The following is a 70,939-nucleotide window of genomic DNA, read 5'->3' on the forward strand; positions in this document are numbered from 1 at the left end:
TAGGGAATCTCATTTTTGGGCTAGTCTTATGGCGACGAAGAAGTTCTTCTTAGCATATGGGTCTTTTCTCTATTAAGAAAGGATTAGAGATTGGATTCTGGGAGGGTAAGTGGCTTGGCAATATCATGCTATGTGAACAATATCCAGCATTTTACAATATTGTGCGACACGAGAGCAATATGCTTGCTAAGGTGTTGGAAACTTCCCCACCGAATGTATCATTCAGAAAGAAGTCTAATTGGTACTAGATAAAACATCATGGAATGCCTTGTTACAGCGTCGGAATTCGGTCCATTGACGCACGGATCCGATGTATTTCGTTGGAATCTTAACGAGAGTGGATAATTCTCGGTGGCTTCTGTGTATAATGCTTTAATCCAACCTTATGTTCCAGTTGACAATAATAAGGAAATTTGGAAGATTAAGATCCCGCTTAAAACTAAGGTGTTTGCATGGCATCTTCATCGTGAGCTAATTCTTACCAAAGATAACCTTTCAAAACGCAATTGGTAAGGAATTTTTTTCGAAATGGAGGCTATGCCTCAGCCTTTGCATCAATCGATGCATACAGCCGTCTTTATTAATTTATTCAGCAAAGGTCTGACAAAAGATTATACATCAAGAACCCCAAAGCCACCACATAACACCTACACCTGACAATGAGTGGAAAACATGCCAACAGGGCCTTTGCCCTGAAAACACGAAAACCCATCATCAACTAGGAGCCGGGAACATCGCATACCCCGAGACACCGTCTAAGTGAAACGGGAGCGCGCATCCGGTCTAGCAGAAGTAAAACAAGTGTCTTTTATCACCATGACAAGACAACAAAGCAGTTATTCTTCTATTGTAAATTTGCTAGATCTATATAGTTAGCCATCCAGATAGGCTCTACCTTATACCCATCGCACGTAGTGTTGCAAATATATTTGGCTATTGTCTTAATGGTGTGAATCCTATGTTTGAACTACTTATTAGGGTGGAAGCGATTGCCGTTATTTGGCCGCTTTGTAACAATGGTAAGGTTTTTAACAATAAAAATGATTCTTTTATACAGGTTATCTACCGATGAACATGGAAGCACACGAAACAAAGGCCAGTAGAGTGCGGCGATGGGAAAACAAGGAAAATTTCTTGGATGGAGGCATAACGAGCTGGTTCAGGTGGCGAGCATGGTGTTGCAGCGATGGGACAAGAAGGTGGCAGCGCGGCTTGGTGTAGCTCGTAGCAGCAATTGGACCAAATGGAGTAGGTGGCGGTAGAGCAAAGAAAGAAAAAACAGCGGTAGATCTACACATCGACGGAAATAAGAAAATGGAAAATGGCGGCACAGATGCGGGCAGAAGCTTGAAATGGAAAAGTGGAAGGAAAAGTGGTAAAAAGTGGAGGATTTGAGATCAAGGAATTTATCAGATCTGGGATTTGGGGGTTTTGAACTAGGGTTTGTAGAGGAAGATGAGAAGAAGTCTCTATACACAATCAAAAGGAGGTGGGCTTAGGCTGTTTTGGGGCCAAAAACATTTGTTAGCATTTTGCCTACTTTTATTCTAGCGAGATGAATTTTTTTTCCAAAAACAGACATGGAAATATTAATTGGTTTAAAACAGACACGTAAGTGTCTATATTTTAGCAAGAATAAAATAGGGTTTGGACAAAAAATAATAATTTCACGGTCGAAAATAATCCAGAAAAATATGCATGTTTTCATGATGATGGGCAAAATAAAAACAACTGGTAAATCTAATATGGAATATTTCTCGGGATATTGCAGACGGCCACCTACCTAAAGAGAAGAGAGACCGAAATGTGGGAGAGAGTGGAGGAGAGACCGAAATATGGGAGAGTGGAAGAGTGGAGGACATAATGAAACGTGGAGGAGAAAAAAATATAACTAATGCATGTGGTAGAGTGTGGAGGAGTGAGAGGAGTAAGAGAATACCTCACTTACTTAAACCTAGCTCACTAGTTAAATACTAGCTAGCTAGATTTTATGGGGTCAAGTTGGAGAAAAGAACAAAAAGAGAAGGAGAGAACATGAACAAAGAGAGAAGGGAAAGTGGGGATGAAAAACAGAAGGCGAAAGTGGGACGTCACATGTGTATATTATGCGAGTTAGCAGTGGCATGTCAACACTCACCACGCTACTAGCAACTTAATTACCAGTGGCTTGTCACATGAGAAACACGCCACTACCAATGGGGGCCGGTCTTTGGCAGTAAATACTAGTGACATACACAATGTGCCACAGGTAATCAAGTTACATGTGGCGTGTTACCTTTTCATGCCACTGGTAGCCTATTTTTAGTGGTGTGCCCCTAATACTGCACTACGCTGGTATTTTTTGCGCGTGTTGCCGTGCGGGTCCCCCATATCAGTGGCGTGTGGTTGTTAGAAGCACGCCACTGGTAGGGTATTACTAGTGGTGTACTAGTTAGCAACACCCCACTGGTATTACCAAAGGCGTGGAACTAATAATGTGCGCCACTAATGAGGTGTTTCCTATAAGCAATTATGCTCTAGTGTTAAGTAGGGTTATACCCAAAGGGGGCTCGTCATCTCCTTGTATATATTGGCTATGATCACATGCATCCTTGGATATAACTCCACTCATTTGGATGATTTGTAACTGATGAACATAAAGAACACCTATCACGGATGGTTTGTAACAAAATAGACGGTTAAGTGGGGTTATACCCAAAGGCGACTCATGATCTCCTTGTACATATTGGATATGACTACATGCACCCTTGGATGTAACCTCACTCATCCGGGTGATTTGTATTTGATGAACAAAAAGAACCGGGGGGAGAAGGTATATTTTGAGGAATATCACCTCTACACTCAGTTGTGAATTCTGTGTGGCTGTGAGAGGCTATATACATGGGTCGTGAGGACTGAAATATGGCGGACAGGAAATGACGGGAAACGAACCATGAAGGAAACAATCGAAAAATTAAGGAGGGAAGAATTTGTTGATAGGCTTCTTTGCCGTGTGTTCAACCATTACTCACGGCAATGCTTATCTTTGCCTTGTGTACAACCATTGAACACGGTGATACCTATCTTTTCTGAGTGTATTCCTATTGCTGATGGCAAAGATTTGGACGGGAAGCTCTCCACGACGTGGAAATAAAATGGCGGGAAACCACGCCTTGCGCGGGAAAGAACGAGGCAACGTGGCCCTAATTGTTTGCCGGGTGTTAGTTAGGAGACACTCGGCAAAGTCCCACCGTCGTAACAGCTCCGTCAAAGGCGGACAACTAGGCCTTATGTACCATAACTTTGCAGTGCCGCAACCTGTGTAATGTGTTTTTTCTTCTCTTTATTGTGCCATTTTATTTTTAGTGTGTATTCTTCATTGTGTGTCGTGCCTAGCTACTATGTTCCGTGTGCTTTTGGCACTACAGGAATCCATCGAGGTGCCGACGGCCGGCGGCCCTCGGCGTACCACCGCCTCGCCCTCGGCGTATGGTACGCCGACGGGGACCCTCGGCATAGCTCCTCGGGCAAGGTCAGCCTCGGGACAGCCCAGCTGGCCGTCGGCGTAGAGGAGACCGTCGGCGTAGAAGGCGAAGGCCGAGGGCGACGACCACCCGTCGGCGTACTAGCCCTCGGCGTAGCAAGCTAACGGACGACGTCGACCTGACGGTCGTTACCTCTACGCCGAGGGTGCGGCCGTCGGCGTACGCTGCCACGCGGCGGGCTCGGCGAGCCGTGGCGCGCGCTACGCCGAGAGTGAGGCCGTCGGCGTACGCTGCCACGCGGCAGGCCCCGGCGAGCGCCGGCGCACGCTACGCCGAGCGTGAGGCCGTCGGCGTACGCTGCCACGCGGCAGGCCCTGGCGAGCGCTGGCGCACGCTACCCCGAGGGGGAAGCCGTCGGCGTACATGAGACCATTTGGTCCATGTCGACGCTACCCCGAGGGGGAAGCCGTCGGCGTAGCTTGGACCATTTGGTCATTTTTTTTGGTTTTTTTGCTGTTTTCCAGATTTGGCAGATAATAAAAGCACATAAAATTCACAGGAACTTCGCATGAAGTGCAAATACACATAACATGAAGTGCATACATAGTGTCATAGTGGATACATAGTGCCATAATGTGCATACATGGTGGTGCCCTAGTGTGCATACATGGTGCCATAGTGTCGATAAGAGATACAATGCGACAACTAGAGGAGCTCGTCGCCGCTAGACACCGGCCCGGGCCGATTCCTTCCGGTAGAAGCTGCGGAAGAACCACCGGGAGAAGGACCGGGAGAAGTACCGGGAGAAGTACCGGGTGTAGCACCGGGAGAAGGACCACCATGATGAACCGGTGTGATCTCCCTCCCACCACCCTGGTTTCCGGAACATCCCGTTCCCTACACACATGTTCCCGAGATGTTAGCAATTTGCGAGGCAAAGGAAAGCCGTAGTATTCGGTTTGGCGAAGAACTTACCGTTGTTCTCCCATAGTACTCCGCAGCGAAATTTTCCTTCGATGGCATGTTTGGCGCCGGCCCCGGAAAGGGAGGCATCGGCCCTAAATCCGCTGTCCGTCCAGCTTTGATTGGCCACCATCGACGCCCTGCAAGATAGTTTACATGTCGGTCTTTGAAGAAATGAAGCATCAAACTAGGGGAAAGTGGGACTTGTCATCATTTGCGAAAACAAAGGTTGGAACTTACATGTATATATGCCATGTACTCCATGAAGTGCTGCTGGTGCTGGTTGAAGGCCACCTGATATTCTTGATGAGCGACCACGTAGGCCGCCTCGAAGTCAGGCTACAATTTCACAAATTCATGTCTCGTTAGCACTTAGCAATGTATGAACGAAAGTCGGAAAGAGGATGGAAATGAGGGAAACTTACGTCGTATGCGGGTTGTTGCCGAGCCCGGCGACGAGGCGGGAGAGGGGGCTGTCCTTGGTGAGTCCCGCCTTGAGACGCGTGAAGGTCGTGGTGAGGGTATGCTTGACGGCCTTGTTCAGCATGGCGAGACGGCCATGCGGCAACCCTCCGGACGACGGGACCAACGACTCCTCGTCGACCTCCGCGCTCATGGGGTCATCCACCTCCGGGTGACGATGCCTCACCATCTCGCAGTAGTTCTCGACGTCCTCGGCGTAGGTGCCGAAGTACTCGGGGAGCGAGGGCTGAGGCTGCGAGAGATCGGGCTTCTTAAGCCGCATCTTGTTGTATATCTCGAGGTCGGACATCTCCTCCTCGGGTCCTAACGCGGCCCTCTCGCATCGCGAAAGGAAATGTTGTGAGTACCAACTTTGAACCTGAAGGAAAATAAAATGTATACATACCGTCTTCCCCTTGTAGCGCTCGTAGCTGAGGTTTCCCCCACGGTGTGTGCCACCGTCGCCTCGGTTCTCCGCGTTCCGCCTCGCCACGGCTGCAAAGTCCTCGTCCATCTTGAGCCACCTCGTCCTAACCATCTCCTCCCATGCCTCGGCATGCGGCTCGGCCCAATCGGGGATAACCTGAAAATGCAATACTCAACTCAATCTAATGCAATCGCAACTTAGTAGCAATGTAGAATCTCATTGACATTTTACTCACCGACATGTAGTCCTCCACCGTCATCTCGTACTCGGCCTTAGCATTCTTACCGACAATGTCCGGCTTATGGACCCTCTCGCCTCTCTGCCCGAAGTGACCCGCGGACGTGATCCTTTGGTTGTACCACACCTGCGGTGTCAACCTCTCACAAGTCGCCCGCAAAGTCCTGTTCGCGGCCGCCTCCTCAACCTCGGGCGCCACACGATAAAAACACTTCAATCATGCAAAAAACAATTGTGAGATTCATGAGTTAGAACATTGGGGTCATCAAATATGAACGAAGCTCGAGAAAATATGTCTTACCCAAAACTTTCTCATCACGGCCTCGGCAGCCGTCGGGAAGCCTACGCCGGGGGCACTCTCGTAGTCCGTCCAAGTAGTGGCTAGCTTCATCTCGCCAGCTGGGACAGTGCCGAGGGGATAGTACTTGCCCGGCCAGAACTTCCTAAGCAAAGCTCCAATCATGCTTGCTAGGCGGGCGCCCCTTGACCCCGGAGGAAATATCCAATTGCTGCACATGAAAATCAAACATTAGCACATGAAAATCAAACATTAGTACATGAAAATCAAACATTAGTACATGAAAATCGAAATTGCCAAATTAGTACACTTACTCAGTGCCAGCAGGAATTATAAGGGTCTTCGCCTCATGGGTCTTAGGCTCCTTCCTCTCGTCGGGGACTCTCGCTTCCCCACGAATCTTCAGTGCCTTCGGCCGCCCATCCTCCTCCGGAGTCTCAAACCCGCGGCTAGAGTCCTCCTCGGCTCTAGACTCCGTCTCCGCCTCCTCTCTAGACGTCCCCTCCAAAAAGAACCCGGAAGCAACGTCGCTCGAAGCCGAGGGTGGTGGCTCAAAGTCCGGTCCTCCCCAGCCACCTCCACCTCCACCTCCACCTCCTCCCAAGCCACCTCCAGCTCCACCACCTCGTCCCCGTCCTCGTCCTCGTCCTCGTCCTCCTCCTCCTACCGCAAAGTCCTCGTAACGCGGATTGCGACGCGGTTCCCTCTCACTCCTTCTAACATTGTTCTTGCGTTGTTGCATCTTCTTAAGCAAGCTCGACGAGTCCTCCTTGCCGCCGCTCATATTGTTCAATCACCTGCATTGAGAAAGAGAAAACAATTAAGAAGCATGTTGAAAAATATATAAATAGTAAGCATAAAGACACTAAACAATTAAGAAGCATGTTCAAGAATATATAAATACTAAGCATAAAGATACTAAGCAATAAAGAAGCATGTTGAAAAAAATATAAATACTAAGCATAAAGATACTAAACAAATAAGAAGCATGTTGAAATATAAACACATAAAAGACCCTCACCAGCCGTCATCAATCTCATCGTCAATCTCATTTTCTTTCTCCTTGCCACTATCACTATCACTATCTTTTGAGTAGTAAGTTGGATTTTGATAGACGGGTGGAGGCTCATCATCGCTATCATCTTCCACTTGTAACTTCTCGAGCATATCTATGTCCTTTAGATCCACCACTGACTCACCACGAGTTTCGCATCGTTCCCGAGGTCCTCTTCAAGAACACATTCTAACTCAAAGTGCCCGAAGTCCTCTTCCTCTTGATAGAAAATTCCCTCGTATGTTACGGGGTCAATGTTGTTGTAATCGTCCTCGGAGGGAATCGGTAGGTTACCATGTGGCGATACCTGGAACACGACTTCCCAGCCGTTGAGGGCCGCTTTCTGGCATGGGTACGGCAAATAATAAACTTGCTTGGCTTGGTGAGCAACAATATAGACATCGGCTCCGGTATAGGTGGTGGAAGGCTTAACTTCAACTAACCCAATGGACTTGGTAATTCTCTCGTCCACCTCTTGGGTCGAACCAATGACACTTGAACACAACGAGATTGAGTTGTTTGTTTGTACGGTTGAAGGTCAGCTCGTATACATTCTCTAACCTCCCGTAGTAATCAAAGGTATCGGATCCTTTAGTGAAGACACCGGTATTTATCGTTTTTGGATTCGCCCGGCCCTTCGGTGTGTCTCCGTATGGAATCGAAACCCATTCACGTCATACTTCTCATACTTCATGACGTCACGGTTACAACCTTGGGAAACACATCTCAACTCATCGGTCATCTCAACGTTTGCATCAGCTCCCTACAATCACGGTTCAAATTTGTTGTGTGCATTAGTTACGTGGAATAACAGGGACAAGTCACATATTGGTAGGTAAGAGGGACAGCTTAGACATTACTTTTTTCATGAACCAAGACACAAAGTTTATTTTTACTTCGGGAGCACCCTCTTTCAGTAGAGTCTCCAACTCCGCGCCCGTGGGATCGCGCGGAAGCCACCACTGTTCATCCGTGAATTCGCTGAAAGGATACAATAAGCATTAGACCGAGTTGAGTGTAGGTGATCGAAACTAGATACAATAAGCATTACACCATGTTACCTAATGAAATCGTGACCGCCATCGTCGTCGTCCCCCCCACCACTTCCTTCATGTTCATAAGCACATAGAGCATTATGCAATCCTTCTCTTCCCTCTCCAATCTATATTTTTGTCCTTTACCAGCCTTGCCACCGGGACATTGGAATAGTTGAAGCTTGGGGTCATTCATGGGCACGTCGACATTGTAACGAGAGACCGGGTTATGCGAGTGGGAACTTCATCAGGATAGTACGTTGTTGCGGCATCTGCCATCTCCCGAAGGCACGTTGCCTCAGCTATGCATGCTTCAATCTTGGCTTTGTTTCCAGTTATCTTCCGAATATACTTGAACTCTCTCTCAATACAAAACTGCCACCGAAACTGCACTGGGCCACCCAATAGTGCCTCGTTTGCGAGGTGCACAATGAGATGTGCCATCGGAGTAAAGAAGCCTGGCGGAAAGATCATCTCCAAATTGCATAACAACTCCGGCACTTGAACTTGCAGCTTCTCAATAACCTTAGGACATATCTGCTTAGCACAGAGCGTGCGGAAGAAATGGCTCAACTCCGCGAGCACTCGCCATATTTTCTCGGGGAGATACCCTCGAAGCATCACCGGCATCAGCCGCTCAATCCATATATGATAGTCGTGACTCTTGAGCCCGGTGACTTTTCCCGTCGAAAGATTGACTCCCTTGCTCATATTCGAACAATAACCATCGGGGAACATCACAACGTATTTTAGCCACTTGAATGCCTCCTTCTTTTGGATGGAATCAAGGCGAAGTCGGCGTGCGGCTTGAACCAATTCTTTCGACGGCCAGTAGGACGTTGCATGTGTAATTTCTTCCTATCACAGAGCTTCTCAACATCAACTCTAGCCTTGACATTATCCTTTGACTTCCCGGGAATGTTTAGGCACGTGTGAAATAAGGACTCCGCGACATTCTTTACGGTGTGCATCACATCGATGTTATGGGGCAGTTCGAGGTCCTTGTAATACTCGAGCTTCGTTAAGGCTGCCTCGTGAGTCCGAGTTGTGCGTTACACCATATCCCTCAAATTGATGGCCGGATTCCGATGCCGCCGGCACGAGAGCACGTAGCTCGGCATCAACGACTATACCATCGAACTTTGGCACCTCTCGTTACTTCATGCACAACTTTGCCTTTCTTGAAGTTCTTTTTGTCTTCTCCGAACGGATGCCTCCGTTTGAGGTACTGCCGATTCGTGTCAAACGCAACATACTTGCGACCCTTATTTAGCCAAAGGAACTCAAGTCGATGCACGCACACCTGGGCATGGCCATTTACCAGTCGTACACCATCCACATGTTAGGGCGTACCCAGGCATGTCATGCATGGTATACCGCAACCAAACTTTCATGCGAAGTTTGTCTTCGATGCTCGGTCGTACGTCAACGTCCCGTGGTGCCAAGAGTGGTTCAAATCTTCCACAATCGGCTGCATGTAGACACTCAAGTTCTTCCCCGGGTAATGGGGCCCTGGAATGATCAGCGACATAAAATGACGCCACGCGGCCCCGTATCCCACTTCCGTCTTTTGCAGTGGTCACTAGGACGCATAAAATGACGCCACGCGGCTCCGCTCGATTTTTTGGCTCCGTTTGCTTTGCCAACTGCGCAAAACGGGGCCGCCGGGACATGCGGTATGGCCGTACCGGCGCGCGCGTGCACCCGTCCGCCAACGCGCGAAACGGAAAACATTTAGCACATAAAATGACGCGTCCTAGACCTAAAAACATTTTTCCCTGCATTTATTGAGCGAAGGAAAGTGTCGCCCCAGTTCAAATCCGGACAGTTTCCAGCGGATTCGGCGGGGCACCGCGGGAAGCGGGTGGGATTCCCAGATGGCTTCCGCGCGCATATGGCATGTGATAGGTGGTGCGTAGGAGGTATCCTACCGCCGCGCGGAGGTCCCGCGCGATACTGAAATGCGCACCATGTAGCTGCTTCACAAAAAAAGCCCTTCCGGCACCCCGAAAATGGAAAACCGTCGCCCGTGGTTCGGATTGGAAATCCGCGACCGGGGCCTTGCTTCCCATCCTAAGGCCCACGCACGTGCCAAATATGGCCTCGTTCAAACTATGTGGTGAAACGGGCCGTTTCCTACTCATTTCCCCTAAAAGCCATAGAACTCCGGACGTGATAGCCCCGTTCGTGAAGGGTTCTCCAAGATAATTGCCGTATCCCAGTTCCGTCTTTTGCGGTGGTCACTAGGACACATAAAATGACGCCACGCGGCTCCGCTCGATTTTTGGCTCCGTTTGCTTTGCCAACTGCGCAAAACGGGGCCGCCGGGACATGCGGTATGGCCGTACCGGGCGCGCGCGTGCACCCGTCCGCCAACGCGCGAAACGGAAAACATTTAGCACATAAAATGACGCGTCCTAGACCTAAAAACATTTTTCCCTCCATTTATTGAGCGAAGGAAAGTGTCGCCCCGGTTCAAATCCGGACAGTTTCCAGCGGATTCGGCGGGGCACCGCAGGAAGCGGGTGGGATTCCCAGATGGCTTCCGCGCGCATATGGCATGTGATAGGTGGTGCGTAGGAGGTATCCTACCGCCGCGCGGAGGTCCCGCGCGATACTGAAATGCGCGCCATGTAGCTGCTTCACAAAAAAGCCCTTCCGCACCCCGAAAATGGAAAAACCGTCGCCCGTGGTTCGGATTGGAAATCCGCGACCGGGGCCTTGCTTCCCATCCTAAGGCCCACGCACGTGCCAAATATGGCCTCGTTCCGACAAACTATGTGGTGAAACGGGCCGTTTCCTACTCATTTCCCCTAAAAGCCATAGAACTCCGGACGAGATAGCCCTGTTCGTGAAGGGTTCTCCAAGATAATTGCCGTATCCCACTTCCGTCTTTTGCAGTGGTCACTAGGACGCATAAAATGACGCCACGCGGCTCCGCTCGATTTTTTGGCTCCTTTTGCTTTGCCAACTGCGCAAAACGGGGCCGCCGGGACATGCGGTATGGCCGTACCGGGCGCGCGCGTGCACCCGTCCGCCAACGCGCGAAACGGAAAACATTTAGCACATAAAATGACGCGTCCTAGACCTAAAAACATTTTTCCCTCCATTTATTGAGCGAAGGAAAGTGTCGCCCCGGTTCAAATCCGGACGGTTTCCGACGGATTCGGCGGGGCACCGCGGGAAGCGGGTGGGATTCCCGGATGGCTTCCGCGTGCATATGGCATGTGATAGGTGGTGCGTAGGAGGTATCCTACCGCCGCGCGGAGGTCCCGCGCGATACCGAAATGCGCGCCATGTAGGCGCTTCACAAAAAAAGCCCTTCCGGCACCCCGAAAATGGAAAAACCGTCGCCCGTGGTTCGGATTGGAAATCCGCGACCGGGGCCTTGCTTCCCATCCTAAGGCCCACGCACGTGCCAAATATGGCCTCGTTCCGACAAACTATGTGGTGAAACGGGCCGTTTCCTACTCATTTCCCCTAAAAGCCATAGAACTCCGGACGAGATAGCCCTGTTCGTGAAGGGTTCTCCAAGATAATTGCCGTATCCCACTTCCGTCTTTTGCAGTGGTCACTAGGACACATAAAATGACGCCACGCGGCTCCGCTCGATTTTTTGGCTCCGTTTGCTTTGCCAACTGCGCAAAACGGGCCGCCGGGACATGCGGTATGGCCGTACCGGGCGCGCGCGTGCACCCGTCCGCCAACGCGCGAAACGGAAAACATTTAGCACATAAAATGACGCGTCCTAGACCTAAAAACATTTTTCCCTCCATTTATTGAGCGAAGGAAAGTGTCGCCCGGTTCAAATCCGGACGGCTTCCGGCGGATTCGGCGGGCACCGCGGGAAGCGGGTGGGATTCCCAGATGGCTTCCGCGCGCATATGGCATGTGATAGGTGGTGCGTAGGAGGTATCCTACCGCCGCGCGGAGGTCCCGCGCGATACTGAAATGCGCGCCATGTAGCTGCTTCACAAAAAAAGCCCTTCCGGCACCCCGAAAATGGAAAAACCGTCGCTCGTGGTTCGGATTGGAAATCCGCGACCAGGGCCTTGCTTCCCATCCTAAGGCCCACGCACGTGCCAAATATGGCCTCGTTCCGACAAACTATGTGGTGAAACGGGCCGTTTCCTACTCATTTCCCTAAAAGCCATAGAACTCCGGACGAGATAGCCCTGTTCGTGAAGGGTTCTCCAAGATAATTGCCGTATCCCAGTTCCGTCTTTTGCGGTGGTCACTAGGACACATAAAATGACGCCACGCGGCTCCGCTCGATTTTTTGGCTCCGTTTGCTTTGCCAACCGCGCAAAACGGGGCCGCCGGGACATGCGGTATGGCCGTACGGGCGCGCGCGTGCACCCGTCCGCCAACGCGCGAAACGGAAAACATTTAGCACATAAAATGATGCGTCCTAGACCTAAAAACATTTTTCCCTCCATTTATTGAGCGAAGGAAAGTGTCGCCCCAGTTCAAATCCGGACAGTTTCCAGCGGATTCGGCGGGGCACCGCAGGAAGCGGGTGGGATTCCCAGATGGCTTCCGCGCGCATATGGCATGTGATAGGTGGTGCGTAGGAGGTATCCTACCGCCGCGCGGAGGTCCCGCGCGATACTGAAATGCGCGCCATGTAGCTGCTTCACAAAAAAAGCCCTTCCGGCACCCCGAAAATGGAAAAACCGTCGCCCGTGGTTCGGATTGGAAATCCGCGACCGGGGCCTTGCTTCCCATCCTAAGGCCCACGCACGTGCCAAATATGGCCTCGTTCCGACAAACTATGTGGTGAAACGGGCCGTTTCCTACTCATTTCCCCTAAAAGCCATAGAACTCCGGACGAGATAGCCCCGTTCGTGAAGGGTTCTCCAAGATAATTGCCGTATCCCACTTCCGTCTTTTGCGGTGGTCACTAGGACGCATAAAATGACGCCACGCGGCTCCGCTCGATTTTTTGGCTCCTTTTGCTTTGCCAACTGCGCAAAACGGGGCCGCCGGGACATGCGGTATGGCCGTACCGGCGCGCGCGTGCACCCGTCCGCCAACGCGCGAAACGGAAAACATTTAGCACATAAAATGACGCGTCCTAGACCTAAAAACATTTTTCCCTCCATTTATTGAGCGAAGGAAAGTGTCGCCCCAGTTCAAATCCGGACAGTTTCCAGCGGATTCGGCGGGGCACCGCGGGAAGCGGGTGGGATTCCCAGATGGCTTCCGCGCGCATATGGCATGTGATAGGTGGTGCGTAGGAGGTATCCTACCGCCGCGCGGAGGTCCCGCGCGATACTGAAATGCGCACCATGTAGCCGCTTCACAAAAAAAGCCCTTCCAGGCACTCCGAAAATGGAAAAACCGTCGCCCGTGGTTCGGATTGGAAATCCGCGACCGGGGCCTTGCTTCCCATCCTAAGGCCCACGCACGTGCCAAATATGGCCTCGTTCCGACAAACTATGTGGTGAAACGGGCCGTTTCCTACTCATTTCCCCTAAAAGCCATAGAACTCCGGACGAGATAGCCCTGTTCGTGAAGGGTTCTCCAAGATAATTGCCGTATCCCAGCTTCCGTCTTTTGCGGTGGTTACTAGGACACATAAAATGACGCCACGCGGCTCCGCTCGATTTTTTGGCTCCGTTTGCTTTGCCAACTGCGCAAAACGGGGCCGCCGGGACATGCGGTATGGCCGTAGGGCGCGCGCGTGCACCCGTCCGCCAACGCGCGAAACGGAAAACATTTAGCACATAAAATGACGCGTCACACTTGTACATATATGTTAGGGGCAGATGCAAGTTTTCCAACAATTCTGACGCTCCGGTGATCTGTATCTTGGGAAACCCTAGGGCGGGGACCCCGTAGATCTACCCCTATAGCTTTCTCCGTGCGAGAGTTTACCAATGTAATTTTTTACTTGTTTTGGTTTATTTAGGACATATGTACATGGAAACCATAGGTTGGGCATACTTTACCATAAAATAGGCTCCATTTTAGCCGTGGCGAGAGTTTCCACATACAGATCCTGGATTTTACCAAGTGTTAGCCCATGTATGCGGAAATTGTCAACAACGGGTACATCCAAGGTTAGCCAAACCTTACATCACACTTGTACACATATGTTATGGGCATATGCAAGTTTTCCAGCGATTCCGACGATCCGATAGTCTGTATCTTGGGAAACCCTAGGGCGGGGACCCCGCAGATCTACCCCTATAGCTTTTTCCGTGCGAGGGTTTACCAATGGATTTTTTATTTTCTTTGCTTTGTTTAGGACATATGCACATGGAAACCATAGGTTTGGAATAAAATAGGCCACAGATGAGCCGTAGCAGGAGTTTCCACATACAAATCCCGGATTTTACCAAGTGTCGGCCCATGTATGCGGAAATCGTCAACGCGGGGTACATGCAAGGTTAGACAAACCTTACATCACACTTGTACACATATGTTAGGGACAAATGCAAGTTTTCAAGCGATTCCGACGCTCCGGTGATCCGTATCTTGGGAAACCCTAGGGCGGGGACCCTGCGGATCTACCCCTATAGCTTTCTCCGTGCGAGGGTTTACCAATGGATTTTTTTATTTGCTTTGCTTTGTTTAGGACATATGCACATGGAAACCATAGGTTTGGAATGAAATAGGCCCCGGATGAGCCGTAGCGGGAGTTTCCACATACAAATCCTGGATTTTACCAAGTGTCGGCCCATGTATGCGGAAATCGTCAACGCGGGGTACATGCAAGGTTAGACAAACCTTACATCACACTTGTACACATATGTTAGGGACAAATGCAAGTTTTCAAGCGATTCCGACGCTCCGGTGATCTGTATCTTGGGAAACCCTAGGGCGGGGACCCTGCAGATCTACCGCTATAGCTTTCTCCGTGCGAGGGTTTACCAATGGATTTTTTTATTTGCTTTGCTTTGTTTAGGACATATGCACATGGAAACCATAGGTTTGGAATGAAATAGGCCCCGGATGAGCCGTAGCAGGAGTTTCCACATACAAATCCTGGATTTTACCAAGTGTCGGCCCATGTATGCGGAAATCGTCAACGCGGGGTACATGCAAGGTTAGACAAACCTTACATCACACTTGTACACATATGTTAGGGACAAATGCAAGTTTTCAAGCGATTCGACGCTCCGGTGATCCGTATCTTGGGAAACCCTAGGCCGGGGACCTTGCGGATCTACCCCTATAGCTTTTTTCGTGCGAGGGTTCACCAATGGATTTTTTTAATTTCTTTGCTTTGTTTAGGACATATGCACATGGAAACCATAGGTTTGGAATGAAATAGGCCCTGGATGAGCCGTAGCAGGAGTTTCCAGCGATTCGGACGCTCCGGTGGTTTGTATCTAGGGAAACCCTAGGGGGCGGGGACCCCGCAAATCTACCCCTAGGGTTAGGGTTAGGGTTAGAGTTAGGGTTAGCAATGGACTTTTTTCCTTTGTTTTAGGTCATGTGGTGGCAAGTATGGATCCATGCTATCTAAGGTTTTCCTCCGGTTCACCCCACCGGTGAGTTTCGCCCTATACGTCCGGGACATGCCTAAGTGCCGTCGGCGCATGTGCGTGTAGCCGAAAGACCCGGGGGTACAACATTAGACAAACAACACCACACCATGCTGGTGGTGGTGTTTTGTTGGAGAAGAACACATGGGTATATATAGGGAGGCGAGGGGCTGAAACGGCGAGAAAAGGCGGCGGGAGAAAATGGCGGGAAAAATTGGCGGGAAAGATTGGGCGGGAGAAATGGGCGGGAAAAAGGAAAAAAAGATGGATGCTAAGCCGACGGTGCCCCTCGGCATAGGCTAGACAGCTGACGTCATTTTGGCGGGAGGGGCGGGAGGATTCGGCGGGAGAAATTGGCTCAGCTACGCCGACGGTGGCCCTCGGCATAGGCTTCACGCCGTCAAGGTTCAGTTAGGGCATGGCCGCGGGGCGACGGGACGGGGTCGCACCCTCAACCTATGCCGAGGGCCGCCGATACGCCGAGGGCCACCCTCGGCATAGCGTGTCATACGCCGAGGGGCGCGATACGCCGAGGGGCGCTTCGAGCAGCTGGGCTGACCGGGCAGTACGCCGACGGCCCCGACATTTGGCCGTCGGCGTACGCCACGGCCGTCGGCGCAGCGCAGCATTCCTGTAGTGTGGTAAGGATCGAAATTTTGCGAGTGTGTTTTTTCAGCAGCATACTCGACAAAATATTTCTTTACCGTGCTCCGTGGTGCCCGGCATATGGCAAAGGAGACGGATTTTTCCGGTAGTGAGTCTGATAGTTGCCGATCACGCTTGGCCCGTAGTGTACGCTTCTTAACTTTGCATCCCGTCAATGAATTGACGAATGTTTACCGCTCTAAGCGCGTTCTTTGGAGGCCAGGACTGATTATTTTATACCTGTGTAGCGATATTAGTCGATCTCTTACAGGGCCAACTCGATACAATGTTTAGCTTTTGTGAAGTTCCATGTAACTTCCCTCGTGAAAAATCATGATCTTGCGGATCATGTCAGTGCATGCGGGCCAAAAGCTAACTAAAAGTGCCATCTAGATAGATTGTTCCACATAAAGTACCTAATTAGCAGCAGTTTTGTATTCAAACACTGCCGGTGGAACTACTCCGCGTGCTAAGCACTAGTACATTGAACAAACAGATATATAATTTGTAGGTGCGTATTTAGGAGCTAATTACAAATTAGCAATGAGTGTTTTGCCCTTCTCCCTCGCAGCTGCAATGTTCCCTGCTGTTGCCGTGGTTGCCGCGCTGCTGCTGTGGCCGTTGGGCGCCATGGCACGCTGCACCACCCACTGCGGCAACATCAGCATCCCCTACCCCTTCGGAGTGGAGCCTGGCTGCTACCACCACGGCGGCTTCAACCTCACCTGCGACCACTCGCACAGCCCGCCGCAGCTGTTCCTCGGCGACGGCACCGTTCAGGTGCTCGCCATCGATCTGCCCAACGGCATGGTGCGTGTCAATGTCGCCACTTCGGGGCTGCATACTGGTGAGATAAACGGCACGTGGCGCGCCGGTGGCCCGGGATACGCTGCCGACGGGCCATACTTCCTAGCGGAAGGGCGGAACAACTTAGTAGCACTGGGGTGCAACGTCCAAGTCCTCCTCCTGCGACAAGATAACGCCCTTGTCAGCTCTTGCTCTCCTTTCTGCCTGCAGGCAAATACTATACAGAGCTTCCGTATCTGCTCCGGCATCGGTTGTTGCCAGGCAACCATACTTGAGGGTCGCCCGTCTTACAAAATCCAGTTTTTGGAGGTTGGCATCGGTTATCCTTCACTGATGGATGATTACCGAGTGTTGATTGTAGAATCGGACTATTCTTTTAACGTCAGGGAGTATTTTGATGGCGATTATGGTAACACGGTCCCTGCCATGCTAGCCTGGGCGATCACCAACTCGGTATGTCATACCAATGGATCTTCGTCTTCATGCCGCAGTAAACACAGCTTTTGTCAAAACTATACCACCGATTTTGGTTATGATGAAGTTATTCATATCGATGTTCCTACTGATGACCCTGATGAAGCTAGTCGTATTGATTATCATGGTCACGTTCAGCATGGGCATAATTGTTGGTGTTCAGGTGGATACCAAGGCAACCCATACATCTCCCATGGCTGCTACGGTAATAATACAATGCTCAAAGTAATTCCTTTTTATCTTAATTAATGCTCAAAGCACTTTACTTTAGCCACACACACCTGGAGTGTTTTTGGAATGACAATGTGAAAACAATTGATTTCTACTGACCAAAAAATAAATAGTACAACAAAGTTAAAAATTAGTTATATAATATATATAACTTATAAGTATATGACAAAGCAATGGGTCTGCAAGTGTGTGTTATGGAGAACATAATCTTCTGCCAGGTTAACATTAATAAGTTACTTCTTTTTTAAAAGGGTAATACTTTGCTTCTATATTTAATATATGTTTATAATAAACATATGGGACTTGATGTACCTTGGTCGCCTAATAAAGAGTTATTTTCCAATCGACCAAGTCATGGTATATTGAACGTGGGACTACATACACCTAGGATTACTATACCTTTTTTCCTACATATGTATGTATATAGATCTGAAATATATTTAAATTTTCTCCGGATTTTGCGATATGTCCAGATATCAACGAATGCGATTATCCAGAAATCTACCCATGCTACGGCGATTGCAGAAACAAACGCAGAGGATATGATTGTAAGTGCCCTCTTGGTTTCAAGGGCAATGCTTCTAAAAAAAATGGATGTGAAGGTACCAGCATAAACATTATACTTATTTCTTCTCGTATGATGTTATCTCTTACTAGGGATTGGCTAAATAATATTGTAGTTCTACAACTAACAGATTAGTTGGATTCCCATCAAAGCATATGGTGTATTCTCATATTTCTATCATTCTATGTGCCTTTTCTCAGACATTGACGAGTGTAAACACCCGGAAGCATATCCATGTTATGGAATCTGCGTCAATATGCCCGGCACTTTCCATTGCCGGTGTCATGATGGTACCCACGGAGATCCCTTCATAAAACAGGGATGTTTGAGCTTCAAAACAACAAAAATATTTACAGGTAACAATAGCATATACTACATAATCATCATCATAAATTTACTCTTTTTGGACTGACTTCATCTCTTCGTCTACGATACCGTAATTTACAGGTTTGAGAATAGGTCTAGTGGTCAGCGGTGGCGCAGTTATCTTGCTTATGGCATTTACTGCCCCTTTTCTTACACGGAAAATCAAGTTAAATAGAGCAAACAAGCTGAAAAAAAGATTATTCAAGCAAAATCATGGGTTGTTGTTGCAACAGCTAATATCACAGAAAACAGATTTTGGTGAAAGGATGATAATTCCCTTGTTGGATCTAGAAAAGGCCACAAACAATTTTGACAGAACTCGAGAGGCTGGTGGTGGAGGTCATGGTGTTGTTTATAAAGGAATTCTAGACCTACTAGTTGTCGCCATCAAGAAATCCAAGATTGTCGTACAAAGAGAAATCGATGACTTCATAAATGAGGTTGCAATTCTTTCTCAGATCAACCACAGGAATATTGTGAAGCTAATCGGATGCTGTCTTGAGACAGAAGTCCCGTTGCTAGTTTATGAGTTCATTTCAAATGGTACTCTTGACCATCATCTACATGTTGAAGGCCCGATATCACTAGCATGGGATGATAGAATAAGGATTGCACTTGAAGTTGCCAGAGCTCTGTCCTATCTTCATTCAGCTTCTTCGATGCCAATTTATCATAGGGATATTAAATCATCTAACATACTTCTTGATGATAATTTGACAGCAAAGGTATCGGATTTTGGAGCTTCAAGATACATCCCAATAGACCAAACAGGGGTGACTACAGCCGTACAGGGAACAATAGGCTACTTAGACCCCATGTACTATTATACTGGTCGGCTAACAGACAAGAGTGATGTTTTCAGTTTTGGTGTTCTTCTCGTAGAACTCCTAACTAGAAAAAAACCATTCCTCTACCGTTCCGGGGGTGATGGTGTTGGTCTTGTTTCACATTTCGTTTCGCTGCTCGCTGAAGGCAACCTTGATGAGATAATAGATCCTCAAGTCACGGAAGAGGAAAATGGAGAAGTCAAGGAAGTTGCTACACTAGCGGCCATGTGCATTCAATTGAAGGGAGAAGACCGGCCTGCAATGAGGGAAGTGGAAATGAAACTCGAAATTTTGAGATTTAAAAGCATGAATGTGGCACCTGATACTTCATCGTGGAGATCCGGTGGGGATCAAACTAGGACTCGGTACATGCCAATTGGAAGAGTTACCGTGGAAACAAGCAGACAGTACAGTATGGAAGAAGAAATATTGCTGTCTGCAAGGTATCCTCGATGATCATGATGTACTGTCCTAAACAACTCAGTGTCGGTCCCCAAGGCATTGCAAGCGAAAGAAGAACAAAGTGGAATATGACTGCCTTCTGCTTCTGTGCGTTTTTTATCTGTTACTTCTGCGTATTTAGTGTGTGGTGGTTACTCTTCCATGTCAGATGATTGGATATCAGTAGTTTTTGTCTATCAAGAAACAGATTCTTTCTGTATTTGATTGGATATCTGCAATTTATTTCTGTATTTGATTCTTTAAAAAGGTTTTGTGTCTCTACAATTCTTCAGATCATATGACATTTTTTCCTCGGGTCTCGATTCAGTCGATTGTGTACAGGATGTAGTGTAGCCTGGCACCGAAATGCATTCATCGATGCCCGCAACCTGCGTCAGGATTTTAACAAGATTCATAGTTGCTTCAGGAACTGTTTGGGGAACCAGGAATACATGCACGAGGACAGATTTGACAGCGGCCCATACAGTTCCCAGAGCACTGCAGTATGTAGAGAAATAAAACTGCAAGACACAGTAGTTGTGGTAGAGGGGGTACACGTTCAAGCGGCCCCTACCAATTCTCTAAGTCAAATTTCAAATTCTGCAAATTCAAACTAAATCCTTCCATGACCCGAATGCCGTTCTTGATCGTTTAGCCCCGAATGCAAAATTCAACTAATTGTCTAATCTAGAAGGCATAATTCATACCACACATCAAAAAGATGTTCCTCCCAATAAAATTCATCATTGCCATAGAAAACCCTTAAAATTTGGAAGCAAATTGAAGGAAACAATACAGGCGATCCGCTTCTTTGGCTTCTAAATTATCTTACGGAACCCTTAGCAAGTGCATCTTTTACCTCTTACTTCTGCATATTCAGCGTGCTGTGGACTTGTGGCTACACTTCCATATCTGATGACTGGATATCAGTAGTTTCGATAACTGTGAATAAAGCGTAACCTGCCATGCGTTTCTGTATTGTTCCACAAGAAAAAAAATTGTGTTTCTGTAGTTCTTGAGATCATAGAACAAATTTTCCCACCGGTTTCAGTTATGTATAGGGTGTAGTGCATCCAAAATGTAGGCACTGATGAACGCAATCTGAATCAGGATTTAAAACCAGAACCACAGTTGCTGCAAGAACTGACAGGAGGATCAGGAAAATACATGCCTGACGACACATACGACAGCGAAACCATGCAGTTTCGAGAGCATTGCAGAAAAAATAAAACTGCAATTGTGAAGATAACTTCTTGGCGCTACAGCAACCATTCGAGGAATGGAAGATCAGCGCCGAAGTATACTAGCGTGCCGCCATGCCGTCATCATCAAAAAGCCCGAACTGCTCCGTTCGGGAACGATTGTCGTACGCGAGCTCCCGTCCGACAAGTCACAAACGTCTGCTGCTCTGGGCTTGTTCCCTGGAACAGAGAAGCAGAGTCCAGTAGAATTCTTTTTTTGCTTCCGGTTACCGCCTTGACATGGAATCGTGAGAATCTGCGCCGGCTAATAGCGCAAAGTCCCTCTCCTGAATGAACACCTAAACGACCGCGTGGTTTAGTACCACCTCGGCAGCTGCGCTGCCCTGGGGTCTGGAGGGGTACTACATAGGCATCCCACGGGACAACGTACAACTTACTTACCTGGACAGGGTTGACGGCCGATCAAAAAGGGCCATGGCCTAGATCAATGGCTCGCATTGCACTTGGCAAGCGTGCTGGTCTACCATCTCCCCTAGAGGGAGAGTGGACGTCATAAATGGTAGAGGGGTTATGCATTCGCGTGGCCCCTGCCAATTCTCTAAATTCAAGCTTTGAGTCTGCAAATTCAAACTAAAACCTTCCAGGACCAGTATGCATATTATGCTGACCTTATGAAAACCATTTTTTGTGGATATGACGGTCTGTACCAGAAGGCGTAATTCACACGAGACATTGAAATGAATTTACGCACATATGAGCAATTTATATGCCACGGGGAAAAATCGGACCAAGAATTTACCACTATATACATGCTGTCATACAGGAGGAAGGGCTACATAAGTCAAAAGATATGTACATGGCTTTGTTATATTCTGGAAACTTGATATGAATCAATTGAGTAGAGACGCAAGTTTTGGCCATGGGCAATCAGAGCTCTTCTAGAGATGGCACGGTTTAACTAATGCCTTACCAAACAGCTTCATCAGTGGCTGCAGGAGGTGTGCCACCTGGTGCTACTGTCTCCAACAAGGCGCCTTCAGGAGGTGAGCCGGTGCTAAGATCAGGAGGCGCCACCTTCGCAGACATCCCCACGGCACAACGGGCACACCCTACAGGATTGTATCGACCAAACTTTAGCAGGATGTAGCTAGTGTCATGGGTATCGGCGATCTAAAATGACCCTTTTTTGCATCAAGAGGTTCGTGTTATTTTTACCTGTGTACTTCTTTAAGCCACTTGTCCACGCACTGCAGGTGAAACTCGTGTTTGCACGGGAGAGTCCTTATCTGATCTCCATCCTCATATTCAGTTAAGCAGATATGACACCTGAAGCAGGAGAGAAGCAAGATGACAACATTTCAGCATTTGAAGACCTCTATGAATCAAAAGAGGTCGGTTGGGGAAAAACGAGTCAGCAGAACTCCTAGTAACTTGCATTACCAAACTATATTTCAGGATTTCTGAAGGGCGGCTTTTTAGCTATAGATCCTAGGTCTCACAAATGTGCCTCGAGCGCACAATAAATTTGATAGGTACGATATTATTCTCAATTCTTGGGTGCTAGGCAAGTAGGCATAACAAAATAGCGAAGTGTGGGGGCAACAATCCTTTTCCTGGCCTGAGTAGTAAAACTGGCATAAGGTGATTTACAGCATTAAGGGTCTCCAGATGCAGCATATAAACTTCTCACCATTATGTCTAGAAGGCTACGAGTATTATCCAAAAATGCTTAGATCTCTAAGATGCCAACAAAGATCATGCATAGCAGTTCAAGTTATATAGATTTCTTGTTCACTGTCTCCTAATATGTTTGCTCAATGGATTATTGTAGGTGAAAGATAAACTGGTAGTCGAGCAGTTTATTTGAAGCAACTACCAGAAATATGAAAACAAAAGATTAAGTAAAACTGCCTCCTTAAGGAAATTAGACAGATCAAAATTACGAGAAACTCACTGTTCCAAATCAGCACTGCATTGGGCTGTCACAAGCTTTTTGTAGCTCTTACATGGTAATGCATTAACCACAGATTCTGGAGCTTGAACAGAGACCATGGAAAGTGAAAGTGATGAGGACTGCCGATGAATTTCATCCAATACCTGAAAAGAATTGCACAGACAAGCATACTAAGTAACTAGAAGATATAAATCTTACAAAAAAGCAAGGAGCAGCAAAGTTGCTGTCCTCTAAAAATTCAAATCTTAGTTTAGTTAATGGGTGCTAAATTAACGTAGAATTAGATTTTGCACCACTCTATATCCTGAACTGTCAAACTTGCTATTCCACTTTTCTTGGAGATGACCTGGCCTTTTTTGAATTACTAGATCAACAGGTTGACACGACCTTTATGCAATCACTAAAACAGTAATAGTTGAAGTCAAAATCTAATTTAGTGTTTTCTAATTTATATGTGAATCTGCGTGAGATTATCAAGTTTTTTTTGTCGTAATCAGGAACCGGAGTAGAACTCTAAGAAAGTTGCATCACATGCCATTGTCAAAAGTATATACATTCGGCTGCCTCACTTAATTCTTCTACAGATGCAACTAGAATGTCAATGATAATCCAATGAACCAGACTTGAGAGAAATAAATTGAACGCACTGAAAAAAAGATCAAGGGAAAGAGCAAACCTCAAACAATGCCTCGGTTAACATGACAATTCTTGATACACTTGCTCGAGCACTAGATTCTTCAGCGACCAGGAAAGAATCACAGGTGCATCTGCCAATTTGGTGAATCCCCAAAGGACAAGCAGCAGTACTTTGTCCATTCCCACTATCAAAAATAGCACGGCGATGCTCCCTAATCTGTACCAAAATAATAGCACTAACTTCAGGATATATGTGCATGAGATTAAGTAGAAAATGATTAAGACCGTAAAAGCAGAGCTACTGAGTGCAAGAGGGAGAACTGAGAATAGATAATAAGACATAAAAGAAGTGCAGAAATGAAACAGGATACGGGAACATATAAAGTACATTAGTTGACATAATTCTGAATATGCTCAAATCAAACAGGGAGAAAAATTATGATAATCAAAGGTACATGTATTTGTTCGGATAGTAGTGCAAGCCTACATCAACAATTAACAACGTACTAATCTGCACATAGTGACACTAACAACATGGTCCTAAATATGGAACTGCAGCATATCAAAGAGTAGACATAGCTGCGATAGCAATTACCCGAGATCTTGAATACTGGTTTACTCTTACTGAACCATGGCGTCTGCGATGAAAGTATCGTGCCTCCTCAACCTCATCTCCAAAAAGGTCATCACCAAGGTCTAGCCATCTACTACCTAGATCATCAGTGTCAGAATCTAGATAACCTCTAGAGCCACGTCTCGAAAGTGCATCCCATATAACCATTCTATGATTTCTTCTTGATTCACTGCTGCTCGAATCTCTAGAGTGTCCTGGGCCATCATTTGAGAAAATGCTAATCATGTCATCATGCAATGTACTTCCACCAATCTGACCGATGGATCCGCTGACCACTGGAACATCTGCTCTGCTAGGAGTTGCATCCGGAGTTGATTCTCCAATGACGGATGATGTGGTTAAAGTAGCAGGCAACACGGGTGTTAAGCTGGTTAGAGAAATATCTGATCTTTCACTTGCCAGAACAGCTGCAGATGGGTTCCTGTGGAGAGCTATCTGTGCATCTTCCAGGTCAGACATGATCCTTTCAGATGACATCAGCGAGGAATGGAAATCAGATTGAGATATAGAGCCACCAGCTTCTGTAATGCAAACTGTGTCAGCATGAACATTACGAGGTGCATGCTCTACAAGCTCTCTCCCCATAGCTATCTCAGCATTGCCCCTAATCATGGCATCCTTTCCCGATGAGCTCTCCAGACCACTTGTCTCGGGATTTTTGACCCCCAGCGCATCCTCCTTGTCCTCACGACAGTCCAAGTGATTGAACCTGAGATGGTGACTTATGGTGCTCGAAGACGGATGCACTCTCGGATCAGGCTCGCTGGTGTGGCGAAGATCCTTGGCAGACAGAGAAGGACGGAAATCCAGCCCAGCCAGCTCTCGCTCTGCTCGCAGAGTTTCGACCTGTACAAAGCACCTTCCTGGCATCAGTTAACGACCAAGGATAACAAAGCACAAGGAACATAAAAGCAACTTTGCCCACTGAAATCATGAAAGCTAGCTCTCGTACTGCAACATTCAGAATGTTGAAATCCACAGTTTTGGTTCGACTTGTTACTCCCTTTTAATGCGGGGTTATAGATTATGTGAGCTCTCCACTTACCATTCATGTGCTGGTGCATTATGAGGGTTTGCCAAGTAGGCTAGCAAATTCGTAGGCAGTTAATCATGCTTGCGTGCCACGGATTTGTAAGGAATGGTCATAAATATTTGGTAAGTTAGTCGACTGCTCATCATGATTGAGCAAGCAACAGTTCACGAAATGGTGATTAAAGTGCCACAAGCATGCCCGCTTTCCATAAGCACTCCATGGGTTCCCCTAACCTAGGCTACGCCACCAAATCACCATCCACATTCCCCACGGCCCGGGCGCCGGAACCACCAGCAAATCCACCCATCCGCAAGACAAAGCATACGAACGCTGAACCCCAATCGCGGTGTACACCCTCCGTTATCTCAAGCAAGGCGACCGGCGGAGGCAAAGGAGCGACTACCTGACGAGCGCGCGAGGAGGATGAGGCGGACGAGGAGGAGGCGGCCGCGGCGAGCCCCCCGCCGCCGTCGCCGGCGGAGGATCCGCCCCCGAAGCACCCGCCGAGGCCGATCCGCGGCCGGCGCCGCGACGACGGCGCGCCGGCGGCGCAGCTGCTCCCGGCGCCCATCGCGCTCGCTTTTTCTGAATGGATTTGATTCGTCCGAAGGCGAGAGGAAGGAAGAGGACGGGGGCTGTGTGGCTTTATCGATGTTGCTTTCGCTCGCAAAATGCTTGCCGGATTTATCTGAATCTCAAACCATTGACTTTGGCGCTACAGTGAAGAACACATAAAAATGGCATTTTTAGTCCACGGAAAATACGGAGAATGGTGATGCGCCATCGGTAGTTAACTGCCATCTGTGCTCAAACATAATACTGTATGAATTTCACCTTAAAAACACAATATGATTTTTTTATCGGCTAGACTTTATTCACCGATTAAAGAAATCACATTGGATCGAAAATAAAAGAAAACACAAAGGGACAATGAATATCTCTGGTCTGGTACAACAAGCATACATCAAAGTCACTCGAAGAAATTGCTTCTGGCTTCATCTTTTGCATCTGGACTTTTGCACATTCTAACTAACCCGGTTTGAAATGATACATTAGCCATCCACCTTAATATGCGAGGACTAAGACCGTTAAAAATGGTGGCAAGAGACATTACCCCTTGCAAGGCAGCTTGCTTCGTTGTTGTATTGTCGGGTAAAAGAAGATCAAGACCAAACCAAAACGTGAAACATGAAAATCACTAACCAAATCAACCAGCTCCAAACCACCCGACGCCACACACACAGACACAACACAACCACTACCACCACTCAAGACGCACCTCAAGCTCCACTGACCCTAAGGCGCTAGACAACAACCCATCAAATGCAGGGTCGATGATCTGCGCAACAAAAACACTCCATGAAACTAGTTCCATGGGAGATCGGGATATATTTACCAATAGAGACGATGAACTTACATGAATTTGTGTGCGCCTAGCTAATACATTGATCTTTGAAAAAACGAAGAGGAAGTCAAAAAAAAATGAAGTACTTTTAACCGAAAACGAAACGAGATAGCGTAGGACTAGGGTTTGCGCCAGGTCCATGTACCATCTTCCACCCGTAGGAAAGGAGGTGCAAGGATTTGCAACATTGACTGTGGCGAGCTTTCTGTGGGTGGTCGTCGGACCAACGGAGGGACGAGTACACCCTGTTTCACCCAAAACTAGAAGATGGCTCGATAGTTTAAAAAAATTGCGGTGGAAGGAGACACATATTTTTTTGTAGTGTTTCTGGATTTTCTTTTCCCTTTTCTGACAAATACAAATATCGTCTAAACCTTGTCAACATATATCATCAGCGTCTCTTAAACAGGATTTCGTGCATGCTAGTTTGAAGGTGCAATGCGGCAAGTCGAAGCCATGGTCCGTGGAGGAAGTGCCGCACATGTCCCGCATTGGATCCTGAAGCCACATGCCGTACGTGGCGACACGGAATGGCGAATACACTGTCCCCCTTTGGAGCGGCAAACAGCCTCTGCCCGTACTACACAAAGCACGGGTGTAGGTGTCAGGCACGCACGGTTTAATGGGCACATCACAACGGCGTTATTTTGCCATACGTACGTGTCTCACGCGCGCGATCAAGCTCAGTAGCTTTTCCCGGTTCGGTCAGAGGGACAGACAGGTGATGGAGTGATGAACGCCACCAAGGGTTTTTTTTCTTTTTGCTGAAATCCCCCTGGTAATAGGTTTTATAAAAAAAAGTACCAGCTGGTATTTACCAAAATTTATGTAATTTACTGAAATTTAACGTATTTTAATAAATTTTAGATAAAACTTGAATACTTTTTAAGAAAATCTCGACCAGTATTTATATGTCAGCTTATTGGCTTGTGCTTCCATAGTTCTCTCAAATTTTACAATAGTGTAAACTCCCGAAGAGGTATAGTGATATTGTTTAATCTCAGCCATCCTACCTCTAATTTCGAATAGGTATTGTTTAATCTTAGCAATTTTTGTGTTTTACTCATGACAACGTTTCAGTCTTGGGGGTCTACGGTAATATGGATGCCCACGGTTATCTTTCTAAAGAACAACAAATAAAACTTTGCTCACCGCTAACTGGTGAACGCGCGTAAGTAGACGTAGCACCCATACGAAAAGTTGATGCGGATGCGCCGTGTTTCCTGATTAACCGGTGTCGCTCTTTCGATCACCCCAACGGTCTCAACGGTCCATCGTTGGGTGTACCATCCTTTTCGCGCGGTCCAGCCCATGATGAGTTGGAGTTTTGGGGGAGGGCTTGCACTGGAGCAAGCCCTAATCGTCTATTCAGCTGTGCAGTGCGCTGTAATATGTTAGTGTTTGTACTCTTCCACGGTGCAACTGAAGTTCAGTAACGCGTGGTGCACAGTGACCGTTTTCTTCTAAGTACAGCTTACAGTACTTCCAAATCGTTTTCGGAAAGTACAGCACAACTAACTGAAAACTATATATAGTATTGTTTTAATACGCCTGTATATGTCTCTCGGTTGCCTACCAATAAGCACCAAGACGATCTTATAAAAACACTTGATATTATCCAAAGGGAAGAGCATCATTCCCAGAAAAAGACAGCGACAACATTGCTCCCAGTCGAATTGACAGGGTACCAAACATGATCTATCTCATTGGCTGACTGTTTATAACTGGAACTGATAATGATCAAGAAAAAAAAACTTCAGTTAAAGGTCAGGGGAGCTGCATGTAGTATCATATACTAGGTTGGTACGCTTGACCCATCCGCTTCGCGCCGGATGTCTGTCTGGCTGTAGCCATCAATCCTGCGCAGACACCGACCGGTCCTGGCCGGTTTCTCGACAGTAGGCAGCCTGTTCACAAAGAAATAGAAGGACGAGAGATAATCATTGAAAAAAATTACGTTTTCGTTATGTTTATTAGTAGTATAGTAGCATCACCGTTTAATACCCGGCGGTCAGAGGAGCACTTGGCTTGAGTTCATCCGTGATCAAAGGAAGGAGTTTGCTTAACCATTTGGTATTTCTCGATTTTCTTCTTGAATCAGTAGTACCTACCTAGGTCCATACTTTTTTTTTTTTGAAATACACCTACCTAGGTCCATACTCGTATGATGCCGCCTGCTGCCTATGTTTTGCAATGTTGCTTGTGGGAAACTGACCGACCTTGTCATCCCGTGAAAAATAATAATAATTGCACAACCTTCTTTTTGGATTATCTTTTACTTCATGATGATGCTTGATGGACTGCTGGAACAGTGCTTCATATACTTCACTAGAAAAATAACATTACTATTGTCGCAGAAGAAAAGGTAACAATAGGGTAGCCACAACATGTAGCCAATTTACCTTTTAGCCTTTGAAACTAGTTTCATACATTATGAGTGTAGGTTCCAAATTGAGAAAAGGAGGGAACCGGAGCAACTTATTGCTCCGTTACCAAATTCTCCTCTCACATTTCAATATATCTCCTTGCTTCAGAGCCTTGAACATGCACCCACACCTGCGAACTCGTGTGAAGCGCCCGTTGCAGAGAGAGAATGCCTAGTTTTATTGGCGGTGGGCTCCTATGGTGCAGATATTTAGAACCACCACGTTGTGGAGTTCTCGCTATATCTCACATCGAAGCTGAATTTAGTTTCTTGTTTGGTCAGATTTAGCGGCCCTTACCTCATTTAGGGTGTGTTCGGTTCTAGAATTATGAGAAATGGGACGGGACGATTCTGCACCTAGCGTGTGTTCCTGTGTTCATGTGTTCGGTTGGGCAAAAGAAATAATGGAACCGGGTAGTTGCTAGGAACAGAATATACCCCCTAGATGGGGAATGGACATCCGACCAAATCGGTGGAATATGAGGGAATGGCTCGCTAAGCATTGCTCCACGCATGCGGGAAAAAAAGTCTAACCTTCTCGCTAATCTCGCTCATGTTTCGTCTCTCTCTCCCAGGCGGGGCAGCAGGCTAAGGACCCGGCGGTGGCGGCCAAGCACACCCGCAGGCGGCCAGGCAAGTGCGGCGGCCAAGCACGTGGGGCCACGACTAGGCCGTGCTCCTCCGATTTCCTCTGATTTTGGCATGGCAGGGCAGGGCCAGGGGCGTCGCCATCGGAGATGGAGGGTCATCGCTGGTGGGATGGAGGTTGGGCAGGGAATGGGTTTTTTTTTTGCCATGTGTTGATTTAGATTTGGACAAAAATAATCGATTCCAGAACCGAATAGAAAACGTAACCTTCCATTCCTCGACTTTTTCCGAACCAAACGCGGATCGGAACCATCCCATGATGTACCAACCAAAAGCTCCCGTTTCTGAGCTGTGTTGGTGTACATTGTATTCAACCCAGATGCGGCCCAATTCCACTACGTTCCAGGAAGCTGCCTCTCACTTTGTCTTAATCGACAGCCAGGACAAACAAACACGCTGAGAAAAAGACAATCTGAACAAACGACCGCGTGCGCGGACCTGGAGGTCAACTCGCGCGAGACGAGCAGCGCCAAAATCCGGAGTCTCCGATCGAGGATTTAAATAGGAATGCCCCGATGTCGTACAAGGAGCAGCCAACATCTGCAGATCAAGAGCAGCTCTCTCACTGTCTACTTACTCGACCTGTGATCTCCCTAGCCGAATTGGCACCAGTGACCAGTGGTCTCTGATGATCCGTCTACACGGCTCGATGAACCGGAGGACAGCCACCTGCTTGCTCGCACTCGTGATGCTACCTTTGCTCAGCTCTTGCGCTGCCTCGGCGCATCGCCTGGCGCGTCCTCTTCACCCACCCATCGAAATTTCCATTGGGGTGCTCTGAATTGCAGCACCCACCGTAGTACATATGTTGACGGATCGATGTGATTGCAGTGCTGTCGTTGGCGGGTGGTGCCTGGGAGCGCGGCGGCCGTGACGGGAGGGAGCTAGCTGTGGGTGCTGCGAGGCGCTTGGGGCGGAGGACGTCGTTAGACGATCCTCCCTCGCCGATTCCCTACGGCCACCACAGGCCGGGAGAACGCTGGGCGCCCGATCCTCCGCCTTCGGTCGACGGATAGCTGCCGCCGGCGGCCGACTCGGGGTACGAGCACACTGAAATCTCCTCTGGGTGTTCCGTCGGTTTGTACGGTAGAAAAGAACGGCTATCTCAGCTCAGCTGCCTGTGTACAAGAACACCTGCTTTCGCTGGCTTGAAATACGATGACATGCTCCATATATACTGGCTCCTCTCCGATCCATGCGTGGTCATACTATCGGTTGCACCTCCGTTGCTCAAGCGAGAGATACCTTTTATTTGCTGACGAAAAGAAATTGATCGTTCCTCGACGGCGTAACCAAGGTTTAAACTAGCGTGCTAAAATAAATAGCGGGGCATCCTCGAAATGTTATGCACAATATATTATGCTAATAGCGTATATATTCGAAATAGTGTTTTGAAAAAACACCAGATAAAGTCTAAAAATGAAGAATTTTAGTTTAAAAGTGACATACTCATACATACATCATCACATACAAAAATAGTTCCTCCAACTTTTTAGAAGCCTAACATCAATATTTCACGAGGAAACGACATTGTATAAATTATTTATTAAATTATCAGTATTACCGATATTATCTTCAGATTTAGAAGAGAAATCAACAGATTGATGTTCATCACCACAACAAATATTTCTTCTTTTCTTAACGAGAAAAACGCAAACCCTTGTATCAATAGGCTGTAAAAAATAGTGAGCTAACGCTAATATGTTTTAGCGTGATATAACATGCCATTTCACAAATAGTGTCATAGCGAGCAAAATTACTAGAATTTAGCGTGGACTGTCAAGATATGCTATATTGCGCTATTAGTGAAGGAATAGCGTGCTATTTTGAACCTTGCGCGTAACAGATACCACCATCGCTAAAGACTCCCGGGTCTACCGGCCTTCCATAGCAGTTTCTTCTTCTTCTTCCTCTTCTTCCTCCTCTTCTCCCTCCTCTTCTTCTTCTCTCCCGTTGTTTGTATTTGTACAGCTGACGTTTGTTGTTGTTGTGTTCGTCAGCGAGAGTGGGTTTTGGCCCTTTTTTTTGCGAATGATTTCCCTCAATTATCTAGCAACAAACTTCTTCTTAGTCAATAAAGAAAGTTTTTGCCTTGTGTTTCATAAAACAAAAACGGAATAGATGCCAAAAATTATTGGTTCCTGGCTTCCTGCTAGCCTACATCTTTTTTGTTACCGAGGTGGTGACTGTACGGTTTCTGGTCTCCAATCACCCTTTTAAGGAAGCTGGCACCTTGGCCCTTGCTCCGTCAGCATGTTCTCGAGCTGTGACTATGCGTAAACATGAAGGCATGCAAAGACAAATGTCATTCACGTGGCAACTGTCCGTGCGACTCTGCTTAATTTAAGAAGAATCCACACGTACAGTGGACGCATCGCTTCTCACGGGGCTCTAGGACAGGACAAACAACCATGCAGACTTTGAGGCAAATTCACGGTACGGAAGAGCGGAGACAAAACGCAGAGTTCCAGTTCAGATTTTCTTTGAAGAATGCCGCAAACGTACGTACAGCCAGCGATCGAACAGCTAGCTCACACCGGGAGTGTCTTATCAGGCTCTCAGTAGCGGTAGCTGCTCACTCGAGCTGTGAGCGTGTGGCATCACTGACTGAAGTAGCAGTAGCAGTGCCCAGCCCAGTGTTCTCTACCCCGTCCACACGGCTAGCTCGATGTGTCGCAGGACGGCCACCGTCTGCAGCTTGCTCGTCGTTGCCGCCGTCCTCCTGATCCTGCCCCTGCTCGGCTCCTGCGCCGGCGTCTCCGCGCATCGCCTGTCGCGTCATGCTCCAGGTATATATGCAACGAATCCCATCTTGTTGTTGTCTGTATAAGAGATCCCTGTCTACAAATTAAATGGGAATGGATTTGATTGCAGTGATGCTGCTAGGCGGCGACACGGGAGCTTCTGCTTGGCAGCGCGGCGGCCGGAGCCGGGTGCGTGAAGGTAGGGAGCTACCTGCGAGGCGCTTGGGGAAGAGGGCGCCGGTGGTGAAGCCTCCGTCGCCGAAACCCCAGGGCATGACGGGGATGGTGATGCCTCTGCCGCCGCCGCCTTCGTCGGAGTAGACGATTGCGAACTGCGATGGTGGGCTGGTGCCTGGTGGCTTCGATCGATGGATGAATCGATGTCCTGAATCCTCATCTCTTCGGGGTTGTCGGATGCGTGGACTGGTGCCTCGCTGAATCCTGAATCGACTTTCTTTGAAGAATGCCGTAACACTTTTGCTTGTGCAAAATAAGTTGCCATATGCTCCTCCATACAGGTCCATCCGTGCATGTGCATGGTCACTATTGCTCCTTGCTCGTGCCATCGTGCGAGGGTTAGAGCATCTCCAGTCGCGTCCCCCAAACGATGTCCGTACAAAGCGCCGGATTAGTCGTTTGGGGGACGTCCGGACAAAATTTTCGTTTGGAGAAGGTCCCTTTTCTAGCCACGTCCCCCAAACGCGACCTCCAAACAAAAAGTAAGTGTAAAAGTCGTGTCCGGCGTCCCCGGTAGAGACTCTATACACGAGGGGATGGGCTAGGGACGCCGGACAACATTTGGAGCACGTCCGGACCGAAGCGGCCTTTGGGGCACGCGACTGGGACGTTTTTTTGGCCGGCATCCCCCAAATCTCTTTGGGGGACGCTTTGGGGGACGCGACTGGAGATGCTCTTAGGATGCGATCATCGACTCAGCCAATGAATTCATTTCATAAAAAAAAGTTGGAATTCACTGATGAAAGAAATCGATCTCCACCTGGATTTTTTTTCATTTATCAGCAGGCCCCAAATGTGCAAATACAAAATAAATTCCACATCCGGGTGATTGCAAGAAGAAAAATCACATTCATCGGCTTAAGCATATGGATATGTGACCGAGCACAAGGCTAAGTAGGAGATTGTTCTAAATCAGTTTCAATCGGTCATTGGAAGGGATGAGCCTAGAAGGCATGATTTTTATTGGGATGGGCTACATTTTGAGGATCCAAACTTGAAAACTCAGGCCCCTTCTTCGAGGAAGTTAAAAATGTCATTACCCAAATGCCCAGTGATAAAGCACCGGGACTGAATGGTTTCACCACAGCCTTCTTCAAAATGTGTTGGAACACAACTAAAGTGGATGCTATAAACCTTGTATAATTATTTGGGAGTCTACATATGAAAAGTTTCTCTCTTGTTCTCTTCTTGTTCCATCTTCCATGGTGTAGAGTTAGTCTTGGGATTCTATAGTTGCTAAGGCGATCGAAGCACGGATTTAAGTGGGGGTGGATGCGGTTGATGTTTTATACGGCCAATCTCCCATAATCCTCTTATGTTCTCCCAGTTTATATATATTTTTCTTGCCTTTGTGTATTGCCATGACTCTTTATATTTTCTCTTAATACCCTAATACTCTCTTCCTAGATCCTTCTTTTTAGCTTCAATTCACATGATGTAGCCGCCGCCTCTCACCATCCTCAAGAAAGACATCGAAAAACAAGTTAAACAAAGAAAACATGAACCTCCAGCTAGTGAAGGGCCGTGGTCTGCCACACCTCCAACACCCCAACGCTAGCAAAGGCGGAGAGGACCGCCGGCTACTAGAGAAACCCTATATGGGTTTTAGCCGCCGCCTCCCAATCGATTTCTCCTGTCTCAAAAGGTGTGACTAACTTAGTTCTTAGTACAACTAGTTAAATGCCCGTGCGCTGCCACGGCCTTTTAAATTCCTTTTGTCATAAAAAAATATCATAAAAAATGCATGCAATAAATATAAACATAACAGTACTATCATACATGTGTCATGGATCAACAAAGACATATTTATATATAGACATCTGTTCAAGGATAATTTCAGTCATGATCCTTCATCTATTATGAAGAGAAAAAAATAAGACAGTTTAGTCTATGATGGGAGCCAATTGCCACGACGACAAAACGTTCAAACATTGTACAGATCGTCAGCACCAAATTAACAAGCCTGAATGTCCTCAACTTGCAGACAAAAACTCAACTTGGAAAGATCGTAATGATAAAGCTGAACATAATGGTATAAGGATTACCAGGCCTTTATAGAAGAAAATATAGACTTCCTGATTCTAACAATGGTATGCAACTGTTTGTTTCGCTAGCTTGCCATCCAGAGGTTTACAATCACCATTTAGTTGGCTACTGATCTTTATCCTGTTGGTTCTTTCCACATGTTTTCTTAACCATGAACAAACTGATATTTTTTGCACCATGATTTGTATGTCTTCTCCGCGAACATGAAAATATAGCGTGAAAATCTCGTACTCAGCTCTGAGGCCGATGATGATAAAGATGCTTCTCGAGCGTCATAGGGGAAGTTAGATTTCTTCTTCTTTTGGCCTGGTCCATACAAACCTATAGTACATGAGATATTGTCTCCTTGCACATTTCCCATTGTCGATATGTTGCCGGGATGTCCCTGCCCAAGATTTCAAGGTTAGCTTGAGAAATATCTGAAATAAAATAGAGGCCAACTAATCATGTCTAAAATAATGGCTTTAACGATCGAGACGAGACAAAAAATCGAATTATGTTATACAAAAATGGAAGACTTCAAACCTTTAGTCTGTTTTATTTACTCGAGACAAAAATAGCCACGTGGCTCCTCACATGAAGTAGCTCGCTTCAAATTGAGCCCTTAACTCGTTTAACAATTTTTTTCTAAAAAATATAAATGAAGAGAAATTAGAAATATAAAAGGCCTTCTCCTGAAGTGACATAACTTACATGAGAAAACACACTTTATTCTATGGCACTATTTGTATCTAAGAGGTATATAGCTAAATGGAGAACGAAATTTATATGACTCTCTAAAGAGGTAGAGTAGATTCATGTTCTCTATCAGAGCCCATGCACCGCTATATATGCTCCACAAAATTAGTTGGATTGAAAAATTGCAGACTGCTAAACTAAAAGAAAAATATGAAATCTAGCTATGGCTTTTAGTTCTGTAGGACTGTGTTAATATTGAATCATAGAGATAGAGTTACCTGAAATTTTTTTCCTAAATTTCTGCTCGGTGAAAATCCTCTAGTTTGCTACGTCCTTGTCGTCCAGCTATCTATACTCCTTCGTTGCCAAAGACTCTTCCTGTATTCACATTGTTCGATATTGATTGGCCATAACTCTTGACTGTCAACCACCACTTTCCCATCATGCTCCGCTGTTCAATGCCGCCTTGCCTGCCAAAGGGAAATTGTCTGCTCCTCTATAGCCATACAGGAAAACAAATGAGAAGAGATTGAAGCAAAAAAACATGGAATGAAGTGGCAGTGGTTGAAATACCTAATATGCATCTAGTAAGAAAATGGAGGTTACCTCAAGTGATCAGAGCTAATTGAAAGATCAAACACCTGGGAGGGAATGAAGATACAATGCTCTATCAGGCTCAAAGTGATGTACCGTACGATTCAATTCATTCCTTCTATGCATTCTTGTCCACACAATTCCTTGATGCGCTCCCAAACCTCCTCCATTTGCTTGATAATGATGTTAATTTGCCAAAAAAAAGTACAACCTGACATATTTTAATGATGTTAATTCTTGTCCATCTATTCATACAAGATATATTTGCATCCGTTCCACCTGTTTCGACACCTCAGATGATCCCTAGAACCTTCTCCTTGACATTGCCGGGCTGGTACGGCCGCAGTAAGAGCCCATCCAGATTACATACAAAGATTCGTGCTTCAAAATTCCTTAATTGGAACACCAACAGTTCCACATGATTTTGTCCATAGGCTCCTCACATCTGCCAGAGGAAGTAGCAAAAATAATTACAGATGTTCCTTTCCGAATTTCGAAACCATATAAAAATTTGATGGCATTGCGCATGATATGTTTAACACATCAATGTGGATTAGTTAACCAAACTAAAAGTAAAATTGAAAATTCATTTCATATCATTTATATGTGTATATTAATGTGGATTAAGAACTGAATTTCCAAAAAGAACACTGTAAATGTCAACATGCGGGGGGCTAAGCACTGAATACTAATCCTATAATCTCCCCAACCGAAATGTATCTTACATATATCGTACAGAACGGAAAATAGTAGTTTTCCATAGAAAATAATTTGTCCATCTCCTCTAAACCATGCGTAGCATTAGCATCATACACACTTACACAGACAATTGAATCATAACTGAACCATCACATACAACCTGTCTAACTCAAGCTGTGTCCGGTTTTTGCCTTTTTGGTCATTACAATGGATCCAAGTTCATGGGAAACTGCAATTGTGAAAGCAACGGTAATCATGTGCTAAGAAATTCGGCAACTCGGCTGAACAGCACGTACCTGCAGGATGTTTGTACGACTGTACCCAAGGAGAAACACGGCATGAATGAAAGGTGTGTACCCAGCGGAGAGGCTAGCTATCTAGCGGCGAGGAGTTGTTCAACCGCGGACGGATGACGACATGTCGAGCAAGGGCGAGCTACTTCGGCGTCTGGTTCAAATGTTGATGGATACGCGACGATGTGGCGAGGATGGCGGCGTGTCGGAGGTCCTCGGCGTCGTCCTCGATATATGAGAACTACGCAAGCAGACGGGCGGGATGCATACGGTGAGGCCAGGCCGCGGTGGATGACGGTAGGCGGAGGCCGACGATGGGGCGAGGACGGCGGCGATGCGGTGTTCACGGCGGCGTGACCGAGGTGGTTCTGGATAGCGCCTTCGCGGGGGCGGCTAGGGCGTGTGGCTACTGGCTCGTCGGCGTTTGGGCGCCTAGACGTGAGTGTCGTTCGGCATCTGGGAGGCGCGAGTGTCGCTCGATGTTACGGAGTACTTATGAGGGGATTGTTTCCGAGCGAGATCAGCGGACGGCGTCCAAGCGGAATCAGGGGCCGACAGTGAATTGAATTTATTGCGGATGCGGTGGTGTTCCCGTGTTGGGCACAGAGGGAGACGAAGAACGGGATATTGTCGAGGAAAGGACGAATGGTTTTGGCAATTGAGATTTGATATGTAGCATTTTCTTTAGGCTGGACGTGGTACCATATTTGGTCTAATGGAGGATATTTTGGCAAGTAATTAGTAGATTAGAGATATTTTGGCAAGTGAAGATTGATTTGATAAGACACACGGATGGTGAGCTGAAGGAAATAAAGACAGAGCGTCAGCGCAGATCGCTTGAAATTGTTTCGAGTCTAATTTGCACCATGATAGATTGACACCATAGTTACCATAAGCGCGTGTGAATAGACAGCGTGATTGATGATAATACAATAATTGCCTCATGAGAAATTAGATCGAACGGAGCGGAGATAGGGAGAATAGATTAGAGGGTCTGGATTGTTTTAATGACGACCATCAAAGTGCGTTGAGTGTCAAACGACCAACTCCCATTTAATAGTAAAGATGGGCGTCATCGAATCTCATTTGTAATTGTAACCTTAGTTACAACTGAAAAATTATATTTACAACTCCACTTGTAGCTGAACAAAACCTCCGCCGACTTCCGAACCAGCCGCCTCGACCTTTCCTCACAAATTCGAACACCTCAGACGCTTCCAGTCGCCGCCGCCCCCTCTTCGGCTCCTCTCCGCCGCCGGCCGTCGGCGGAGGCGCTCTCCTCGCCTGCACACGTCGTCGCTTCCCCCCTTCGCGCCCATGGTCCAGCTCCAAACCCTAGCCCCGCCTCCCCTTTGCGCGCCACTCGTCTCGCTCACCTCACCCTCCATCTCCTGCAGGATTCCTCCCCTGCCGCCGCCTCCGCCCCGCCCCTGGACGACTGCCTCCGCCTCCTTCGCGGCGAGCGCGACGAGCAGAAGCTGGCGGGCCTCCTCATCGCCGCCAACGTCTGCCGCGCCGGCGACGCCGCCGCCGTCGCCGACGTCTACCGCGCCGTCGGGCCCCGCTTCCTCCGCCGACTCCTCAACACCGGTAAGGAGACGCGCGCGCGCGTGCCTTCCTGCCCGCCTCGTGCTTTGCGGCGGCGTCTCACTGGTTCCGCTTTTGCTTTGCGCGCGCGCGCTGGCTGTGCAGGGTTGGGGAAAGTGGAGGGCGGGAAGGAGGAGGAGCGGGAGGCGTACCTGCGGCTCGCCGTCACCGTGCTCGCCGGGCTCGCGCGCGTCCCGGAGGTCGCGGCCGACGAGGGGGTCGTCTCCGCCGTGCCCCTCGTCGCCGAGGTTGTTTCCAAATCGTAAGAGTTCGAGTTCTCTGTTCCTTTTTGATACTACCACTAACTAAATCCGTAAACACCAATGCAATTGAAGCGGTATCCGTCGAAACAATTTTTCAGTCTCGCAGTGCTTGCCAATCCTGACAATTTGTAACCAAGAAGAGCTTAGACAAGCTGTTTCTGTACTTTGGATACCTGCTTTGCAAATTACATTTGCTTATGACTGTGCCAAACCAACTGCAGGCCTGATCTGACAATTACTGAGGAATGTTTCGAACTTCTGTCGCTCGTTGCCATAGCCTCTGACGACGGGGCGCATAAATTTTGCGAGCCTGGAATTATCGACATGCTCTTCGGTCAAATCTCCAGCTTTCCCGAGGGTACTAAAATTTTCTGGCCATTCTCTTGTTTGCTTAATACTTTCTTCTCCATCTTCGTTCATCCTACCGAGGGTTGTTAGTAGCGAGACTTGCTCTGACGTTTTAAATTTGTGCACCTGGGCGTCTGACAGTTACTTGCATACTCTGCTCTGAAAGTGCAACCTAGGTATATTGAATAGGTGTCCAAGTTCGAAGTATTTATATAAGTTGATCTATGGATTCCGTTTAGTATTACCAATCAGCAACACATTATATTTTCCAGTTAGGTTGAATACTTATAGGGTTGCTCCATTGTTCCATTTGTAGGTTCAAGGTGCTTAGAGCTTGCCACTCATCTAATGCAGTTACTTGTTCATAAACTCAGAGCAGACAACATGAGTGTGGAGAGACTGCAAGGCATGGCGAGCATGGTATGGATGGCAGTATGGCACACTGGATTGTTTTCCCTGAAAATGTATATCCTTGATATATCAGCATTGCTAATTTGATGGTTTTATCTACGATTTCTATTGTCATTCAGGTGGCTTCTCTTGCTGTGCCTTTCAACGTTCTTCATACCGCAGTTAAATTTGAATCGCTGCACATGCTTACCACCCTTCTTTCCCAAAAAGAATCTGTAAGAGTAACCTTTTCCCCCTCCCATCTGTTTTATTAGTACCGTGGAGATTTGAGTTGAACTCCTTGTATGTATTTTTTGGAACACTAAAGCCACTTCATGGTGCTTTGAGATCAATGCCGTCCACAATCTGGGAATCTCATATCCGTGGTGGAATTATAGACGTTCTTCAAAACCGTGTTGGTACGTGCATGCTTCATATATAAAATGATGCATCAATTGTTTGCTATTATTACTGTGAAGTTATAATTCGTCATTTCGTTGGTCAAGTTGATAACATAGACTTTACATCAAGGTTTGAGAATTAGCTGCATTTATTTGTTTACCCAGGATGAAAGTGCTAATATGTGTTGCTTTGCTAAAAATATAACTTGAGACGTGCTTAGATCTATCAATAGAAGTGTAGCATTTTGTTTCTTGTGTCAGTAGGCTGTACATTTGGTTTAGCTGTAGACTGTTTGGGGCAACAGAACTGTAGTGTTTGGCAACTAAAGGGAGGTAGAAAGTACTCTGAGAAGAAATTATGTACGGTAGAAGAATGAAACATAACTAGTGTTAGTATTTCCCTTCCTTTTTGAGATGGTCACGATAGTACTAAATATTTATCTACTGTCCAGTATCCTCCGAAAAACTGCAAGCTCTTCTTTTGGCGGAGTGCATGATGTCTATACTAGGTGAGAGTTGGTTGTCAGAAGATCATAAAATCGTGGATAACAAGAATGTTATGTCCGTTGACAAGTACGCTTCACATCATCTCCTGCATCTCGTTGGATGTATCTTTTTCATTTTGTATAACTACTTGTGATTTCTGTAGATTTGTGCTGCTTGTCCTAGAATCTGCAAGAGTTGAAGTGGCTGTCCTTCTAAATGAACTTGCTTTTTCAAAGTATGAGTCATCAGAAAGTTCTCAGATAGATGGCGCCATCAGCCAGAAACAAAGAAACCTGGCTATATTGTTTTCACTGATAGAAAGAATTATCAAAATGATATCAGATGCTAGCGGTGGTGAAGGTATGGACCATTTCCTTGACTATTTTTTGTTCCATGCGCTGGAATGTTTTTGTAGAATATTTTCATTTCCCCTTTTATTTATATTTTATAACCTTCAGTGTCACCTTTTCTATCTTTGATGGAAGTTTGTCATTAGCTGATAGCAAGCTTTACACGCACTGAAAATTATAGTTACCCTGTATTCTCCTTTGAAAATTATTTTAACCGTATGCAGGTGAACCAAGTCAAACTATCCATGAAAGGACAATAATGCAGGCAATTAAAGGATTAAATGAGACAATCAGTCTAGTGTTGGACTTCCTGCAGGATGCAAAGGTACATATTGTAATCCTCTGATGATATGAATATTTAGTATTGGAAGATATCTTACAGAACGAAACATGTCAGGATCATGGGCAGAGGAAAGGTGATGATCTTTTGGCAGCTGTGAGAATAGTGGGAAGGTGTGCTACTGCTACTGCTCTTGTTATTGTCTCTTATCTCTGGAATTTGCGTGCACTTTTTGTTGTTAAAGAATTGCTCCTTGTATATATGGTAAACTAGCAGTATGTTAAGGGCCCTTTAGTCGTCCAATACTCCCATCTCTAAATACTAGTTCCTCCTCCTGCTTGTACTCAGTTCGATGTGATTGGCAATGTGAGTTACTACTTTTAACCATTACAAAAAAATCATGCACACTTTAGCCACTTTATATTTCTCTATGCACACCATTTAAATAGCTGCAAAACAACGTTACTATAGGAGTAAAGTGTTTCAAAGTCCCCTGTAATCGTCCTTGAATAGAAGTACATTTGTGTGCTACTATGTTGCAGCTATCTGGCAGAGACGCCATATGCCTGCCAAGAGAAGACTGGACGTCTACTGGAATTTATATTTTCTATCGAAGGTCAAGATGAATCAAGGTAGTTCTTAGCCATTTTGTGCTCAGCAGATGTACATCACTTAGTATCTTCCTTTGTAATGCAGTATATTGATGGTGCCAAGTAACATTCTTGCACACAGGCCCTTCTATTCCGTTCGCTTCATGCTTCCAATGCTATCCCAAATAACAACGACAGCTGATGGATGCAGAACTTTGGTGTCGTTTGGAGGCCATAAAGCAGTAAGTGGCCATGTTTGGTATAAATGAACTATATAAGAGTTGTGACTCCCTTGTCTCTCTTTCCTCGAAATAATTTAAATGCTGGTTATACTAGTTCATCAGAAAACCTAGTTTCCAGTTTGAAAATAATAATCAATTTGAATCTTCTCTGAATTTTGGGCATCATTCTGGTTTTCAAGTTTTGTAGTTTACACAAATATGTTAATGCAGACACAAATCTGTGTAATTCACAACTGACTAGTAGGCCAACCCTCCCCCATGCACACGGGCTTGCTAGCAAGAGCTAATATTCACTGTTCATACGAACTTTATTTTATCTTGTCGCAGGGATGCTTAAGTTATAGGGTGTCGTCGCAAAACTTCACTAGTTCTGTCTAGGTGCCAATCACATTTGATGCTAGGTGTACGATTTGAAGTGTTCATGGAAATAAAATGGCAGCATTTTGATTTGCCAATGCCAACTGCTAGAACAGAAATTTGGCATAATGGATGGAGTTGCCATCTGTTGTTCAGTATGGCTTTGGACGTGCAGCTGATATGGCTGTTTTTCTGCCTACAGGTTATAGACTGCCTAATTAAAATGACAGAGCAGAATGGAATGATGGTCGACAATGGCAGCATCTTTTTGGCGTGCGATACTATCATAAACATTATGTCAAATGTAAGTACATACATTGTTCGAAACAGTTTTTTGCCTACCATGAGATAATCCTAATAGCCTAATGCTACTTATGTAGAGGAAGAGTTCCCATATTCAAATGGAGCCTTGTTTCATCTGTCTCCTGCAAGCACTTATTACATGGGCTGGTATATTCTGCTCCTAATTTTTTTTACAGAAGCTGAAATAAATATATGTATGTATTGTTTGTAGCGTGGCTCTCAGTGGTAGCCATTTCTCAATGTTTGATTCTTGCAACCATTTTACTTAATTTAGTAGACAGTGACAAATCTTTTTACCAAAATTCAGCATCACTGGAGGTTAAGAAAGGGGTTCTATGTCATTTAGGTCATAAACCAGTCCTACAATCCTATCTTTAAAACATGATCAGTCATATATGGAGCAATTTTTAGCAATGCCCAGCACTGGTTTCTGAACCATGGTCATGGAAAGAATTCTATAGCTGCTTCAGTCTCTGCCTATTGTCAGTTACCTGGCAATCTCGCATACTTGTAAAGCAGGATACTATATATGGACTGTGAGTAGCCAAGGAGAGATGAATACCTAAGTTTGATGCTATTCAATATGGACGATCATTTTTTCTGTTGATTATCTTCATGTGCGGATCAGTAACTCTCTTTTTATTAAATGTGAGCTGATCTGTAACTTTTTTTTTTCTTGAACGAGATATGATCAATAACTAGGAATATGTGTGATTGCTTATAGGAACAACTGATGCTTCATCAGTCATCATGACAGCCTCCAGCTTATGCACGATGGTGATGGAGTTGACATCAGAAGAGTTCCTCTTGAGCTGCTCTGATTTCGACCCCAAGACCCTTGGAAGTTTGTCTGACCTCATTGTCAGAAGCTTGCATCAGGTAATTATGACTTCATTTCTTTAGTGACATTATTTGCTCGAAGGCTCTTCTCTACAATGGGTTTTATATCCAGCGGCATTAGCATGTGTTTCCCTTCTTTTTCTTCAATTCTGGGTGTATTTGCTTGATGATGGCTTACTGTATTGCCCTACAGGATATTCCTGACGGCGATATGGAACAGTTGAACCAAAAGCAAATAATCGTATCAGGTACGTGTAACGATCTGTTGATCTTACAAATGAAGAGGAAGGAAACATGGCTCTCATTCAGTGTGTGACCTGAAACATCATTATCTGACTTTTGCTTTTGTACTGGTTGCAGGCTACAAGCGCTGGGCTGATCGATTCCCTCGTGTTAGAAATGTTGTACATCAGCATGTTTCTGTCTGATCATCTGTCAGATCTTCTCTACATGAAAGAGTTCTTTTGTGAATGAAATCCTGATATGGGAACCTGAAGTGCTACCATCCCCTGGCATGGAAGTTTAATCTCAGACGGTCGGCCATTGACCATTTCCTTAGCTGACCTGCTGCTGATGTGCCAGGAAGTTTTAACGTCTCAAATGGCAGCTCACTGGTTCTTCTGTGTAATGCCTGTTGGCCTGACAAGAATACGTTTACTGGGGTGAGCAGGATGGTAGTGCATACATAGCCTAACCCTCCTGATCAGTTGTGGAACGACTGGCATGCCTTTTCTTATACACTACACTGGAATACATCAAGCAATATGCTGAGATGCGATACTGTCTTCATGTATTTTCTCTGCCTCTGTTCGACAGAACTCTCCTTTCATGTAACAAATTAACAGTGATATAGTACCGTATGTGCACATGTGACGTGTTGCTCCGTTCTAGCAAAGAATGCCACATTTCTGTTCGGTTCTTTTGTTTAATTTGTTCATCTCCCTATTCAGAAAATTCACATCTAATGTAGAAACCACAGCTGTATGTAGACTTCTCTTCCAGTCTCCAGTGCTCAGTGACACCTGAATGGGGACAAACCTTAAATGTCGAGCAAGCAACAGCTTTTGTGCAAGGAACCAAAATAACCTGACACCCTTTTGAAAACTAAATGCCAACACAGCTGTAAGAAAGGTGTGATGCTGGTTGGAGATCTCAATCAAAGGAGGTCTTATAAATATATAGAAACAAACACATGATAAATAGAAACAATGAGCGCCATGATATGTACTCCCTCTGTTTCATCCAGGGCTTTTTGACTAATCTGTGCAGACGTTGTTCAGAAACATCTATTGCAGGAACCACTGTAAAACCACGGTAAGTAGATTCCCTCTCCAAGTTGAATGTGTTCAACAAAAGCTGAACTGGGACACAGAACATGAAATGTTGCACAAGCAGCCAGAAGAACCTGGTATTCTTTCAAATCAAAACACCCACGCAGTTGTAAAAATAAAAGGGTGGCATGTTTGGACATCTCAACCAAAGGAAGAAGACCTTACATATGGAAACAACGCGAAGATACAAGTCGAAACGACTGTCACAATACATAGGAGTTTTGTCAAATTCCTCAAAAAGAAAAATCCCACATTACCCAAACAAGTCTAGAACATCTGAAGTCACTGGAACTAGTCGGACGGAAATCGCAGGCACATCTGTCTTCTGAATTACTTTCGACTCGTAATGTTGTGGTTTAAAACACTGCTAATATAGTAACATGAGTTTAACAGCCAAAGATTGCCTTCATGGTCGACTGGTGTCCATTGCCGTGCATGTTCATTCCTTTCAGACTGTCGTGGCTTTCAATCTGCGCAGAATAGCGAACTGTTTTGGCAGCCCCTCGCACACCCTCCTGGGAGATCTGACAGCAGCCAATAACGGTCAGTGACTCCAGCTTCTGTGAACTTACCAGCGCAGCCATTCCAGCATCAGTCACATTCTTACATTCCCGGAGTGTGAGACTACTCAAACAAGGAGCCTGGACAATGAAATTCATCCCAGCATCAGTTATAGACTCGCAATCCACGAGCTCGAGTGTCTCTAGGAACTGTGTGGATGAGATGCCCTTCATCCCCTCGTCATCAAATATGATGGCACCATTGAGCACAAGGGCACGAATCGGACAGGATTGGATGAGCGTCACAATACCCTTTTGTGTGAAGCCTATTTCAATTGGGTAAATGGGATTGATAAATGTGAAGGTGAGCTCAACAACCTGAAGCATAGGGCAGCTGAGAGCTAGCGCCTTGAGGCTGTCATCAGTCAGTGGTGTCCTAAACTCATAACCACATCGCAGAGGCATGAACCGAAGTGATATGGTATTAAGGTTGCTACACCTCTGGAATAGTGCAATCATCTCACTCTCATCTAGACCAATAACATATTCCAGGTAGAGTGTCTCCAATGCTTTGCACTTCCCTAGGAGAAAACGAAGTCCAATTTCTGGCATGGTTACAATATGAGCCAACCTAAGATCCTTCAGATTATCGCAGCAGATGTCATATCTATACGGATAGCCAACCTTGTATGCGGGATCCTGGACCGCACCCATCCAGTAGTTTCCATTAATCTCAAACTCAAACTTTTGGAGATTCACCCATCCTGGACCAAATTTTAGGAGGTCATACTGGCTGATTCCAGTGAAATCCTTTACAACAAGTTCTTCCAATGATCCATATCTCCCAAGGTACTCCAGCCACTCTACATTGTCTACTTCCGTACAGCCAACAAGGTGGAGAACAGAAAGATACCTGCAACTAACCGCCACCTGAGAAAGCCCAATAGAAGTTATTTCTGGTGCATAGTTCAGCCTGAGGGACCTCATCTTTTTGCAGTATGATGATATGTAGCCAATACCGGTGTCATCAATGTACAAGCAGTTGCTTAAAGTGAGATCAGATAGCAAGGGCAGTGAGATGATAGAACATGGAGGCCTTGGTTGTCCAGCTGGTCCCCGTGACTGGACGTCCAACCAGAGTAATTGATCTCTACTTTCCACAAATTGGGGAACCGGGAGAACAGAGATGTCAAGGCTTCTGTTGTAGGGTCAAGTCCACAGCCAACACGGATAGCATCCCTGTGCTCCGCCTCGATGGTGTAGAGCTGCTTCGACACAAGGGAAAGAGAACTACGATCAGTTGTGCTGGTGATCCTCTTGACAATCTCTGCAATCAGTAGCTCTGGGAGACCCTCCATCAAGTATCTCAAGTGCACAACTTGGGTAATTCAAAGCTCAGCAGGTGCTGGACAAAAGATTCAATGATCAGGATGCAACATATCAAAATAATCAGGTTATAGCGGTAAGAACGAATGTACAAGGAAAGATCAATGAAACATTGCACCTATTTATCTTTGTTGAATGATTTATGTGTACTTATCTTCACAATGAGCGTTAATTGATGGCAGCCTATTATTTGTATCCATATCACAAATAATATGAAATTTATGTTGGGCGTGAGGATAATCTACAAATACACCAATTAGAACTACAAGCCCACAAGATATTTTAACATGCACTGCTGAAATGAACTCATATCTGGAAGTACCTAACCAATCAGATGAAGATACTGTTCCTAGACACTACAGAAAAAACTTTACTGATTAAACCAAGATACCCTCTAGCTTTTCACAGAGATTCCAGTTTCATACATGATGGGCAATAATCGATAGAGTTTCGCGGAACCATGGAGCGGTGGCTCTACTCATTCTTGCCATCGGATTTCTCTTTGAGATCAATGCAGGAATTTTAGTTAGGCTATCTCTCCTAATCGCTTGTAAAGGAACTTCCGAGCTTGTGCACTGTACAATGTTCAATGCACAGTTACAAAGTCTGTGCCACATGCCAAATGCAAGGGCAGAACTAAAAAAATTCATAGAGACAAATAGAAACCAAAGATGAGTATTTAAATCACAAAGCATTAATCTGCATTCAGCAGCCTTAGTACTAGTTATTTTCAGCACCACTGGATTTTAGCTTGTTCACCTCAGATTTGCTCACGGTTGCAAGTAAGTGCCCGTAAATACATTTTATAATAGAGCTTTATTGCGAAATATTCAACCTTTAAATCGTGGTTGAAACAAAAAAACAGTATTTTGGTGATTGCCTGGTTGAATAAAATAGTGTTGGAACCCCTGAGGAGGCAGATCAATGAACAATACCATAATGGTTTGCCAACATTCCTTCATTCTAAGGTGCAACTGCATCCATTTTTGCTTGTTCTGTACACTAGAATACTAGATGACTAGAAGCTACAAGAGATTGTCTGACAAGTCTACATAAAAAAAAATTCTACAACATACTACTGGGCTTTTTGTCGGAGCATCGATCATCTTCACAAATACTATTGGTTCAGTAATTCGAAAAAGGTGTAAGGTGTGCTGCAACCCCTAGTAATTCGAATCCCACGGTGTTCAGGGATGGAGCCACCGCTCCGTGGAGCTAGAAACTTGCTCCCATGGGCTAATTCCATTAACAGAACAAAGTGGAACAATCAAGTAGATCTAGACAGTACAGCAGAACGGAATGCAAGTGGAAGAATCGGCATCGTATCGGCTGGCTCAACCAAATCCTTACCTTAGAGGAAGTGGCGACCAAGGAAAGAGGCGTATCCGTTTGGCGAGGCCGGCCGGGAGGGAAGAAATGGACGGAGACGGCGGCGACCAAGGGTTGGATTCGGCAGAGAAACCTCCGCGGCGAGGTCAGACGGAAAAGCAAAAACCCTCGTCTTGCTTCTCGTCGTGTCTCGGTGGACAAGACAGAGTTTGGGCTAAGATGGGCCGTGTTCAGTATTTGGGCTTCCGTTTCTTGTTTGATACCGGGCCGCATTATTTTAATTTCTTGGGAAATATACCGCTCGCTGTACCCCCACCCCCAATCGCCCGGCTCGTCCCACAGGAGACAGAGCCGCTCCTTGTCTCCGGCGATCGCCGGCGATGGCCCGCTCCGACCTGCACCTGCATTGCGCCTGGCCTCCCGCTTTTAAGGTGTTTTTTGTGTGTGTGGAAAACCGCAAAGAGCGGCTGAGCGGGGCTGGGTCGGCTATATCAGCTGCCTTCGAGCACCATCCACTCGCGTCGAGCAACTGCTTCCGATCGAGGCGAACAACGCTCGAGGAATTCTCTCGAACCAAAATGGTGCGATACTCTGATATCAGCGTGTGGATCTACGATTACGCACGGCGGCGGACAGCGACCAGCTAGTCGCCTGCATGGATCGGGTGCGCACCAGGTGTTCGGCAAATCGCGCAAGTGGGATGGAGATTGCGTTGCTGGTGGAAGCCGCCCCACCTGATTCAATGTATGTTTCCTCTCGATCAGTGATCACTATCATCAAAATTCTTGTCACTTCAGACCGTACCCTTAGGATTACACAGTACTTCAAATTCAAACTGTAACTAGTGACATATTTTTCAGCAGTATTAAAATGCTAATGCACTTCCCATTCAAAGTTCTTATGAGAGACACTGAGACAGAGTGCTTTTTTTTTTTTTTTTGGGAATAGACAGAGAGTGCATATAGGATCAAGAAACTGTATAAGAGTCACCTACCATATTCATAGGATTAAGATACATACGAACACCAGCCAGTTAGTCGACAGACAATGTCTGCATGCTCCTACTGGGATGCACGTTAATCTGATTATATCAACTACACTAGAAATCTGAGAAGAGGTGGAGCTAGCTAGAGCCTAGATCAGGGTAGAGATTGGACAGAGCCAAGCTGATTAGAGATCTAGAGACAGGTAATGACAGATAGACGATCCATTGCCCTGAATCTTGGACAATGTTGTGGACTGTCCTGACATTACAAGAGCTACAACTACAGAAGACAATGAGGTTGAATCACACTGGAGGTTGGCTGCCCTGCTTCTTCCTACGGTCGAACAAGAATGACAGCGTCAAATGGATTGCAAAGTAGCCCAGCACAGCGAAGATGAGACCGACGACATACACAGACGTCTTCTACCCCCTGTTGGAGCCGGCTGCATAGGAGACTAGGAGAGCCACCAAATCAATTATGGTTGTCCTGTTCATCACCCTCTGCGACCACCCTTCTTCCTTCTTGTTTGGCAGCCACTGCGGTAGCAGCATGATGATGACAACGATGGAAACCATGAAGGAAACGGAGTTGCTGTAGAAGAAGACAAGGTACCGAGGCCTCCTGTTGGCGTGCATCACCGGGTTGCCCGCCTCGTACCCGTTGCCGCTGCTCTGCCATGCTCCGCCAGGCGGTTCCAGGCCAGCCTGGTAGCCTACACTGGCCACCAAGATTCCTAGAAGCATCAGATACTTGCGCCTCATGTGTTTTTTCCTTTCTTTTTCACCCTCTTTCCTTTCATATGCCTCCTCCTTCTTTTGTTCATCTTGTTCTATGGATGGCACAACTGCCTCCTTCCTTTCATCTGCCTCCTTCTTCTTTTGTTCTTCATCTTGTTCTATGGATGGCACAGGTGCCTCCTTCCTTTCATCTGCCTCCTTCTTTTGGTCTTCATCTTGTTTTATGGGTGGCACATCTGCCGAGTTGTCATTTCCATTGATCTCCTTCATCAAAAATACTAGTAGAAGCAGCCTGGCTGCAACAAAGAGGACCACGGCCACCAACACGAAGATGTAGATGGATGTCTTGAGGTGTTGCGTGCTTCCGGCGGCGTAGGCCCCCATCAAACAAAACAAGCCCACCGCCGTACAAACAAAACAAGCCCACCGCCGTACAAACAGACAGTGCGTTGCTTCGTATGGCTGGCCTGTACAGGTTGGGGTTCACCAGGAGGAGGATGAGGGAAATGGACAACATGAAGCTCACCGAGTTGCAATAAAAGAAGGCATTGTAGCAGCACGGGTAGTTGTACAGGAGGACTGGGTCGCCAGCATGGACCGCCTTCTTTCGTGTAACAATGATAATATATTACTATGTACATTCAGTGCTAAAAAATGCTGCATTGTTTCATATGTGCACATGTGTTGTGCTTACCAGTTCTAATAAATAACACATCAGTTTTGTCCAAGATATTTTGTTTAATTTGTGCCACGACTTTGTTAAAAAATTCCCTATTTAAATAACAGTAAGAAAATTCCCTCTCCAACTTTAATGTGTTCAACACCTGAATTGGGATGCAGAAGAACATGAAAATGTCACACAAGCAGCCAAAAGAACCTGATATTCTTTCACAATACGAACACCCAGGGATGTATAAAAATAAATAAAAGCATGTCATGTTTGGAGATCTCAATCAAAGGAAGGACCTTATAAAAGGAAACGATGCAAATATATTACAGATTCAAAAGACTGTCACGGTACGGAAGAGCTCTCTCAAATTCCTCAAAGAGAAACCGCATTACCCAAACAAGTCTAGAACATCTGAAGCCATAGGAACCGGCTGGAAGGAAATGGCAGGTGCATCTGTCCTCCGGATAGTATAAACATAAACTAACAGCCATAGATCGAATTCATGGCCGACCAACGTCTATTTGCATGCAAAATGATGTTCATTGCTTTTAGACTGTCGTGGCTTTCAATCTCCTTGGAGTATTTAACTGTTTTGGCAGCCCATTGCACATCCTCCTGAGAGATCTGACGGCAGCCAATAATGGTCAGTGACTCCAGCTTCTGTGCTCTTACTAGCGCAGCCATTCCAACATCAGTCACTTTGTCACATTTCCGGAGTGTGAGGCTACTCAAACAAGGAGCCTGGACAATGAAATTCATCCCAGCATCCATTATAGACTGGCAGTCCACAAGTTCTAATGTCTCCAGAAACTGCGAGGATGAGAGGCCCTTCATTCCCTCATCGTTCAAAATGCTGGCACCATTTAGAACAAGAGAGCGGATTGGACAAGACTGCATGAGCTTCACGATACCCTCTTGTGTGAAACCTATTTCTGTTGGCCAATCATCATCGCAAAACGTGAAGGTGAGTTCAACAACCTGAAGCATTGGGCAGCTGAGAGCTAGCACCGTGAGGCTGTCATCGGTCAATGCCGTCCTAAACTGAATACCACATCGCAGAGGCATGAGCCGAAGTGAGATAGTTTTAAGGTTGCTACACCTCTTGAACAGTGCAATCATCTCACTCTCATCTAGACCAATAACATACTCTAGGTAAAGTATCTCCAGTGCTTTGCACCTCCCCAGGAGGAAACGAAGTCCAATTTCTTGATCAGTTACAATATGAGACAGCCTAAGATCCTTCAGATTCTCACAGCAGATGTCATAGCTATATGGGTAGCCAGTCACATATGCGGGATCATAGGGCCGACTCGACCAATATTTTCCATTAATTTCAAACTCAAACTTTTTGAGCTTTGCCCATCCTGGGCCAAACTTTAGGAGGTCATACTGGCTGATTCCTTTGCAATCCTTCACCACTAGTTCTTCCAATGATCCATGTTTACCGAGGTACATCAGCCACTCCACACTGTCTATTGCCTTACAGTCAACAAGGTGAAGAACAGAAAGATACCTACAACGAATCGCCACCAGGGAAAGCCCAACAGAAGTTATTTCTGGTGCATAGTTCAGCCTGAGGGACCTCAACGTTTTGCAGTGTGATATGTAACCAAGACCAGTGTCATTAATGTATGAGCAAAAGCTTAAAGTGAGATCAGATAGCCAGGGGCAGTGAGATGATAGAACATGGAGGCCTTGGTTGTTCAACTGGTCCCCCTGACTGTACGTCCAACTAGAGTAATTGATCACCACTTTCGCCAAATTGGGGAACCGGGAGAATAGCGATGCCAAGGCTTCTGTTGTAGGGTTGAGTCTACAGCCCACATGGATAGCATTTCTATGCTCCGCATCAACGCTGTAGAGCTGCTTTGAAACAAGTGAAAGAGAATTAAGATCACTTGTGCTTGTAATCCTCTTGATGATCTCTGCAAGCAGTGGCTCCGGGAGACCCTCCATCGAGTACAGCTGCAGCAGAACTTCAGCAATCTAAAGACTCAGCAGGGCCTGGACTAAGTCATTTATGATCAGAATGGAGCATATCAAAATAACCAAATAACAAACTGTAAGAACTAATGTTGAAGGAAGCATCTATGAAACAATGAATTTTTTTATGTTTTTTGAAAGGTTTGTATGCTTCTTCACAATGAATGTTAATTAACTGTAGCCTACCATTTGTACCAAATCATGGAGCAAAAAAAATGTTATAAGCAAAATCAAATTAAACTACCGCCCTAATTATATGAAATTTCTGTTGGGTGGGGCAATAATCTACAAATACACCAACTAGAACTACAAGCCCACAAGATAATTAAACATTCACTGCTGAACCAAACTCGTATCTAGAAGTACCTAACCAATCAGATAAAGATACTGTTCCTAGACACTACAGAATAGACTTTGCTGATTAAACCAAGCTACCCTCTAGCTTTTCACACAGATTCCGGTTTCACACATGATGGGAAATCGATACAGTTTCGCGGAACCATGGAGCGGTGGCTCTACCTGTTCTTGCCATCGGATTCTCTTTGAGATCAATGCCAGGAATTTTAGTTAAGCTATCTCTCCTAATCGCTTGTACAGGAACTTCCAAGCTTGGCACTGTACAGTTACAAAGTCTCTGCCACATGCCAAATGCAAGGGCAGGACTAAACAAAAATCCATAAAGACGCAGACACACCAAAGATGAGTATTTAAATCACAAAGTATTAATCTTACTACTAATTTTGAGCTCCACTGGATTTTAGCTTGTCACCACACTACCACAGATATGCTCACGGTTGCAAATACGTGCCTGAAAATACGTTTTATAATATAGAGCTTTAGGGTGTGTTTGGTTTGGTTCCCCAACTTGCCCCGCCAAAAAATTGGTTGCCCATAGAGTTGTGGTTATTGTTTGGTTTGTATCCAAAATTTTGGCTGCCAATGCATGCCCATCTCTCTCCCTCACAGATTCTTGCCAAAAAGTTGGCAAAACGTGGGCCAAGGATTCCTTGACCAAAAATTTGGCAGCCAACTCTTGCCAAATATTTGGTAGGGCTAATGTGGGCATCAACCAAACACACCCTTAATGCGACATATTCAGCCTTTAGATCGTGGTTAAAACAAAAAAACAGTATTTTGGTGATTGCCTAGTTGGATAAAATCGTGTTGGAACCCCTGAGGAGGCAGATCAATAAACAATACCATAACAGTTCACCACCATTCCTTCAATCTACCGGTGTAATAGCAACCATTTCTGTTCTGTACACTAAATGACTAAAAGTTACAAGAGATTTTCGGACAAGTCTACATAAAAGAAGCTACAATATACTGCTCGGCTTTTTGTCGGAGCATTGGTCATCCTCACAAATAGGAAGTATGTGTTCAGAGATTCAAAAAAGGTGCACCCTTGGCCTAGTACCACCCCTGGCAATTTACAGTTTCCCTACACATCTTTGGGGTTCTAGTGTTTGAATCCAACAATGTTCTGGGTTGTAGCCACAGCTCCGTGGATCTAGAAACTTGCTCCCATGGGATAATTCCATTAGCAGAACAAAGCGCAACAATCAAGTCGATCTAGAGAGTACAGCAGAACGGAATCTAAGAGGAACAAACGACATCGTCTCGGCTGGCTCAACCAAGGTCGCTCGAGGAGGGAAAGGAATGGACCCGACTCCTTACCTCGGAGGAAGCGGCGACCAAGGAAAGCGGCGCCGCCGTCCGGGAGGGAAGAAATGGGCGGAGACGGCGGAGACAAGGGTTGGATTGGGCGGAGAAACCTCCGCGGCAAGGTGACGGCAAAGCAAAACCCTCGTCTCGCGGCGTCTCGATGGACAAGCCGGAGTTTGGGCTAATATGGGCCGTATTCTGCTTAGGCCGATGTTATTTTATTTTCATTTCTGAGAAATATACCGCTCGTCCCACACGAGGCAGAGCCGCTCCTTGTCTCCGGTGATCGCCGGCGATGGCCCGCTCCGACCTACACCTGGGAAGCGCTGCGCTGCGCCTGCCCTTCAGCATTTCCGGTTTCCCTCGTGTCGCAAGTAGCGGCTGAGCGGGGCTGGCTCGGCTATGCCATCTGCATTCGCGCACCATCCACTCGCGATGAGCAACTGCTTCCGATCTAGGCGACCCACGCTCGAAGAATTCTCTCCAACCAAAATGCTGCGTGACTCTGGTACCAGCGTCCGGATCTACGGTGGCGGACGACGGACAGAGGCCGGCTCAGTCGCTTGCAGGGATCGGGTGCGCTGCAGGTGTTCGGCGAATTGCCCAAGCAAGATCATGTTGCTCATGGTATTCTTCTCCCCTGATTCAGTGTATGTTTCCTCGATCAGTGATCACTATTCATCAAAATTATTGTCACTTCAAACTGTACTCTTAGGATTACATAGTGTGGAATAAGCCGCCTTAGGATTTTACACAGCACTGCAAATTCACCTAGTGGCATACCCATATGTTCTAGTAGTATAACAAGGTGCTTCAGTTTCCTAAAGGATAATGCAATTGGAATTCATGCACTTCCCATCCAAGTTCTTATGAGAATCAGAGTGCTTCTTTTTAGGATTAGACAGAGAGTGCATATATGATCAGGAAACTGTAAACAAGCGCCCACCTGCCATATTCAATTTATTAAGATACATACATTACAAACACCACCCAGTGAGTCCAAAAACAATGTCAGCATGCTCCAACTGGGATGCACATTAATCTAATTATATCAACTACACTAGGAATCTGAAAAGAGGGGAAGCTAGCTAGAGCCTAGAGCAAGGGTAGAGATTGGACAGAGCCAAGCTGATTAGAGACCTAGAGACAGTTACTGATAGATAGCCGATCCATTGCCCTGAATCTTGGACAACTTTGTGGACTGTCCTGACATTACAAGAGCCACAACTACAGAAGAAAATGATGTTGAATCATGCTGGATATCGGAAGCAGTTGCAAAGTATAATCTTCCGGCACCGGCGACGATCAAACCAGGATGACAGTGTCATATGGATTGCAAAGTAGCCCAGCACGGCACCGATGAGCGTGAAGACATACACAGACGTCTTCCACCCCCTGTTGGAGCCGGCTGCATAGGACCCTAGGAGAGCCACCAAGTCAAGTATGATCGTCCAGTTCATCACCCTGAGCGACCTTTCCTCCCATTCTTCTCCCTTGTTGTTTGGCAGCCAGTGCGGTAGCAGCATGATGATGACAACAATGGAAGCCACGAAGGAAACCGAGTTGCTGTAGAAGAAGGCAAGGTACCGGGGCCTCCTGTTGTCGTGCATCACCGGGTCACCCGCCTCGTACCCGTTGCCGCTGCTCTGCCACGCTCCACCTGGCGGTTCCAGGCCGGCCTGGTAGGCTACGCTCGCCACCAAGATGCCTAGCAGCATCAGGTACTTGCGCCTCGCGTGCTTTTTCCTTTCTTCTTCCGCCTTCTTCTTTTGTTCTTCGTCTTGCTCTAGGACTACGGGTGACGCAGCTTCCGCCTTCTTCTTTTGTTCTTCGTCATTTCTCCTGACCTCCCTCATCAAAAATACTAGAAGCACCCCGGCTGCAATGAAGAGGACCACGGCCACCAATATGAAGATGTAGATGGATGTCTTGAGGTGTTGTGTGCTTCCGGCGGCATATGCCCCCATCAAACAAAACAAGCCCACCGCTGTACAAACAGACAGTGCGTTGCTTCGTATGGCTGGCCTGTACAGGTTGGGATTCACCAGGAGGAGGATGAGGGAGATGGACAACATGAAGCTCACCGAGTTGCAGTAAAAGAATGCATTGTAGCGGCGCGGGTAGTTGTACAGGAGGACCGGGTCGCCAGCATGGTGCCCGAGCTCGTCATCCTGGAGCAGGAAGCCGCCTGGAGGGGTGAGGCCAGCTTGGTAGGTGATGGTCGCGGCCAAGATCGCGAAGAGGAGTAATCGTTTGCGCCTCTTCTCCAACAAACGATCTTTGGCATCGTCTTTCTCTTCCTTGTGGTCCAGCGTGAGGAAGATGACATGGATCACCACATAGACCAGGACGGCGCCTGCCAAGGCCATGGCGTAGATGGAGTGGTTCACGTCCCGGCAGCTTCCCGCGGCATACGCGCCGATGAGGCCAAACAGGTCGAGTATCATGGCCGCCTCCAGCACGTGGTGCCTGACCAGACGTTCATTCTGGACCAGGACGATGGCCACCAAGGAGGCCACGAAGGCAACCGAGTTGCAATAGAAGAATATCCTGTACCGCCTAGCGTCCGTCGTGAGAAGGATCGGGTCGCCAGCCATGTGCCCGTCGCCGTTATCCTGCCAAAGGCCACCCGGCGGGTTCAACCCTGCCGTGTAGGTGATGGTGGCGGCAAGAGTGGCGAGCAGTAGAACAAGAGAGCGAGCCTTGTCCAGAGCCTCCCTAGCACTGCATCCATTCATTGCCGAGAAAGAAGAAACAGAGTTCAGTTCAGTTGTAGAGAAAAATGAAACAGAGTTCAGTTAAGTTGCAAAGAAAATATAATAAACAGAGTTCAGTTGCAGAGAGAAAGTAAACAGAGTTCTGTTCAGTTATATATAGAGAAATAAACAAAGAAGAGGATATGTATGTGCTCAATACCTGACATTATCATCAGTCTCCTGATTTTGATTTTCATCAGTTTGTTGCGCTGGCCTGGAAGGGGAAGGCAAGGGTTTTGACGTTGAAGTGAAGTAAGCATGGAGAAAGAGGAGTATGATGAATGCCACAACGGCGCCAACCAGGCTGAGTACGTAGACAGTGGTGTCGGTGTGCCTGCAGCTGCCGGCGGCGTATGCGACGACGAGGCCGACCAACGCGACGACAATGCACAGGTAGAGGGCAAGCTGAAGAGACCGGGCTGTCTTCTTGTGCAGCTTTTTGACGTTGATGATGAGCAGCATGATGATGAACAGGGACGCCACAAACGCCGTGGTGTTGCAGAGCAGGAACACCGTCAGGCGCAGGCTGTGGTGCTCCTTGAGGATGGCGTCACCTGGCCGGTGGCTGCCCCCGGTGCTGTCCCAGAAGCCACCCGGCGTGCTCAGCCCGGCCACGTAGGTGATGCTCACCGCGAACGTCGCGAGAAGCATCACGACCTTGCGGAGCCGTTCTTGGGCTTTCTGGTCCTTCTTTTCTTCGATCTTGGGCACGCTGCCGGAGTCAGGGTCGGGGACGCCGATGGGGCCGCCAGACATCGCCCCTCCGGAGCTGGAGTTGGAGGTTTTGTGTGGAAACCACCAGTCCAGCAACTTGGTAATCACGATGTAGAGGAAGACGACGGCAACCAGCAGCACGGAGTAAACAGTGGAGACCTTGTCCCGGCAGGTGCCGGCGGCGTAGGCGCCCATGAGGCTGAGCAGGTCGAGCAACATGAAAATCCGCAGCAGCACGACGTCGGAGACGACCCAGGTGATGCCCTTCTTCTCCTTCACCTTGTCGTGCCGGACAGCGAGGATGAGGATGAGGACGATGACCACAAGCGACGCGGCGAACGCGGTGGCATTGCAGTAGAAGAAGGCGAGGTACCGACCATAGTGGGTGTCGCGGATGACGGGGTCGCCGGCGAGTCGTTGACCTTGGCTGGCGTCGTCGCGGGCGCCCTCCTGCCATACGCCCCCCGGCGGGTTGAAGCCCGCGTCGTATGTCACGGTGGCCACCAGGGTGGCCAGCAGCAGCAGGTACTTCCGCAGGCTGTACTCCCACGGCTGCTGCCCGGACGCCACTGCCGGCTGCTCCTTTACCGGCTGCTGAGGTGCTGGCGCGTCATGCCCGGGCACCATTGCCGGCCGCAGAGGTGCTGGCTGGCCGTGGCAGGGCTCCAATGCCGGCTGCTGAGGTGCTGGCTGGCCGTGCTCCATTGCGGGCTTCACTTTCTCAGCAGGTGTGCTTGCTCCCTCTTCTAGATCGTTGTGATCCAGATTCCAGAATGGCCAATGACAACGATAGTATAGGTGAGTTGTCTGATTATAGAAACACCTTGACTCGCAGCGAGTCGTCGCCTCGTCGGGAGGAAGCTGCCCTGCGTGTTCTTAAAGTCTGATAGACTGCTTTTGTACTCTGTTTGGTACTGCAATTGTCACATGTGAACGCGTCGAGTCAACTCGGTCTTTGGTGACAAGCAAGTCTTTTCTCCTCTGCATATCATGTACTCTACACTCAAAATATTGTTATCTGCGATCATGTAGTTCATAATCATGAAAGTGTTGATGTATCTCGTATGTACTTGAATATCAAATTAAGTTACATTTTGCCATGTCATTACATAGCTGATAAAAAAAGACTCCGAGTATTAAATACTTCTGTGGGATTTTTAGTTTTGGTTTTGCTATAATTTGTGAATTTGTGCAACATGGGAGTGCAGCATGAGAGTTGCACATGAATTGCAACCAAGATTTTTTTCCATTTGCACATGCATGTGTTGTAATTAAAACAAAAATGTTCATTTGGTACAAAAAAAAATCATGAAGTACAAAAAATAGTCATGCTCAATTGATTGAGAATTAAGCTAATTCTCAATCAATTGAGCTTTCTGCGCACCCTTATATTTTACCTCTGCGTTCAAAATCAAGGGTAAGATATTGAAACTCATGCTCAAAATCAAGGGTATGATATTGAATTATTGAATTATTAATTATTTAATCCATTTTTTCTGAAATATTATTTACACGCAAATTAGCAGTTATTTCGTTCTTGGCAAAATGTTTCTACAATAAAACTGTGCAAATATTTTTTTGCACAAAGTCCAGATCTGATTATTACCATCACGACTTTATTTTTTTGCGGCAATAATATTGTTGCAAGAATATTTGTGAGATTTGCTTGAGAAAATCATCATTTTGATTACTCATAGTGGAAATAACTTAGGGGTAACATGTACCCACGTGCAATATCAACTAGGCATTTTGATGACATCACATGTGGGACATAACATGTCATTAAATTAGGAGAGAGATATGCTTCGTTCACAAATAAGGGTTTGTTTAGACATGCTTTAAGTCAAACTATATTAACTTTGACCAATTTTCTAAAAAAAGTAGCAACGTTTCTAGCACTAAATTAATATTGTTTGGGATTGGGGTGGGTTGAGGTGGTTTAAATCCCAAACAAGTCAAAATACACCTTAATCCACTCCAACACACCCCAATCCACCTGAGTAGGGGATCAACCGAACAGGGCCTCACTGGTTCAACATCTTTGCAGTGAGATGTGGAACAACGAGGATATACTATGTTGTGTCTCTGACCTTTTGTGGTAAACTGACATTTAAAAATAGAATTGCTTAGATATTAGAAGCACAGTAAGCTCAAGCCATGATTGAGCACCGATGAAGCTCGTTTGAGCATCATGTAGCATGTTTTAAGAAAATCCAAAGAGGCTTAACTATTTAACACAACAAAATAATTACAGCTCGCTGTGTTAGGATGTAATAGGGTCCCATCTATATTCTTCATCTAACCGGATCTGCGTGGGCAGCAACCAGGGATGGAGCAGGGAGCTCATGATCGGTGAAGACATGACCCGGGAGGAGGAAACGACGGGGAGATGATGGAGGCCACACACACAGGACGAGCAGCAGGAGAAACCCCGTTGACGTGGGCTGGCTGCTGGTTGTGATGGAGGGAGGCGGCACAGGTGACCCTACTACGCTAGGGTTTTGTCGCCCCTGGTGTCTAAACTGAATATAACGAACTTGCATCATTTTCCACAACGTCAAAAAATATGGCGAACCCTGTCCACATGCCATTGCCAAGTGTAGCTTCCGTCGCACTGGATTCAGATAGAAGTAAGATCATAGAAGGATGATGTCTGATGTGCAGTTAGTGCATTACAAAGGACCATCTGCTACCTCATTGTTTTATTGTAGATTTGTTCAGCATTTTTGTAGAATTTTGAGAAGTTTGGCTATCGGTGCCGCTGCTTGGTCATTTTATCTATTTGCTTTTAGATACCACTAAGAATTCATGTTGCTTTGTTACTTATTTTGGTAGAATTGTTTTAGCACTTTCAACGTACTATTATCATGTTTGTGGCATGATATGTATTCATGGTGAATGAAATTAGCGTATAAACCATATCTTATTATCTCAATGAGTATGTCAAACTTTGATGCACACGTGCACACTCACAAAAGAGTCACAAATAATTTTGAAAAATGTCATTGTTTTATGTGGTTTGTGCAAACTAATCGACAAAATAATTCTTACTTTATCTATTTTGAAAAGCATGAGGTTAATACGATATCTGGGAACTACCAAATGTTGATCCAGTTATACATTTACTTCTTTTTTGAGCTATAGTTGTATATATACTTTCAAGGATTTTTCACAAATGTAAGGTAGCTTAGCTCATAATCTATCACTCATGCCGTGCAACGCACGGGCATTCAACTAGTTTCAAGATAAAATAAGTGTACACCATAATAAATAAAACTTTAGAGGACATCACACCTATGTTATTTTTCACTACCAAGATAACATAAACAAGCAACATATGCATGACAGGCTGTATATTACTTCTCTCTAGGAGCAGACTTAGTAATAGTCGGTGGACCTAATAGTGGGAGCAAACTTAAAATGTCAGGCTAAACTATAACAAATCAACGTTGTGCCCAAGAAATAGAAGTCAACGAAGCCAACAGTACACGGCCCTGACACAAGGAGAAATGCAAGGGGAGGAATAGACGTAGAATCCCTGACGTAACCAGCCTGACGTAGGCACCCCTGACGCCGACCTGATTAAGTAGATAGACCGTTCAGTCCCAGCCAGGCGCCCATGAGGCGGATGATCAAAATCTCTTGTCTCCTTTTTCTGGTTACTCACGTAGTACTGTTCTCTCTTATTAGGGATGAGGGCCATTTGTTGCTTAATTATCTAAGGTCATGTTAGATCGTGACAGTTTATGGTATGTATTTGGTTTTTTTTGTTAATTTAATAGTGCAGGCATACTTATGCATTTATTTGTTGAACAGTGGGACAGCCAACCTTTCCTCCATAGCAGCCTTCAGCATTTTTTACTCCGTATGGTCAAATCAGGCGGAGTATATACTCTTTTCATTTCAAGATGATTCTAATAACATTAATTTTATATTCTAGATATTAATATTTTTTCTTTATTTGTAACCAAACTTTGTAAAGCTTGACTTTGAATAAACCTAGACTATAGGGTAATTGCGAACTTAGGGAGTAGAGCGGAGCATGGTCTTAGGTCCTGACACACATCTATAATAACTAAATAGTTCATCCCCACTAGCCTATCTTTCTATTCTTAATAGGTGATCTCATTTCTTTTAGCATGCAAGTTATACACCTCAGCAGCCTTCTAATTGGTCCACATCATTTCTCCTTCCGCCATGTCATTCAGTCCGTGTCTGTTCGTTTCATCTTCCCCACATGGAGCAGTTAACCCCCACGCTGAAAAGATTACTAGGAGCAGGCTTTAATTCCATCCGTTGCTTCACCTCCGTACCAGATTGATCTCTAGAATTGGGCCATTACTGAACATTGATCTGCAGGCCATAATGTCCTCTCTGCTCCCTTCATATTCCATGACCTTTTAAATACCCATCACCTCCGGTCATCCTCTAGGCAGTTCTTACTAGAAAAATGTAGAGGACGCACCAACAGATGGATATTACAATTAAAGAAGATGAAATTTGGCAATGGCTGGCAGCTAGGAACATTCCAACTATCCCTTCCTCAAGTGTCCTGCTCCGATCAATTTCATCATTGAATTCAGCAAGGTCAAGCGCTCAATCCTTCAAGATCCGCTTCATGCAAATTTGCATCACCGTCCTCACAGCCTCTGCAACCAGCTCTACTTGAGTTCCTGACAAATTCACGCCTTCACCTGAACTCGAGGTACCTCTCTCTCTCTCTCTCTCTCTCAGTCATTTTCTGTAGCTCCCTCCGGCTTTATATTCTTTATTTTCTAATCATTCTTGGAATGGAAGCTTAATTGTAGTGTTCTCGTAATATTTGGTGATTTTAGTATTCCTACCGTATATACATGAATCAGAAGAACAAACATACCATTCAACCGTCTATTCAGGTAACAACCACTGTCTTTCTTTTCTATTTCTTTCAACTGAAATCTAGATTGTGGATTCAAATAATTTGTCCACTATGTGATTTCTTCTCCTATGTAAATAACATGCAGGATTTGTATATTTGTCAAATCCAGATTGTGCATTCAAAATAATTTGTCAGCTATGTGAATCCTTCTCCCATGTCTCCTTTCATGTTTGGTGACTAGGAAAGAAATCCCAGTGGCACTTCTGAATACTTGAAGTTGTCCGGAGTAAGTCTCAATAGACACCATGTTTAATGTAAGAATACACAGTGAGGATTCGTGTAGGTATGTCTGTTCTTTGGCCAAATAGTTGAAAACCACCATGTTAAATTGTATATGTAAGGGTATATTGCCCCTATGTGTGGTTTTGGTAATCAGTGACAACCCCTATGGACAAATATTTTCATTGAGTTTATATGAAGGAATATTCCATAGGTACTACTTGTATTCCATGTGTTGGATTCAAGTATGAATGCCATGAAGATAAAGATACACCTTGTGTATTGGCATCAAGATCATCGATTTAAAGACATATATGTGATATGATCAAGAAGAAGAAACGAAGATGGAGTTCTTATGTGGAACTCAATATTAGCCATGCTCTATCTTATGTGAGTATGAGAAGATACAAGGTTGAGTTAGGCAAGTTCAAGATGAGCATCTTGAGTGGATCACATGCTTGAAGCTTGTCGTCCATTTGGTGATAATGGACATGTGAAGATGTGCATCAATGGAGCTTTCCCATCATAGTGTATGGGGGAGTATTTGTGAGTCTTCACGAAGCAACATTGATCAAGTGAGGCATTCCGGCTTGTGTAGAGCTTGAAGAGTTATCATCAAGATCAAGCGGGATGCGCAAGGCAAAGGTATGATCTTGATAGGTTTTCCTTTTACCGGTCTCAAGGCGGTTGATGGGAGACCGGATTATAGGATAGATAGCCGCACTATTAAGAGGGGCTTTCGGTTGGGTAACTTGATCACATCATCTTAGGGAGCTCAATCCTTTGCATACTTTGCATATCCTTATTGACTCTTGGTGTTTCTATGTGTAAGGTTCTTGAGCTTGTTGCTAGCTTTACAACAAGCCCAAGTTCATCGAAAACGGAGTTCGCATGCATCTTCTATTACGTTTTCGAGGTTGGGCGATTTTACCGGTTATTCATGATATAAGGTTCTACCTTTTATATTCATGATAAAATCCCCTCCTACAGATTCTTGTGTTTTCACTTTCCATAGGATAGCATTTGTTGTTATCTTCCAAACAAAATTGGTTTCATTCGAATCGGAGTTCGGGAGCACTAGTTATTAAAGGAAAAGGAAAAAGGAGAAAAGAAGAAAAAAGGGGAGGGGCAGCCGGCTGGGCGACCGGTCAGCCGGGCCGCACGCCGGCCCACCCGGTCCGCACCGGTCGCCAACCGGACCGGCCTCCAGTGGCCTTTTGGCCCAAGTCCGGTCGCAGGCCCGGTCCGTGACCGGCCTGCCCGGCGCTGCCCCCGGCCTGGCCGGACGCCTCCCTGGGCCGCTCGCCCTGGCGCGGCCTGCTCACCTCCCTGGCCCGCTCGCCACCGGCTGGGCCTCACAGCCCCAGCGCAGCCCGCGCGCCTGTGCGCCCCCAAGGCTATCCGCCGCCTGTGAGCGTGCGCTGCCTCGCCCGGCTGTTGGGCCGGTCCGACCGGGCTGCATGCTGGCCTGTCCGGCTGCTGCTCCGGTCGGCCGGCCTGGTGGCCGGCTGGGCCGTTTTTCCTGCCCGATTTGCTGCCCGTTTTTCTTGTCTTTTTCTCTGTATTTTTCCCCAACAGGTATACTTGCTTCCTAGCTATAAATAACCCTTTCTTCCACCTTGAGCAAGTAGGTCTTCCTATTCTCTCTCCTCCATTGTTCCATTTTGAAGAACTTGCTCTCCCCTTTGATTCCTCCAACTATTCTTGCTCATTCTTGAGGCTTTGAGAGAGGAGATCTAGATCTACACTTCCACCAAACCATTTCTTCTCTAAGTGAGGGAATCTCTTGGGATCTAGATCTTGGAGTCTTTGGTTGACTTTCCCTTTGTTCTTCCTCTCCAATCTCATCCTAGCATTCGTTGCTTTGGTGGGATTTGAGTGTGAAGGACTTGAACATCTCTAGTGTTCTTGCTTTGCATCATTGCATAGTGTTGAGCTCTCTACCACGATTAGTTCGAGTGAGAGACCGTGAGCTTGTTACTCTTGGAGGGTGACCTCCTAGTTGGCTTGGTGATTGGTGCTCCGGTGATCTCTTCAAGAAGATTGTGAAGAGGCCCGGGCTTCTCCTTCGTGGAGCTTGTGAAGTGGTTGTGGAGCTTGCCATCTCCGGAGCGGAGGAAAAGCTAACCATAAGGAAAGGACCATTATCCTTCGTGGGTGTGGTTCGGAGAATAGGGTGAGCCTTCGTGGCGCGGGGAATCCTTCGTGGGACCTCCACTCCTCCAAACGTGACGTACCTTCTTGCAAAGGAAGGGAACACGGGAATACATTCTCGTCTCCGCGTTCCTCGGTTATTTCTATACCCGAGCTCTCTTTCCTTGTGATAGCCATCGTGCTTGAAGTACATATATCTTGCTATCACTTGTGCTACATATATCTTGTGCCTATCTTGCTTAGCTCTAGTTGCTATTGTTACACTTAGTTGAGCTTAGCATATTTAGAGTTTGTGCTTGTAAACTAAACGATAGTTTAATTCCGCATTCTTACAAGACAAATCCGCAAGAGTTTGTAATTGCCTATTCACCCCCCTCTAGGCGACATCTCAATCTTTCAATTGGTATCAGAGCAAGGTCTCTCCTTGTTTAAGGCTTCACCGCCTTGAGAGTAAAGATGTCGGCTAGTATAGTGCACAATGACACAATTGTCTTTAATTGCACAAATTATCTTTTATGGAGAAATTGCTTGCTTCATAAACTTCGGACCTTGTGTCCAAATATAGAGCAATTTCTTGATGTAGGTTTTTCTCCTCCGATGGATTCTCAAAATCTGTCTTTAGAGGATGAGAAAAACTTACATCTTGAAGCTCAAGTATCTAATGAGCTTTTATTCTCCTTGAGACCCGATTTTCGTAGGTTCTTGATATATATAAAGCGAAAGTCGTCTCATGAGATGTGGATCAAGCTTAAAGAAATGTTTGGTGGATCCACTTCTCAATTGGTCGGTGGTGACTCCGAGGAGCTCTCTTCCCCTTCACATCATGAAGAGCTCCAAGTTGCTTCCACCTCCGGTCGTGATGAGTTATCATCTTCTTCCACTTCACCAACGTGTAGCAAGACACGAGGTAATGATATGGTGAGTGGTGAGGAAAATTGCAATGTTGATATTGTGCTCAAGAGTGATGATTCTTCATCTCTATCCCATTGCAATGCTTCCTCTTTGGACTTAAACACATCTAGCATTGAAAATAATCTACATGCTTGTGTTGATAGTCCTTGCATATCATGTGTAAATTGCTTACATAGATCTCATGATGATATGCTTACCTTGTCTTGTTCCCATAATCAAAATGTTTCTATTTCCTCTAGTTGGTTGTTGACTAACAATGTAGAGGAAACCGAACACTCTATGGATCAAGACACGATTTCAAATGAGGATTCAAGAATATCTTCATCTTCATTCTCCGGTTTGCACATGTGCCTTATGGCAAAAGGATCAAAGGTATCTCCTACTTTGACTCCCAACACATCCTCTAATGATGAGAATGATGATGATGATAATGATGAAGAATATAATACCTTGGTGCATAATATGGCAATGGTATATGCTTCTCTTCATGGTAATAAAGAAGCTCGTGCTAATCTCGAACACTCTATGGATACCTTGAATAAATATAGGGAAACCATAGTGGAGTTGGAGTCCCATGTTGAAAATGAGGAAATGAGATTCACTCTCCTCAAGCATGAGCTAAAAGATGAGAAGCACACTAATTTTATGCTTACACAAAAAATTGAATCCTATATGCATGAAAATGAGAAAACTATGGTTGATGCTTGTGCTACTAACTCTAATTCTTGTGAAGCATCTACCTTAAAGGAGAATGTTGAGTTGAGGGCTCAACTTGAGTTGCTAACTAGCAATTATAGGGAATTGGAAGAAAGTCATAAAAAGCTCTCAATCTCTCATGATGATCTTCTAATTTCCTATGATGGGCTAAAGTTAGCTCATGAGGCTAGTATCACTAAGGTAACATCTTGTGAGCCTCATGTGGACATTAGCACAATCTCTACTACAAGTGCTATATTGGCATGTGCTAGTTCTTGTAATCCATCTAGTCAAACTAGTGATACACCTTGTGTTGGATTACTCACTTTGCCTTGTTGCTCTAACAATGAAGCTTCTACTTCCTCTATTACTTGTATTTCTACTAACCATGTAAAGGAAATCAAAGAGCTCGAGGCCCAAGTCCTTTCTTTGAAGAAAGACTTAGAAAAGCGTCATGAAGGGAAATCCGCACTCGACAAGATGCTAAGTGTGCAACAATCCCCCAATGAAAAGAGTGGACTTGGATTCAACTCCAATAACAAGAACAAGTCCAAGAGCAAGAGCAACAAGAAGAAGGGCCAAGACAAAGTCAAGGATCCGGCCAAGTTGGTTTGCTTCAAGTGCAAGGTCGAAGGGCATCATGTTAGATCATGCCCATTGAAGAAGAAGAAGCACTTGAGTGAGAAACAACAAGGGAAACGGCCACAAGGTCAAGGTCAAGCTCATGCTCAACCTCAAGTTGAAGATAGGCCACTTCCCAAGAAGAATCAAGATATTGTTCCCCAAGAGAAGAAATCAATAAAGAAGAGAAAGGGGAACACTTGCTACTTATGCCGTGAGAAGGGGCATGATACGTCTCCAACGTATCGATAATTTATTATGTTCCATGCCACATTATTGATGATATCTACATGTTTTATGCATACTTTATGTCGTATTTATGCATTTTCCGGCACTAACCTATTAACGAGATGCCGAAGAGCCGATTGCTTGTTTTCTGCTGTTTTTGGTTTCGAAATCCTAGTAAGGAAATATTCTCGGAATTGGACGAAATCAACGCCCAGGGTCCTATTTTTGCATGAAGCTTCCAGAAGACCGAGGGATAGACGAAGTGGGGCCACGAGGTGGCGACACAACAGGGCGGCGCGGCCTGGGCCCTGGCCGTGTGGCCCTGGTGTGTGGGCCCCTCGTGACGCCTCTTGACCTGCCCTTCCTCCTACTTAAAGCCTCCGTCGCGAAACGCCCAGTACCGAGAGCCACGATACGGAAAACCTTACAGATACGCCGCCGCCGCCAATCCCATCTCGGGGGATTCAGGAGATCGCCTCCGGCCCCCTGCCGGAGAGGGGAATCATCTCCCGGAGGACTCTTCACCGCCATGGTCGCCTCCGGAGTGATGAGTGAGTAGTTCACCCCTGGACTATGGGTCCATAGAAGTAGCTAGATGGTCGTCTTCTCCTCATGTGCTTCATTGTCGGATCTTGTGAGCTTCCTAACATGATCAAGATCATTTATCTGTAATGCTATATGTTGTGTTTGTTGGGATCCGATGGATAGAGAATACTATGTTATGTTGATTATCAATCTATTACCTATGTGTTTTTTATGATCTTGCATGCTCTCCGTTATTAGTAGAGGCTCTGGCCAAGTTTTTACTCTTAACTCCAAGAGGGAGTATTTATGCTCGATAGTGGGTTCATGCCTCCATTAAATCTGGGACAGTGACGAAAAGTTCTAAGGTTGTGGATGTGCTTGTTGCCACTAGGGATAAAACATTGATGCTATGTCCGAGGATGTAGTTATTGATTACATTACGCACCATACTTAATGTAATTGTCTGTTGTTTGCAACTTAATACTGGAAGGGGTTCGGATGATAACCTGAAGGTGGACTTTTTAGGCATAGATGCATGCTGGATAGCGGTCGATGTACTTTGTCGTAATGCCCAATTAAATCTCACTATATTCATCATATCATGTATGTGCATGGTCATGCCCTCTCTATTTGTCAATTGCCCAACTGTAATTTGTTCACCCAACATGCTATTTGTCTTATGGGAGAGACACCTCTAGTGAACTGTGGACCCCGGTCCATTCTTTTACATCGAATACAATCTACTGCAATACTTGTTCTACTGTTTTCTGCAAACAATCATCATACACACTATACATCTAATCCTTTGTTACAGCAAGCCGGTGAGATTGACAACCTCACTGTTACGTTGGGGCAAAGTACTTTGGTTGTGTTGTGCAGGTTCCTCGTTGGCGCCGGAATCCCTGGTGTTGCGCCGCACTATATCCCGCCGCCATCAACCTTCGACGTGCTTCTTGACTCCTACTGGTTCGATAAACCTTGGTTTCTTACTCGAGGGAAACTTGCTGCTGTACGCATCACACCTTCCACTTGGGGTTCCCAACGGGCGTGTGCTTTACGCGTCATCAAGCTAAATTTCTGGCGCCGTTGCCGGGGAGATCAAGACACGCTGCAAGGGGAGTCTCCACAATCCAATCTCTTTACTTTGTTTTTGTCTTGCTTTATTTTATTTACTACTTTGTTTGCTGCACTTATATCAAAACACAAAAAAAATTAGTTGCTAACTTTACTTTATTTACTGTCTTGTTCTCTATATCAAAAACCCAAAAAAAAAATTATTAGTTACTTGCATCTTACTTTTGTTACCATGTCTAGTTCTGCACCTGTTACTTCTTCACCCGAGGAATTAGTCTTCACTTTTAAACAAGGGGATGAGGAGAGTTTTAAAGATGCTTGGTCCAGAATTTTTACTTCTTATCGTAAAGCTGAACCTCAAATGACTCTAAGTTTGCTCCTTAGTAATTTTTATTTTGGTCTTATGATTCGCTATAGATATGCCTTGGATGCTTGTAGTGGGAGGAGATTTCCTTCATTGCAATGGGGATCAAGCTTTTAATGCCATAAAGAAGTTGGTTGCATCACATGATTCAGCTAATAACTTTGATTCAGCCCTTATTAGCATTTATAATAGATTGAACACTCTTGAGACAAGTGCATCTCGCTTGAATGAAAATTATAGATATGTTCGTAACCGTCTTGATCAAGTTTTAGTGAACTCGAACCTTCATTATGGGATCCTACTATTAAAATTGTTATCGGTGACCAAACTCTTCATGCCAATTGTGATATTATGTCTGAATTTTGCCTAATTCCTAAGAGTATTCATGAATCTTTGAAACTTTGGGGATTCGTTGAAGGGGGGGAAGGAATAACTCTTATTGATAACTCTGTTATAATTCCTAAAGGAATAGCTGCGGGTGTGCATACAACCATTCTTGGGAGAACAATATCCATTGATTATCTTGTTATTGAATGTGCAGGAACAGGACAAATCACACTCGGAAGATCCCTGCCGAAACTATTGGGAGCAGTCATAGATATGGGAGAAGGTACCCTAAAATTCACCTCTACACCGGGGGGTAGACATATATTCCCTAAATCAAAGAGTAAGAAAAAGAACAAGAAAGGTAAGGGTAAAGCCCAAGGTAATGTTGATATACTTCGTCTCTTGATAATACTTGATACACACTTTCTGCGCCTAGCTGAAAGGCGTTAAAGAAAAACGCTTATGGGAGACAACCCATGTTTTTACTACAGTACTTTTATTTTATATTTTAGTCTTGTAAGTTGTTACTACTGTAGCAACCTCTCCTTATCTTAGTTTTGTGCATTGTTGTGCCAAGTAAAGTCGTTGATGGTAAGGTTCATACTAGATTTGGATTACTGCGCAGAAACAGATTTCTTTCTTTGTCACGAATCTGGGCCTAATTCTATGTAGGTAACTCATAAAATTATGCCAATTTATGTGAGTGATCCTCAGATATGTACGCAACTTTCATTCAATTTGAGCATTTTCATCTGAGCAAGTCTGGTGCCTCAATAAAATTCGTCTTTACGAACTGTTCTGTTTTGACAGATTCTGTCTTTTATTTCGCATTGCCTGTTTTGATATGCTTGATGGATTTTTCTATTCCATTGACTTTCAGTAGCTTTTTGCAATGTCCAGAAGTGTTAAGAATGATTATGTCACCTCTGAACATGTAAATTTTGATTGTGCACTAACCCTCTAATGAGTTGTTTTGAGTTTGGTGTGGAGGAAGTTTTCAAGGATCAAGAAAGGGAGATGATACAATATGATCAAGGAGAGTGAAAGCTCTAAGCTTGGGGATGCCCCGGTGGTTCACCCCTGCATATATTAAGAAGACTCAAGCGTCTAAGCTTGGGGATGCCCAAGGCATCCCCTTCTTCATCGACAACACTATCAGGTTCCTCCCATGAAACTATATTTTTATTCCATCACATCTTATGTGCTTTGCTTGGAGCGTCGGTTTGTTTTTATTTTTGTTTTCGTTTGAATAAAATGGATCCTAGCATTCATTGTGTGGGAGAGAGACACGCTACGCTGTTGCATATGGACAAATATGTCCTTAGGCTTTACTCATAGTATTCATGGCGAAGGTTGAATCTTCTTCGTTAAATTGTTATATGGTTGGA

The 70,939-nt window shown here is 45.8% G+C and overlaps 5 protein-coding genes, 1 non-coding gene and 1 pseudogene across 6 annotated transcripts; 3 read left to right on the forward strand and 4 right to left on the reverse strand.

Moving 5' to 3' along the window:
* Positions 1-16,623: 16,623 nt before the first annotated feature.
* LOC124690881 (wall-associated receptor kinase 3-like) lies at positions 16,624-19,806 on the forward strand. Its single transcript, XM_047224208.1, has 4 exons — positions 16,624-17,427; positions 17,500-17,566; positions 18,358-18,513; positions 18,605-19,806. The coding sequence occupies exons 1-4, from the start codon at positions 16,624-16,626 to the stop codon at positions 19,804-19,806; spliced, it is 2,229 nt and encodes a 742-aa protein (XP_047080164.1).
* Positions 19,807-21,426: 1,620 nt separating this feature from the next.
* On the forward strand, positions 21,427-21,584 carry LOC124693783. The gene has a single exon (XR_007000244.1). It is a non-coding gene; the product is annotated as a U1 spliceosomal RNA (small nuclear RNA).
* Positions 21,585-21,731: 147 nt separating this feature from the next.
* On the reverse strand, positions 21,732-25,836 carry LOC124693390. The gene is made up of 6 exons (XM_047226870.1): positions 25,654-25,836; positions 24,179-25,063; positions 23,624-23,800; positions 22,948-23,090; positions 22,209-22,319; positions 21,732-22,102 (listed from the first exon to the last, which is right to left on the reverse strand). Exons 1-6 carry the CDS (start codon positions 25,819-25,821, stop codon positions 22,054-22,056), a joined length of 1,533 nt encoding a protein of 510 aa, XP_047082826.1. The 5' UTR covers positions 25,822-25,836; the 3' UTR covers positions 21,732-22,053.
* A 6,560-nt stretch (positions 25,837-32,396) lies between these two features.
* LOC124690882 lies at positions 32,397-44,324 on the forward strand. The gene is made up of 18 exons (XM_047224209.1): positions 32,397-32,517; positions 32,603-32,757; positions 38,162-38,868; positions 39,091-39,227; positions 39,534-39,637; positions 39,748-39,843; positions 39,936-40,026; positions 40,461-40,581; positions 40,658-40,854; positions 41,069-41,169; positions 41,242-41,297; positions 41,667-41,756; positions 41,857-41,956; positions 42,516-42,617; positions 42,694-42,763; positions 43,341-43,495; positions 43,650-43,704; positions 43,817-44,324. Exons 1-18 carry the CDS (start codon positions 32,397-32,399, stop codon positions 43,882-43,884), a joined length of 2,526 nt encoding a protein of 841 aa, XP_047080165.1. The 3' UTR covers positions 43,885-44,324.
* A 769-nt stretch (positions 44,325-45,093) lies between these two features.
* Positions 45,094-46,645, reverse strand: LOC124693391 (annotated as a pseudogene).
* A 4,230-nt stretch (positions 46,646-50,875) lies between these two features.
* Positions 50,876-52,391, reverse strand: LOC124690883 (F-box/LRR-repeat protein 14-like). The gene has a single exon (XM_047224210.1). The coding sequence runs from the start codon at positions 52,349-52,351 to the stop codon at positions 50,876-50,878; it is 1,476 nt and encodes a 491-aa protein (XP_047080166.1). The 5' UTR covers positions 52,352-52,391.
* Positions 52,392-54,998: 2,607 nt separating this feature from the next.
* Positions 54,999-58,218, reverse strand: LOC124690884. The gene is made up of 2 exons (XM_047224211.1): positions 56,960-58,218; positions 54,999-56,767 (listed from the first exon to the last, which is right to left on the reverse strand). Exons 1-2 carry the CDS (start codon positions 58,216-58,218, stop codon positions 55,294-55,296), a joined length of 2,733 nt encoding a protein of 910 aa, XP_047080167.1. The 3' UTR covers positions 54,999-55,293.
* Between the last annotated feature and the right edge of the window lie 12,721 nt (positions 58,219-70,939).

This window comes from Lolium rigidum, chromosome 2, assembly GCF_022539505.1.
Source record: "Lolium rigidum isolate FL_2022 chromosome 2, APGP_CSIRO_Lrig_0.1, whole genome shotgun sequence".
In the NCBI taxonomy this organism is placed as follows: domain Eukaryota; kingdom Viridiplantae; phylum Streptophyta; class Magnoliopsida; order Poales; family Poaceae; genus Lolium; species Lolium rigidum.

Excerpts from the sequence above, each read along its gene's own strand:
- LOC124690881 (XM_047224208.1), top strand. The coding sequence starts at position 16,624 with ATGAGTGTTTTGCCCTTCTCCCTCGCAGCTGCAATGTTCCCTGCTGTT. Across the intron at positions 17,567-18,357 it reads CATCTCCCATGGCTGCTACG|ACATTGACGAGTGTAAACAC; the intron begins GTAATAATACAA and ends GCCTTTTCTCAG. Across the intron at positions 18,514-18,604 it reads AACAACAAAAATATTTACAG|GTTTGAGAATAGGTCTAGTG; the intron begins GTAACAATAGCA and ends CGTAATTTACAG.
- LOC124693390 (XM_047226870.1), bottom strand. The coding sequence starts at position 25,821 with ATGGGCGCCGGGAGCAGCTGCGCCGCCGGCGCGCCGTCGTCGCGGCGC. Across the intron at positions 23,801-24,178 it reads ACCAGTATTCAAGATCTCGG|ATTAGGGAGCATCGCCGTGC; the intron begins GTAATTGCTATC and ends ATTTTGGTACAG. Across the intron at positions 23,091-23,623 it reads TAACCGAGGCATTGTTTGAG|GTATTGGATGAAATTCATCG; the intron begins GTTTGCTCTTTC and ends AATTCTTTTCAG.
- LOC124690882 (XM_047224209.1), top strand. The coding sequence starts at position 32,397 with ATGTGTCGCAGGACGGCCACCGTCTGCAGCTTGCTCGTCGTTGCCGCC. Across the intron at positions 38,869-39,090 it reads GCCGAGGTTGTTTCCAAATC|GCCTGATCTGACAATTACTG; the intron begins GTAAGAGTTCGA and ends AACCAACTGCAG. Across the intron at positions 41,757-41,856 it reads GAAGGTCAAGATGAATCAAG|GCCCTTCTATTCCGTTCGCT; the intron begins GTAGTTCTTAGC and ends TCTTGCACACAG.
- LOC124690883 (XM_047224210.1), bottom strand. The coding sequence starts at position 52,351 with ATGGAGGGTCTCCCGGAGCCACTGCTTGCAGAGATCATCAAGAGGATT.
- LOC124690884 (XM_047224211.1), bottom strand. The coding sequence starts at position 58,218 with ATGGAGCACGGCCAGCCAGCACCTCAGCAGCCGGCATTGGAGCCCTGC. Across the intron at positions 56,768-56,959 it reads GAGACTGATGATAATGTCAG|TGCTAGGGAGGCTCTGGACA; the intron begins GTATTGAGCACA and ends GAATGGATGCAG.